Consider the following 72,089-nt stretch of genomic DNA (forward strand, 5'->3'; position numbering starts at 1 on the left):
CCCACACACCTATGGTTACTTGATCTTTGACAAGAGAGCTAAAATCATCCAGTGGAAAACAGACATCATTTTCAACAAACGGTGCTGGTTCAACTGGTGGTTAGCATGCAGAAGAATGCAAATTTACCCTTTGTTCCTTCCTTCCTTCCTTCCTTCCTTTCTTTTTTCTTTCTTTCCTTCTTTATTTTATTAGATATTTTCTTTTATATATTATCACAGGGACAAATTTCAATCTGAGTAAGTAAAAAAAGAAGAACTTATTTGTTTATGGTTTGTAGGAATATAGTGCATCATAACAAGGAAAACAGGTTGGTAGAAATGTGAGGCAGAAAGTTTCACTCTGTTTTCAATCAGGAATCAAGGAGATATTAAGACATTCATACCCCTACCTCAACCTTATTCAGTCTATTATTCCGTGTAAAATGAGGCCAGTTGCACATCCAGGGTGAATATTCCTTCCTTACTTAAGGTCCCATGGAAACACCCCAATAAATATTCCCAGAATTCTAAACCCTAGATTTACATTTTATTTACTTATTTATTTTTGATATTTTTATTAGATATTTTCTTTATTTACATGTCATATGAGATTCCTTTCCCAGTTTCCGCTAATATCCACTTATCAGAGAGTGCATAATGTGTATGTTCTTTTGTGATTGGGTTATCTCACTCAGGATGATAATCTCCAGATCCATCTATTTCCCTAAGAATTTCATATATTCATTGTTTTTAATAGCTGAGTGGTACTCCATTGTGTAAATGTACCACATTTTCTGCATCCATTCCTCTGTTGAGGGACATGTGGATTGTTTCCAGTTTCTGGCTATTATAAATAAGGCTGCTATGAACATAGTGGAGCATGTGTCACTATTATATCTTGGAGCAACTTCTGGGTATAGGCCAAGGAGTGGTATAGCTGGGTCCTCAGGTACTACTATGTCCAATTTTCTGAGGAACTGCCAAACTTATTTCCAGAGTGGTTACACCAGCTTGCAATCCCACCAGCAATGGAAGAGTGTTCCTCTTTCTCCACAACCTCTCCAGCATCTGTTGTCACCTGAGTTTATGATCTTTGGCATTCTGACTGGTGTGATGTGGAATCTCAGAGTTGTTTTGATTTACATTTCCCTGATGACTAAGGATGTTGAACATTTCCTTAGGTTCTTCTCAGCCAATCCACATTCCTGAGTTAAGAATTCTTTGTTTAGCTCTGTACCCCATTTTTAATAGAGTTATTTGGTTCTCTGGAGTCTAACTTCTTGAGTTCTTTGTATATATTGGATATTAGCCCTCTATCAGATATAGGATTGGTAAAGATCCTTTCCCAATTTGTTGGTTGCTATTTTGTTCTATTGACAGTGTCTTTTGCCTTACAGAAGCTTTGTAGTTTTATGAGGTCCCATTTGTCAATTCTTGATCTTAGAGCATAAGCTATTGGTGTTCTGTTCAGGAAATTTTCCCCTGTGCACAAGTGCTCGAAAGTGGTTCAGCCCCACTTTCTTTTCTATTACTTTCAGTGTACCATGTTTTATATGGAGGTTTTTAATCCTCTTGGACTTGAGATTTGTACAAGGAGATAAGAATGGATTGATTTGTTTTCTTCTACATGCTAACTGCCAGTTGAGCTCCAGCATCATTTGTTGAAAATGCTGTCTTTTTTCCACTGGATAGTTTTAGCTCCTTTGTCAAAGATCAAGTGACCATAGGTGTGTGCATTCATTTCTGGGTCTTCAATTCTGTTCCATTGATCTACCTGCCAGTCACTGTACCAATACCATGCAGTTTTTATCACAATTGCTCTGTAGTGCAGCTTAAGGTCCTGGATGGTGATTCCACCAGAAGTTCTTTCATTGTTGAGAATTGTTTTCGCTATTGTAGATTTTTTGGTATTCCAGATGAATTTGCAAATTGCTCTTTCTAAGTCTGTGAAAAATTGAGTTGGAATTTTGATGAGGATTGTATTGAATCTATAGACTGCTCTGTAGTACAGCTTAAGGTCCAGGATTGTGATTCCACCAGAGGTTTCTTTATTGTTGAGAATAGTTTTGGCTATCCTGGGTCTTATGTTGTTCCAGATGCATCTGCAAATTGCTCTTTCTAAGTCTGTGAAGAATTGAGTTGGAATTTTGATGGGGATTGTATTGAATCTATAGATTGCATTTGGCAAGATGACCATTTTAACTATATTAATCCTGATAATCCCTGAGCATTGTAGATCTTTCTGTCTTCTGATATCTTCAATTTCCTGCTTCAGAGACTTGAAGTTCTTGTAAAACATACATTTTACTTGCATAGCTAGTGTCACACCAATGTATTTTATATTATCTGTGACTATTGTGAAGGGTGTTGTCTCCCTAATTTCTTTCTCAGCCTGTTTATCCTTTTGTTTTAGGATAAAAAGTTCTATAGATACCTGTTAAATCCATCTGTTTCACAACTTGTGTTAGTCTTACTGTGTCTTTGTTTAGCTTCTGTTTCTATGATCTGTCCATTGCAGAGAGTGGGGTGTTGAAATCTCCCACTATTATTGTATGGGGTGCAATGTGTGCTTTGAGCTTTAGTAAAGTTTCTTTTATGAATGTAGATGCCCTTGCACTTGGAGCATAGAGATTCAGAATTGAGAGTTCATCTTGGTAGATCATAGCTCTGATGAGTATGAAATGTCTGTTCTTGTCTTTTTTGATCACTTTAGGTTGGAAGTCAATTTTATTTGATATTAGAATGGCTACTCCAGCTTTTTTTCTTGGTATCATTGTCTTGGAAATTTGTTTTCCAGCTTTTATTCTGTGGTAGTGTCTATCTTTGTCACTCAGGTTGGTTTCTTGTATGTAACAAAATGTTGGGTCCTGTTTACATACCCAATCTGATAGTCTATGTCTTTTTATTGGGGAATTGAGTCCATTGGTATGAATAGATATTAAGGAAAAGTAATTGTTGCTTCCTGTTATTTTTGTTGTTTGAGTTGGAATTCTATTCATGTGGCTATCTTTTAGTTTTGTTGGAAGATTGCTTTCTTGCTTTTTCTCAAATGTAGTTTCCTCTTTGTGTTGGACTTTTCTATATATTATCCTTTGAAAGTCTGGATTTGTGGAAATATATTATGTAAATTTGGTTTTGTCATGGAGTACCTTGGTTTCTCCATCTATGGTAATTGAGAGTTTTGCTGGGTATAGTAGCATGTGCTGGTATTTGTGTTCTCTTACGGTCTGTATGAGATCAACCCAGGATCTTCTGCCTTTCATAGTCAGAAGAGTCTGGCAAGAAGTCTGGTGTAATTCTGATAGGCCTGCCTTTATATGTTACTTGACATTTTTCCCTTACTGCTTTTAATACTCTTTCTTTGTTTTGTGTATTTGGTGTTTTGATTATTATGTGATAGGAAGAATTTCTTTTCTGGTCCAGTCTATTTGGAGTTCTATAGGCTTCTTGTATGTTCGTGGGCATCTCTTTCTTTAGGTTAGGGAAGTTTTCTTCTATAATTTTGGACAAAATGGCAACCAACAAATTGGGAAAGGATCTTTACCAATCCTATATCTGATAGAGGTCTAATATCCAATATATTCAAAGAACCAGAAGTTAGACTCCAGAGAACCAAATAACCTATTAAAAATGGGGTACAGACCTAATCAAAGAATTCTTAACTCAGGAATGTGGATTGGCTGAGAAGCACCTAAGGAAATGTTCAACATCCTTAGTCATCAGGGAAATGTAAATCAAAACAACCCTGAGATTCCACATCACACCAGTCAGAATGCCAAAGATCAAAAACTCAGGTGACAACAGAGGCTGGAGAGGTTGTGGAGAAAGAGGAACACTCTTCCATTGCTGGTGGGATTACAAGCTGGTGTAACCATCTGGAAATAAGTTTGGTAGTTCCTCAGAAAACTGGACATAGTACTACCTGAGGACCCACCTATACCACTCCTGGACCTATACCCAGAAGTTGCTCTAAGATATAATAATGACACATGCTCCACTATGTTCATAGTAGCCTTATTTATCATAACCAGAAGCTGGAAAAAACCAAGATATCTAACAGAGGAATGGATACAGAGTATGTGGTACATTTACACAATGGAGTACTACTCAGTTTTTAAAACTGATGAATTCATGAACATGGATTTTTAATCCTATATGTCATTTTAATCTGTAATAAAAGAGAAACTAATATTTTGTATATGATTCCAAATTTTCTCCTTATGTACAAATAATTCATGTAAATTGATAAGCAAAATATAATATTTTCAAAATTTTTATGGTCAATTAATAGGTGTATAAAAGTATCTAACTCTTGTTAATCATGGAAATGCCATAGAGACATACCAGCATGGGACAACTTAGCTGATAGAACAGTATAGTACTCTTCATTGTTACTTTAGTCTCAATAGCACCACAAAGTAGCACATAAGACAGCAATCTATGAGCTTACTTATGCTTACCAAAGAACAAGCAATAGGTAATTTCCTGTACTTATAAATATTGGATTTGCTTGAATCTCCACCATTACTTCTAATGAAATACAGTCAACTTCAAGACAGAGTCCCCCTGAGTCAGAGAAAAATTGGAAGGTCATGTAAAGAACATCTATACTATGTTTAGTATAGATACACATTCATATATGTAATGATTTCTTTAAGACATCTAGGACTACTAATATTTAATAGACATATGCAATGTGTACAATTTTATAATTCCTATCAGAATGTAGACATCCTGATTATCTTCATTTATTATTTATTATGAAGGTATATTCATAAGTAAATTCTCACATATTATTTGCAGGCATAATCCAAATGTGGCCCTTGAATGTGAATTTAGTTTTCTCTTCTTACTTTCTTTGCATATTTTATGTATACCACCAAAATATAAAATAAAGATTATGTGTATATTTTTAATAAGTCATTTTATTTTCTAGGTTGCATTTTCATCAATATCATTGGTTCTTGGTTGCTCAATTGTGTCTCAAAAGAACAAGTCACTTTAAAAGGAGACTTTTTGATTATATGCACAAAATGCATGTGTCTAGAGGAAAAATAAAAAGAAAATCATTTTCAAAAACCAGGTGAGTAAGTTAGCATAGCCAAATGGCAGTAGCAACTGATATGGTGAGAGGGTGTGCATGCTTTGTGCATTAATGCAGTTTCCATAGCAGCTACCATATCACATGATTGATCAAAGTAATTCCTAATTGCCAAGAAATATTAAAAGGAAGCACACCCAACTCTGATAAAAATCTTATAATCAAGGAAGTGCTTTGGAGTAGCAGTCATTGAGTCAGGCAGAAGCACCCTCCAGATCTCTTTCATGACCCTTAAAACAAGAGTAAATTCATTTCCATGCCACTTTACTGGGTCAGCGGATGTCACCAGGCTTTGGAAAAGAGTCATGTGATATGTATCACTAATACATAGCATCACAGATGATTATAACTAGAAAATGTTCAGATTCTTGTATTTTAGCCCTTTATCAGTGAAAGAAATAGCACTAAATTTGCTCCCAGAGCCACATTAGGTTACTACTATGGTAATGATGAAAGCCTGTGTCATATGGCTCCATGCCCAGTACTCTCTGCCTTTAGTCCCCTATGTTATTTTTTTGGTGTCACTGGTACTAAGTGCATGAGGCAAACAACTTCAGAAAATAACTATTTTTGTATGTTCACAATTCCAAGAATTTAGTCTGTGCTAAGCAGGCCTAGAGCAAGACAGAAACATTGGCAAAGACATCACAGGGGAAAGATACTCCCATCATAAAAGTCAGGGAGCAAAATGCCAAAGGAGGGAGCCAGGAACAAACTGAGTTCGTCAAAGATCTGACAATTGATGTATCCTCTTCCAGGGCCTGCCTCCTAATGGTCCATTCAGGTATGAAGAACACAAATGGGTTAAAATTTTAACACATGCACCTTTGAGAGTATTTCATGTCCAAACCATAAAAATATCCTCCATGTCCCCATAGTGATCTCCATCAGTGTGAGGTCAACCACCTGTGACTTCCTTCTCTCCCACAATGGTTCTCTTCACTCCAGTCTTCGGAGGAGAGAGTATTCAGACTTGGCATCTGTCCTTGGCCATCTCCAACTTCGGGTTGTTCTTTCTCACAGCTAGGTACCTTTCTGGGAATCCCACAGAACTATAGCATACATTCAAGTCTCCCCACCTTTTGTAGTGTTTCACATTCACCTCTGTTACAAGCCAAATTTATCATAAAAATAAAAAATGCTAAAATTGTATAATGGTTATGGAACTTGAGGAGATGAGAAAGAAAATTGTCTTCTGAAGTAGTTTTTAATCTGATCATTCCTAATGTAAATGATATCAAAATAGTCATTAATTTTTAATGTATATGGCTTATCCTGACTTGGGGATACCTGGGTATACATCAAAGTTAATCCTCAGATAAACTTCTCTTGATAGAGCATTTTTTCTGTCTTGCTGGAAAAAATGCTATTCAGAGTTATTAATCTTTGTGTGACAATACTAATATTGAGGCCACTTTTTAAATTTAGCCTTTGTTTCTTTGATTTTGTTTTTTTAGTTGGTTTCTTTTTCCATTACTCCATGACACACACTATCAAGAAAAGAGTTTGTTATATCTTGTCCATAGGCCCAGTCTCGTATACCTTTTGGCAAATGACACCTGACTCAGAAACCAAAGTAGGACTTTGTTCCTATGGTAAATAAACAATGGATTTGGTTGCCAGGAGCGAGTTCCTGATTTGAATGGCTGTGAAGGAGCCCAAGGGAAGATGAGAAGCATGGACAAAATCCAAAATGATAGGGAGGAATGAGGAGGTCTGGTGACAGTCATCTATACTCAGCTATAGCATCTCAAAGAACACTGTGTTTATTGTTCACTTTTATTCATCTATCATATAAGATCCAGAAGAGACTATAAAATCGTCTAATTTATGTTAGGGTTACATCATAGTATTTTCACCGTAAGCTGACATTATCATAAGTCAAAAACTGCATCTAATATTACTAACCTATTGAAAGTCATAACTTAACCCAGACTTACTTAACCTTACTAAGAATACTTTAATTAGCCTACAGTGGTTTAAAGTAATGTAATTTGAAGCTATATTGTAACAAGGTGAATGTCACATAAAGTATACTGAACATTATATGGAAAATGAAGAATTATATGACATACTATTTTAAAGTAAAAATCTCTTTCATTGGGGATCTTCTATACTCTTACTAGTTTTCTCTGGTATATTACTATTGCTTAGCATAGTATTCAGTATGTAGAGAATGTACAGGGACTTACTTTCTGAGTAAAGAAAGAGATGAATATCGATTATAAGAAAAATACATGATAGAAAATTTAAACTGATCATCTCTGAAAATATAGTTATCAGATTATCATTTAAAATATAGTTGTTAGATTATCATTTTCCTCCATTTCTATTAATATTCCAGTCCATTTTGAATGTGTTTGGTTTATCTGTTGCACTTTAGATAAGAATGATGAAAGTTGGGGTGGTGAGGTACAAATGAATTTATAAAATAAGCCTCTTAATTTGTTAGCTTATCAGTGCACAAAATTATTATCAGAGTTCTATATTGAACCCATAATAGAAAAAACTGGGTTTATAAATATGCATATATCATGTCAATGAACTTTTCTCATCTGGGATTTTGGTGCTCCCTCAAGAGCAAAAGACCACCTTAGAAGCCCCTCAATATTAGAATGAGCAATAGCCCTCAAAAGAACTGTTGTCCAGAGATGTCAAAGAGACTCCTAAAATATTCAGCCGATTGTTGTTGCCCTTGGTTACCAGTCAGAAGTGGAAGATAAGTCCATTTTGCTGAAGAGATCATGCATTTCAGAAAGACAACTCAGAGACCACTGAGCTTGGCTGACTTTAGTATCTGCTTCCTAAAGACTACCATTCATAGTACCAGAAGGTAACATTCAGGCTTCCAAAGATGGGAAGCAGTCAATAGTCTTGCTCAACTATGCCACCAATAAACCTCAACAGTAACCAACACAGCACAATAACCCTAACGGTGCAGTAGTGACTTACATGCCCTTGTAGTAACCAACAGATCTCGATTATGTAATTGTAAACATATTATAATCTGCTCAACCAATGGAAAACCATGCTTGGTGTTGGAGACCTAGCTAATTATTCAGTGCTAGTAAAGTCATGGTTACTGGAGAAGAGCGTACATGTCCTTCCATAGGCACAAGACCCAGGGAGCTAACTGGAAATGGAATGAGCTATCAAAATCTTAAAGCCCACCCAAAGTGACATGTTCCTGCTATAAGGCCACACCTTCTTCCCACACCTGCTAAATCTTCCCAAATTGTTCCACCAACTGGGGACTAAGTGTCCAAATATATGAACCTATAGTGACCATTTTCATTCAAACCACCACATTTGGGATCATAAATATAGGGGAACATTTCTAGACTGCTAGCTCCAGATTACTGGTTTCAATATTTGATGCTTATCTATATTTAGGTAGACAAATGGATATACGTATAGATGATAGTTAGATGATAGACTAGATAGATAATAGATAGGTATATGATGATTATAGATGTACAGATAGAATAGATAGATTGATAGATAGATAGACAGACAGACAGAGATAAATAGATGATAGATACTTGATAGATGAATGATGATGAAAGACAGATTCTTTTAGCAACAAATCATTTTCCCTGTTGGATACTTTAAAAGGTAGCACCAAATGGCCATCACTCTGTGTCAGTGTTCACATGCTAGAATTATGCACCTGGCATAAATAAATAAAAAGTCCCTCAGTTATTTAAATTCCTCGCTTATATATATCACCACTCAAACGTCCACACATTCAACTTTTTCGGGAAGATCTCATACTAGGGTTGCTTTATAAGAACTTCAACTATAGAAAGGAAGTGATCTTGAAATTATTGATCTATCAGTTTTACAACTGGCAGCACTGAGATCCATATGACATTAGATTATCCAACCTGTTTGACAGTACAGTCTCTGAAGATCAGAGACTTCAGAGACTTCAACCCGTATTTTTTAGTTAACAAACTCACTCAAATAATAACATTAATTTGTTCTCCCTTCTTAGCTTTTATCTTTCTATAAAATACACATTGAGAACACACACACATGAGCATGCACAATTAAAAGATATTTTCTAAAAAACTTACAAGAATTATATTATATCTAAATTAATATTATCCCATCTTACTGGAGTATAATCACTGCAAAATAATCACAATTTTGTCCATCTCTAAAGAGAGAAGTGGCATTTCAAAAGAATATGGCTTATCTTAGGAAAATACTCAAATAATATTGAGGGGCCCAAAGATGCCTGAGTCAAGAGTACTGGAATTATATTTACAATAAGTATATTTATATTTATATAAGTATGGAATCAATTACCTGATAGTCATACTTTTTGGAATTTAATGTTTCTACTTCTTGCTTCTTTCTGGGCTCCCTTAATCAAGTAATCAGACAAACAGTAATTTTTAAGCAATAACTCATTCATTTTGGTTTAATTCTGAGTCTCATGAGCTTGCAGTAAATGCTGATGAAATAGAGTGAATATAAGTGTGGGGAGATTTTGGACATTGAGTCATGTATAGTTTTGTGACTAGGCAAACTATTTATTCTTTGACTTTTAGTTTCATTGTTTTAAAGCCAAGCTAATGTCACCACCAAGGGTTATTGTGGAATTAAATTTAATACTATAAGTAAAATGGTTCAGTCCATTCACTGACATCATCTTCTTCATAGACAGAAAACAAGTGACAAATTCTGAGCCCTGTTTTATGAACACAACACACCAGATCTTAGCTACATCCCAATGAATGGCTGGTCAAGAACATTAGCATTTCTCTTTCCAGTAACACATTTTCTAAATTAATATTTGCTAGTTTATATAATAGTATAGAGTTTAGCTGAGTCAATATATTTATATTTCTAAGATAGTATTTCTTATATTGTTAGCATACTGTATATATCTATTATTATAAATATTACATACTAAAGCTGTATATGTTCATACTGAATCTAGGATTTACTGGAATGTGAAATTTCAAAGGTATGTTAGCTATTTTCACTATTTGAATCAAAATATCTTTCCTATTTCTGTACAAAAAATATTTTCCTGTCTGAAGGAAAACTGTTTGAAATACTAACTATAAGCCACACATTGTCCCCAAAAATGTACTGTTGGGTTACCACATTTGTTTTTAGGAGATTGTGTTAAATTAGCTGAATAATACAGAAACCTCTCCACCTCCTAATTCTTACCAAAATTCTCTGGGTTTGTGGGTTAATATATAAAAGATATTTAATTAAATTGCAAAAGAGTACAAATCTCAAAATTATTATTGCACAAGTAGCTATTCCAGCAGGTGGAAATTTTTAGGCACTGATTGACAGATCCTCACAACAAAGCGTCTGAAACCCTTGTCTACTGAGAGCTACAGACAACAGTTGTGTTGGAGTTTGGAATAAGAATGAGTTGCTGGAAGTGGAACCACTCAGAAATATGGTTCAGTGAATTTCATTTTACTGTTTGTTTCCAGAATGTCCTTACTGTGGTTATTTTTAGATTCTCATACAAAAGGTCTGTTTATGTATGTGATATGTGTACAAAGACCAAATAATTACACAAAATATTTTAAATGAAACATAAAAAAACCTACAGCTCATCCAAATAGCTTCTCTTCATTTTCCCATTTGCTTATGTGTATTTTGTTATAACATTGAAATTGTATGTGCATTAAAGTATTTTTACCCTTATAATACAAGTGTTCACACAGTAGAATTTGATGAACACTAGGTAGGCTGTCCCTTGTTTACAGTATATAGCATGGTCTAGTGCAGTTAATAACGGATGTAATTATTCCTATTTACTATGAAGAAGGAGTTAATTATTTTAAGCATATTGAATTCCTGACACCTTATAGATTATTTAGCTCTCTCCCATAAGAGTGACAGGAAAATAGAGCTACTTATTCACACATTGCTACAGTCCTGTGCTGAGAACGGAACAATTGAGAAATAAATAAGATTGGTTCACAGACCAAGAGATCAACCAAGATTGCCTCTGCCCTTGTCATCCAGGTTAGGTTCAGCCCAATGTGTTTTCCTGAAAGTCGAAAGAAACAGGTATTCATTTTCACTTCCAAAGTAGAAACAAAATACTGTCATTGTTTGAGGAAACTAACAAAAAATGCCATGCAATCTATCCTTGCTTTGCTCCATCTCTGGACATCTACTCATTCCATCGTGACCTAATGTAGACATAACTCACTTCATAACATGTCTTTATCCAAGCAGTGTGCCAAAGAATCATTGTATTTTAACCACTGAGAAACCAACTATACCTATATTATTTTCACAATCTACTATTCTAAGATAAAAGAATGTTCTCCAAACCTTAGTTCATTCTGTTTGTAAACAGTTTGCTGCCTGTGGATAATAGTAAAGTAGTACTGAGGGAATGAGGTAACAGCTTTAATTTCCACAAGGATTCTCTTTGTTACACAGTTGTTGTGGCTCTATGTAACCTGGGCCTTCTTAAGCAAAACGAATGTTACAGCCTCTGCTGCATCTCCCAAATAAGAAGAGTTAATCTTCCTAGATTCCAGTGATATTAGGAAGAGAGAGAGAGAGAGAGAGAGAGAGAGAGAGAGAGAGAGGAGAGAGAGAAGAGAGAGAGGAGAGGAGAGAAAGGAGAGAGAAGAGACAGAGGAGAGAGAGAGGAGAGGAGAGAGAGGACAGAGAAGAGACAGAGGAGAGAGAGGAGAGAGAGAGGAAAGAGAAGAGAGAGAGAATAAAATGGCCAAATACCAATAAAATTATGAACTGATGTTAGATTCCTGGTGCCTAGAATCACAATCCATATTTCTGAGGATTTAATTAGATTGTTTTTGCCTCTCCTTTATATGCCTTTGAGGTTCTTGATGAGCATGGTTTACTTGGAAACCTTGAAAGCTGCCATGGAGCAGCTTATTAATCTGCTTGCCTGGAAAATTTACACCAGAAGGTGGAAACCTCAAGAGGTTGGTTTGTAAACTATGGATCAAATCTTCAAGACCAAATTTACAGCAGATAGCAGATGCCCTGAAAAGGTACAAGTAGACCATCATGGTGTAGAAAAGGGAGCAATGTAGCCCCAGGGGCAGTCATAGACTTTTGCACTGAAGATAACACTGCTGATCTATTCTAAGCCTACATTTGTACCAGGTAGAGATGAGAAAGCATGTTGTCTTACTGTGCTATAAGAGCCTTCTGGTTTGGTTAAGATCCACATCCAGAATGCAAGAATTTCTGAGTATTTTGCAGTTGAACCTCACTGTACAGGCAGACATGGAAAGTTTCTGGCTCAGAGATACCATGAAAATATTTGTTTCTTACCTGAGCTGAGCCAGTAACCTTTAGAAAATATCCTTCATCATTATGACCCCAACCACACATATCTGAGTCACAAAAAGTGGCATTTCTGAATCTGTGCCACTCATGTCCAAAATCTGGCAATCTCTGGACATTTAAATGGCACCTTCATTCCTAAAGGAAAACTACACAAAATAATTGTGACTTGCATTCGTGTGGAAACTCTCAGTTCGAAATCCACCCTGTTGGAGGAATTAGACTCAAAGCACCAGGGTGTTCAAAATCTAGTCAGATGAAGAAACTGGGTCTGAAAACATTTACATGAGAGGGTTCAGTTCCAAATTCCTCCAAAGAGACAGGCACTTACAGACTCTTCCTTTAGACCATCACAGGAGCACTGACTTCTCATGCATTATACTATCCTGCTTGTCCTGATCCTCCAGTTCTATCTTGCCATGCTCAGCTGCTTGGGAACTCCATGGCTATTCTGAAGAATCTACTCTACTCCACTATCAAGCTGAGCCAGTTAAACAGAGTAGAGCCTTGATGAAGATTTCAACTGCTGTACTGTGCAGAAGTTTTCTAAGACTTCTAAGTTGCAGCAAGTACTGAGGTATCTAGGGTCAGAATGTAAGGTCAGTTCTGTGCCTAATTCCATGACTCTACATAGTTCCAATACTTTATTCTGGGTGTCCAAGGGATACTTGGAATTTACTTTAATGGAAGAGTTATTTACCTGCAATCTGATTCAGGCAGGAAGAGCTAAGGTCAAGCCCAGCAAAGGGTATATATAGGTAAATGTCTTCACCATACATCCCTAAGAGAAGGTCAGAAATAAAGAACATCTCCAGTGCAAAACGAAATAATAATATTGATTGGTCTGAGTCTGAAGACCTGGGAACTATAATGAGGATAAGGCTAGTGATGTATAATCTAATTCAAGCACAAGCACCTATATACCAATACTGAAAGATGTGAAAAGATCTCTGTGATACTCTAGCTCAAGAAGAAAGAGCAAATTCCACTGTCTTCCATGATTTTGTTCTGTTCAGCTCTCCCCCAAGTGTTGAATTTTACATCTAAAATGGTACCAGTAATATTTTTTGGTTGATCTACTCATGAAATGCTAATCTTCTCCAACATTGTCTCAGAAATATTTAGGCATCTTTACAACTAATCTAGGTGTCTTTAACCTTGGTCCCATTGATACATAAAACTTACCATAATACATGTAAATATACCAAGCATTATATCAGCAGATTATTCCAGAAACTTAAGTAAATTATAATTAAAGGAATGTTACATGGCTTTTAAAAAGTAATTTTAAATTGAGTATGGAATGGGCATGGACTTGTGATGACCAACATTTTTATATTTGAATAAAAAAATCTATGTGTAATATGTTAAAAATATTTATTTATTTTATTAATTATTCCATTCATTTACATCTCAAATAATATTTCCCTTTCTGGTTACCTATCCACAACCCCCCTTCCACACCCACCCTCTCCCCCTCCCCTTTGCTTACCCACCTACTCACTCCCACCCCACCACTCCAGCATAGCTCCCCTATGCTGGAGCATCAAACCTTCACAGGACCAAGGGCCTCCCTGCCCACTGATGTCAGGCAAGGCCCTCCTCTGCTACATGTGTATCTGGAGACATGGATCCTTTTCTCTATACTCCTTGGTTGGTGCTCTAATCCCTGGGAGCACAGGGTGGTCCAACCAGCTGACATTGTTCTTCCTATGGGGTTGCAATTCCTCCCCACTCCTCCTGTCCTTCTACTAGCTCCCCCACCAGGGTCCACAACCTCAGTCTGATAGTTGGCTCTAAGCATCCACATCTGCATTGGTCAGTTGCAGGCAGAACCTCCTGAGGAAGAGCCATACCAGGTTCCTGTCAGCAAGTGCTTCTTGGCAAAAGCAACAGTGTCTGGGTTTGATGTCTGCAGAGAGGATGAATCCTCAGGTAGGGTAGTCCTGGATGGCCCACACTTCAGTCTCTGATCCATTTTTGCCCCTGACTTTCCTTTATACAGGAACATTTCTGGGTTAAAAAATTTGAGACAGAAAATGTTAAAATTAAAAGAACTACTCCTATCACAGTTTGTGAGCATAAGGATTGAAATTTTTAACTTAAGAGAATACTTTATCCAAGGAACCATCACAGGTGTCCACTAAGTATTAAAGTTTTCTCTCAGTGTCTAGTGAGATAATTCTGTTTTTTTTTTCAGTATGGAAGATCAGATTAATAAATTTTTATATATTGTACCACCCCTGAATCCCTGGAATGAAGCCTATGTGATTATGGTTGGTAATATCTTTGATGTAGTCTTGGATTCAGTTTGTGAGTGTTCTATTGAGTATTTTTGCATCAACACTCATAAAGGAAATTGGTCTGACATTCTCTTTCTTTGTTGAGTCTTTGTGTGGGCTAGGTATCAGGGTGACTGTGGCTTCATAGAATAAGTTTTGCAGAGTTCCTTCTGTTTCTATTATATGGAATAGTTTGAGGAGTATTGGAATTAGCTCTTCTTTGAAAGTCTGACAGAATTATTCACTAAAACCATCTGGCCCAGGGCTTTGTTTAGTCATTAGACTTCCTTCTATATCCCTGGGGGATACAGGATTATTCAAATGGTTTACCTGTCGTTTAGTTTTGGTAATTGGTATTTGTCTAGAAAAATCATCTATTTCATTTAGATTCTCCAATTTTATGGAGTATAGGCTTTTGAAGTAAGACTTAATGATTCTTTGAATTTCCTTAGTGTCTGTTGTTATATCTCCTTTTTTATTTATGTATTCGTTAATTTTGTTATTGTCTCTTTGCCTTTTAGTTAGTTTGGCTAAGGGTTTGTCTATCTTATTGATTTTCTCAAAGAACCAGCTCTTGGTTTTTTTGATTCTTCATATTATTCTTTTTGTTTCTAATTGAATGATTTCAACCCCTATTTTGAGTAATTCCTTCAGTCTTTTCCTCCTGGGTGTGTTTGCTTTTTTTCCTAGAGCCTTCAGATATTCTTTAAATTCATTACTATGAGAACTGTCTCATTTCCTTACAAAGTCACTTAGTGCCATGAACTTTCCTCTTAGCACTGCTTTCAGAGTCTCCCATAAGTTTAGGTATGTAGTGGCCTCACTTTCATTGATTTCTATAATATCTTTAATTTATTTCTTCTCCACTATGTTGATAGCAGCTTTATTTATAGTAATCAGAAACTGGAAAGCAACCCAGATGTCCCTAAACCAAAATATGGATAGAGAAAATGCAGTAAATTTGCACAATGGAACTTCAGGTACACAAGGGTACTCCAGCTATTAAAAACAAGGACATCAAGAATTTTTCAGGCAGATGGATAGAACTAGAAAATATCATCTTGAGTGAGATAATCCAGGCCCAAAAGGACATGCATGATACATACTCACTGATAAGTGGATATTAGCCAAAATGTTCAGAATACCTATGACAAACCTCACAGACCCAATGAAGTTATACAAGAAGGAAGGCCCAAGTGAGGATGCTTGAATCCGTTTCAAAAGGAGTAACAAAATAACCATGTCAGGCAGAAGGAGAAAAAGACCTGTGTGGATGAGAACAGGGAAAGAAGAATAAGGAAGCGGGATCAGGAAGGAGTTCCATGGGGCCAGTAAAATGAATGTAAATATGCAGCTGCTAGGGGTCAAGGATGGGGGAATTCTCTAAGACGTTCCATTGACCTGGAATGAGGGAGGCTCAGCTTTCTTTCTCATACATCTCAAGATTACCTGCCTAGTGGTAGCACTGCCCACAGTGAGCAGGGCTTTCTTATACCAATAATTAATTTAAAAATGCTCTACAGACTTGCCTACAGAGCAAAATGAAAGAAACATTTTCTCAGTAAAAGTTCCTCTTCTAAGTGATCCTAGCTTGTGTCACACTGACAAAATGATCCAGGACACAAATATTTGAACAGCAACTGGAAAATCTAGAAGAAATAGATAAACTTCTGGGCACATGTAATCTATTACAATTAAATCAAGAAGTATAAACAACTTAATTGATCTATAATAATCAATGAGACTGGTGTAGCAATTAAGCATCTCCCAAGAGCAAAAAGCCCAGAACCTCAATGCTGAACTCTACCAAAGCATTAACATGGACTTACACAAAAAGGAGTCATTTCAATTATACAAAGGCAAAGCTACTCCACTACAATGGGCTGCTGCTTTTGTTCTCTGTGACAAGCTGACCTGAACACCCTCTTGCACTGCTTTCTTTCTCTGCATTGAAATGATGCTCAAGAGCTTTTGGAGTTGTGGGTTTTAAGTTTGTCAACACAACAGCATCACCTGTTAACTGTCCACAAAGAATTCCTCCACAGGAGTTTCACATGGTGCTGACAATACTGCATGTCATCTTTATTCTTATGGAAAACAAGTATGGTTGAAAAGAAGGTAGATGTTTTATTAGGCTTCATTTCCTTGTACTCAATGGTTTATTTCATTTCTTAGTAAAGCATTCATTCAAATTTGAACACCTTTTACAATTTGTACAACTGCTGGGCTTGGTTGTGCATGTCATTAACCTCAGGACTCAGGAAGTAGAAGCAGGCCAATGACATTCAGATCAGCCAGGTATACATAACAAGACCATGTCTCAAATAAAATACATTAACACCTCTACAATGTCTCTTTTGAACACGATCATGTTTGTATTACCCATTGCCTCCACTATGATTATAGCAGCTGTGACAGTATCTAGAAAAATCTCTGTATTATATTGAGCAAAATTTTCCTCAGTTTTCTCATTTCTGTAAACAAAATATCTTTCCTATGTCTTTGACTCAAAGATAAACCCTTAGCAGGTCTAAAACACTTTGTTTATCAGTTTCCATTTCAGGTAACAGACTCTAGGAATTGTGACTTTTTAAATTTGCTAATAACATAGTAACCAAAGTTATTTGTCCAGAGCTCCCCCATGGTGCTTGTACACTACTGTAGTTAAAATAGTTTGTCACCATTCTACTGCCATGTTATGTAAGTTGTAGTCATGCTTATACTTATGAGATGCCCCACCCAGCTATAAACAACAGCAAAACTTGATTCAAGCTTATGTATTGAGCATTTGCATAATGTGTTAGTAATAACATGCCCCAAATTCCAAGTACTTATTGAAATTAAAGACCTTGGGCCAACACTTATTTTCTACAGCCAAATTTAGTTTGAAGATGAATATGTAGAAAATGTGACCACCCCTCTTACAAGATGCTACTAAGATCTATTAATTCCTATATGACGTGTATGGATTTCTGGTTATGATATTCACAGAACGATCAATAAACAAATCACTTGCAAGTCTCAAATGGTGATTCTTTATAAAAATAAGGTTCTACACAAGAAATTAGATGGTTACTCCACTGTGTTTAAGTACCTCAGTTCTTGTTATCTGTGGCACTCTCCTGGCAGATTAGCAATAATCTCATCAGAGTCAGCATCAACCAGTGTTAGCAGGCTGCATCTGTTGACCATTGCAGGAGTGTGCTGCCTTCATGTATCCCTAGCTGATAATGATTATGCCTGTCTTTCCAAGATAGAAAAGAGTAATATTAGGTAAAGACAATGGAAGAGAGCAGTAGAAACAGAGTAGAGAGTACACAAAACCTCGAAATTTTTAGAAGTTTCTATCAACAACTCTGTAATGTCCATAAGAGATCGTATTTTTTTTTTTTTTTTTTTTTTTTTTTTGGATTTTTCGAGACAGGGTTTCTCTGTGTAGTCCTGGCTGTCCTGGAACTCACTCTGTAGACCAGGCTGGCCTCGAACTCAGAAATCCACCTGCCTCTGCCTCCCAAGTGCTGGGATTAAAGGCGTGCGCCACCACCGCCCGGCAGAGATCGTATTATTTAATCACCAAGTTGAACAGCATCATGATTGAGAATGACCGGGATGACTCCTTCGTGCATTTGTAAAAAGGCTTGTGAAATTCTTTGTAAAAAAAGAAAGAGGCTAATGATTGAAGATTTTGCTAAAACATGAGAACTCTGGCTCAGTCCTTAGCCAAGTTTATCAGATCTATGTTAATCTATTGGTAACTTACAAAAGTGTAGACACTTCTAAGCTGTACAGAATATGTACAGAAAATAGTTATTGGCTTGATAGAATCCTATTGTGCATTAAATTAGATCACAGGGCCTGTAAATTCAGCTGTTGGTCTTGGCGATGCTGCGTAAGGAAAATATAGAAATAGGAGGAGAGAGGGGAGGAGAAGGGGAAGAGGGAGGAGGGGGCCATAAAAGAGATGAGCTTTTGAATGAAACTTCAAGTCTAGGACTTCCCTCACTTTATCCAAAGTTATAGTTTTTAGAAGATCACTTATCATTTGAAATCAAGTTTTGCTTTCTGAGTCTCACTCAATGCTCCCAAGGCTTTTTAAGCTAGAACTAATCAAAGCAGTATCTTCTTTAAAAGTTTGTCTACACTAGACAGAAATTTGTATCATTGCCTTCTGAGTCCTCTGCTCAGTAAAAGTACACATAAGGTATCCAACGGACCTTGCTACTACCAGAAAGGTCTTAGAAATGTGGCCACTAGTGTTAGCTGTCTCATCAGAGCCATTATTATTCATTCTGAGCAGAGACAACAAAATGATATCATTGATAAAGCAAGCCTGAGAACAACCCACATGTGGGCAAAAATCTATGGGTATATGTACTATATATGTACTCATATGCATACATAGACACACCCATACACATCTATGTACACATACCTCTCTTTCTGCATGTAGAGAGATATATAAAATATTTTAAGAGGAAATATGATTTCCTGATGGAATGCCTTTATATTGACTCATCAGTGTTAATGTTAGATACTTAAAATCAATGGCTAAGTGCTTGATATGTAAATGAGAACTGCCTTGGTGCATTTGTTTTGTTTATCTTTAAAAGACGGAAGGAAAGGAACATATTTGTTGCTTTTGGCTGCACCAAGGCCTGCAAATATATATGGGAATATATATTGAATATATATTTCCATAGATTTTAGAAGCAAAATCTAAAGTATGAGCTCCCTTTTTTTCTAAAATATGCTGTAATGCACAATCCTCAAAATAAAATATTTCAGAGTAGCAATTTTTACAATAACACAATTATATCTGGGTGTTTCATTTTGTTTTGGGAATATGTGAGGTTGTATGCCGAGTGAGGATACTGCATCCTTTTATCTGGCTGCTGCTGGGTCAATTGGCTGACATAGAAAAGTACAGAATGACATGAGTTTTCAAAGGACTTGAAATTGAATTCAGCTTACAGAGAATAGTCTAACTTCGGAAGAATGTCACACAAAGTGTGGGGGATATTATCTCTTTTTTATTCCTTGTCTTGCCCAAAGAAGATAAAAGACAGAGCACTCTAATGCTTATGAAGCTCAATTAACCAAATGAATTTCTCATTCTTATACTTAACCAGGAAAAGGATAGAACATACGCAAAATATATATACACACATGAGAAGATAAAAGCAACCATGAGAACAGTCTCAAAATTCTTTACTGTCATGCAAACTGCTGCATGTGATTGGTCTGCACAAACTGCTTAATATATGAAAAGGCAGAAAACTCAATCAACATGAACAATTTTCTTTCTGTGAAGTTGGCGTGTCAATAACTAATTTCATTCTCTCAGTGATATAAAATTACATTAAGTTGGTTCTTAGCTATCAACTTCCTTGTTTTTATGTCAGAATTATCATATATTAATGTCTACGTTTTTGCTTGCCTTTCAATGAACACCTATTTGTGGGCACAATATGGATAGTGATCCATAATTGTGACATATAGTGTGACCTTTCAATGTTTCAATGATCAAATTGGGGTATCCATCCCCTTGAACATTTATCATCACTTTGTAATTAGATCAAAATTATCTTTTCTACTTATTTTGAGAAATATAATATTGTTAATTCTATTCCAACTATTACATACAAGATCATCATCTGATTAAAGATTTATTCTTACTGACCAGTCTATCTCCATGCTATGCCCCTTATTCTTATGTTTTTGGTTGTGAGCCTAGCCTTTAATGGCTGAGCCATCTCTCCAGCCCAATGGCCCCTATTCTTTAGCCTCTGGGCAATATAATCCTATTGTGTATGGCTATAAGATTAGCTCCATTAAATCTGACAAGGGAGTGAGAACACATGATGTCTTTCTGAGTATCTATAGGATTCACAAGTTCTCTTGAGGTTGCTCCAATGACAGGATTTTGTCCATTATAGTTGCTGAATAATATTCCACTGGGTATATGTAGCACATTTTCTTTATTTTCATTTACTTATACATATGTAGGCTGGTTGAATATTTAGTCGTGGATCATCTGTTGGCTCTAATTTTTATTATTAGAAAAAAACCTATTTTTTTATATAACTGTTGTTCTGATTTACACTTCTATCCATCCACATGACTTCACAACCTTATCAGTGTTTCTCTTTTGTTCTTTTGATGACAGTTGCTCTAACAGTGATGATGTTTCACTTGGCTCTGGCATTCATTGCCTGGTATGTAGTGAGCATGAGCATTTTACAAATATATTTTTGGTAAGTATCTAAATATCATGTCTAAATTTGAGAAATAACTAGTCTTTTGTCTATTCCATAGTTTTATAAAAATCTACTTTTGTTTCTGTTGCTGAGATTTTTAGTTAATTCAATAAAACTGTGCCTATACTAACATTCATTTTTTGAACAATAAATATGTCAGTTTTACATTTACATTTAAGTCTTTAGCTCACTTGGAATTTATTTTTGTCACTAGTGTGAGACGGGCCCTACTTTCATACTCCTTTTCTAGACACACCAGTTTTACCAACATACACAGTTTTTCCCAATGTGTGTTCCTGACAACTTTGTCAAAAAACTCAGTTGCTTGAAAGAAAATGCCTCTGTTTTTAAAATACAAAATTACTCATGACATAGGTGAAATTCCAGTTGTTTTAACACATTGGTAAAAGAAAAGCCAAAGCATCAAATTCCTTTGAAGAAAACATGTACAACTCAGGGTCCTTCTAGCTCTTTCAGTCCTGTCTCTCCGTACTTTTTAGTTTGTTATCCATCTCCTGGTCCATCCTCCTACAGTTCCTTATCCCATTCTTCCCCCACCCCACCCCTGTCTCGAAAAGGATGTCCCCAATCCCATCCCTACCCTGTCAGGCCTCCACCCTGCCTGGGGCTTCAAGTCTCTAAAGGGTCATGTACATCTCTCACTGGGGCCAGACCAGGCATTCCTCTGCTGTATATTTGTCAGGGGCCTCATATTAGCTGGTGTATGCTGCCTGTTTGGTGGCTAAGTGTCTGAGAGATCTCTGGGGTTCAGGTTAGTTGAGACTGTTGGTCTTCTTATTGGGTTTCCCTTCTCCTCAACTTCTTCCAGTCTTTTCCTAATTCAACCGCAGGGGTACCCCAGCTCCTGTCCATTGCTTGGATGTAAATATCTGCATCTGACTCTTTCAGCTGCTTGTTGAACCTCTCACAGGGCAGCCAAGCTAGGCTCCTTTGTGTAAGCACACCATAGCATCCGTAATAGTGTCAGGTCTTGGAGCATCTCCTTGAGCTGGATTCCAATTTGGGTCAGTCAATGGACCTCTTTTCCCTTGGTGTCTTCATTTTTGTCCCTGTAGTTCTTTTATACAGGAACAATTGTGTGTCAGGGTTTTTGACTGTGAGATGGTGACATCATCCCTTCACTTGATGCCCTGTCTTTCTACTGGAGATGGACTCTACAAGTTCCCTTTCCCCACAGGTTTCCTCTCCCCACTGTTGGGCACACTTTCAATTTCATTGCAGCCTGCTTGCAAGAGCCCCACATCCTAGCCCTCCACTCTCTGGGGATTCCTCCTGTTGGTATAGACCTGGTTCCTTTACCTTTTCCCCTATGTTCCTCTCTGTCTTTATCCCTAGCCCAGAACCATTCTTTTCTGTCTCTTCCTGAACCACAGAAGCACTCTCACTCCTCCACCAAAACATTTGTCAAAGATACAGAGTAGACAACAGCAATAAATGAATGGAGCACCTACCCAAGAGAAAGGAGACCAGATATCGACACCAAGAAACACTGCACTCATCATAACTCCAGATGCCTACATCTGAGCACAAGAAACCAAACCATGAACAGCCTAGATAATATGTCTCCTCCCAAAGCCAGCAACTGTATTTTAATAAACCTTGAGAAATGCACATTGCCTGAAGTATAAGATAAAATTTCAAAAGAAAAATTATAAATATGGTCAAGGATTATAAAGTTGGTATGAATACATGCCTTAATAAACACAATGAAAGACATGAAAGTAGGAATAGATTCACTAAAGAAATCCAAACTGAAGTAAGTCTGGGAAAGAAAATCTTAGGATGTCAAACAAAAACCTCAGAGATAAGTCTTACTAATAGATAACAAGTTAGGGAAGAGAGAATTTCAGATCTTGAGGAAAAAAAGGAGAATGAATGAGTAGGTCAACCAAAGAGAAATATTAAATCTAAAATATTTCAAACACAAAACATCCAGAAAATCTGGAACACTATAAACATTTAGTGTTTTAAATATTTTGTGTTATAGGGAATTTCTTTTTTGATCATATCTCTTTGGTATTCAGTATGATTCTTTTACCCTTCTAAGCACCTTCTTCTTTAGAATAGGGATTTCTTTCCTCTTATTTTTTAAAACTATTTTCTGTTCCTTTGACCTAGGTTTCTTATACTTTCTCTATTCCTATTACTTCATGACCTTTTTATAGTATTCTAGATTTCATGAATGTTTTGTGCTTAGGATATTTTAGATTTGGTAATTTTCTTTGACTGTGCTATCCATTTCTTCTGCATTTCCTTCAAGATCTGATGCTTTAAATGTATGGAACAAAGAAGGAATATTAAAAGATGCAAGAGAAAAATACAAAGTAGAATTAAGGAAAGGCTGTTCTAGTAACACTGGACTTCGCACAAACTTATAGAAACTGATCATTTCCCTACTGAATGAAAAATGAGTCATACAGACATCAAAATCTAAATTAATTCTTTTAAAATTGAGTGAACATTAAAACAAAACATGCTCAGTGTTGTGGGCTACAATGAAGGCTGTTCAAAAAGGTAAAGTTCATACCACAACTGCCTACCAAAAAACCCAACCCTGGAGCAAACTCATAATCCCATATTAGTAACTTAGTAATAGCAAAAAAATTATTAAACCCGAGGCCAAAATAAACATAATAGAAATCAACAAAAATACCAAAAAATTGTTGAAATAAAGAGTTGGTACTTTTACAAACCAAGAAGATTTGACAAATTCTTAGCTAAATTAACTAAAAGACACAGAGAAAATATTCAAATTAATAAAATTAGGGACAAAAATGGGGTGAGGACATCCAGAGTATCATAAGGTCATACTTTAAAACTCACCCTGAGTAAGGTAACATAGTCCAGGAAAGACATATGTGGTATGTATTTGTTTGTATGTGGATATTAGCTGTTAAGTCAGTGATGACTAAGCTACCTATAATCTGTAGAATCCTGGAGGTTATGTATAGAATAAGGGACTGGGAGAACAGATAAATCTCCAAAGGAAAGGTAAATAGGATAGTTATTGGTAGCTGTGGAGGTGACTGAATGGGAGGGTCAAGTAGGAAGGAGAAGAGAAGAGGAAATGAGAGAAGGAATACTGGGAGAGACGGCTAAAGTTAGAGGCCATTTTAGGGGAAGTATGGAAACCTATTAGAGCAGAAATTTCCTAAAATATATGTATATATAACATTGATCTAAATAAAATTACCCAGCAAGGGGGGAAAATTTCTTAACTGGCCATCTCATGTCACAAAATGGAGCTTCCACTACCAGGAATGAAGGAAAAAGAGATGTTGACCAAAGCCATCCCACAGAAGCCCCAAACAATCCAGGCTATCCCCAAGACTATAGGTTGCTTGTCACAAATTAATGACAAAGCCCTATTGCTAAAAACAAACAGCTCATTGAATACAAAGAAGCAGATTTGACAACTACATAAAGCCTTCGCCTTTACATGCTAGAATCTTTAGAACAGGAAGATATTCTGTACAGTCCCAAAGGAGAAACAAATATAAACACCAACCCAGCTACAAAATCTTTGATTTACAATGCATCCTGCCTGCAAGATATGCAAGAACAATGATAGTACAAGCTTGTGGGAGTAAGCAATCAATATCTGACTTAATTTAAATTCTACTCCATGAGATAAAATCTATCCCCAACACTATTTGAATGACCAAGAAAATGAACTTAGTTCCTTGCTTAGCTGTCACCATCTCAAGGAATCTTCCTTCAGCAGTAAATTGGAACAAACACAGAAATGCACAACCAGACATTATTCAGAGAGTGACAAACCTTGAAACAGCTTTCTGTCAAGTTCCTCCCCTCAGGACTTAAGAAACCTGAGAAGAGGGGCTCAAAAGGATGTAAGGAGCAGCAGGGATAAAGGACAGTAAGAGAACAAGGCCTACTTCATCATCAGGAACAATGCACATGGAATTCACAGATATTGAATTATATGCGCAGGACCTGTACAATTCTGCATCAGACTGGGCTCTAGAGCTGCAAGCAGAAGCGAAGACAGGCTCATATTCCTATCTCGGAAACTATCTCCAATTGATAAGCACTTGCAAATGAAAATTTAGTTTCCTCCAAAGGATTCAACAGAGGAAATAAACTACTCTTAAGGGTAGGCCACATGCCCAGAATTTGAAGGCAAACAGAAAATAAAATCAAAGCAACTCTGGAGGCCCCTTGTCTCACAATGTTGTGGTAGGGTTTTGTTTTGTTTTAAATTATATCTCAATTTTATTTTCATTGTTTTATATTATTTATATGAGTTTTCCTCTTTTTACTCTATGAGTCATTCATATGTATATATATACATATATGTATATATATACATATATATATATATGTATATATATATATATATATATTCTGTTTAGGGTTTTATGAGTTTCTTGAGTGTGTTTTTGAGTGGGTCTCTTAGAATCTATATTTGTTTCTTATGCCTTTTCTTGTTTTTTTTTTTCCTCCTGGTTTTTGTTTTGTCTTATTCTGGCACATCAGTTTTTGTTTTATCTCTCTTATTATATTATTATTCCTTAGAAGCACATTTGTTTTCTAGTGAAAGTCATAAAGGATAGGAAGGATGTGGAGAGGAACTTGGAGGAGTAGAGGAAGGGAAAACTGCATTCAGGATATAGTACATTAAAAATCTGTTTTTAATAAATGAAAAAAATGAGTATCTTGGAGGCTAGAGCAGGGTTTAAGAGCAACTGCTTTCCAGGGAACCTGGATTTAGTTTTCAGGACTCACACCCAGATGTTTACAACTGTCTGTAACTCCAGATAGAGGATATCAAATGTTCTCTTCTAGTATCTTCAGCTACCTGGTCTTATATGAGATATAAATAGATACATAGATGCTAGATAGATAGATGATAGATAGATAGATAGATAGATAGATAGATAGATAGATAGATAGATAGAAATCTTTTAAGAAAAATTGATAAAAGGGGGAATAATGACCTTGATATATTTCATACTACTAGACTCACAACACTTGACTCAAGTAGAAGACTCAAAATTCTTGTGAGATGCACAAAAAGTCTTAGCAATAAGTCTCCAGTAGTTATAACTCTGCATTATAGGCCACTGTGATATCTTGTGAAAGTAAATAAAAATCATTTTGTAGTAAATGCAGCAGCTTAAAGTTGTAATCCTAGTATTAGGAAGGCAGAGGCAGGAGGATTACAAATTCCAGGTCATAATGGTGTCTGACTAAGAAAATTTTCTTTTGACATATATTGTGGTAAAGTGCTAGAGAACTGACACACTTCTGATATACAAGAGTAAAGATATATTGCTGGCTTTGTCAAAAAAGCAAACCAAGTTGTATTTAAAATAACCTATCTAACATATGTGGTTTGGGATTTGTTGTAAGGAATTTTATCATGTATTTGTAGAAGCTAAGATAAGTTAATATCTTCAGTTAGTAAACTGGAAACTCAAGACAGCCAATGTTTTAGCCTATGCCTAAGCCTGAAGGTAAGAGATGTGCCCCAGTTTGAAGTCAGTCAGAGAAATCAAGCTCTCCTTCATTCTGCCTTTTTATCTGTGGGACATAAAACCATGGCAGGAAGTTTGATAAGGCAGAGCAGGTTGAGATCTGGAGATACCCCTGAGGCTTAGGCTACTCCCAGCTCTCTGAAAAACTCTTAACTTGAGACACTTGCTATGCTCCTCACATAAAAGAAACGTGTCTATGGTCACGTAGGCCTAAAACAGAGTTATCCATGCTAATGAGGTTCCTAGAGGACTGGAGGGCTTAGCCAATAAGCTTCTCTTTTCAGACATTCATCCCTACCCTGAGAAGTGGCTATGGTTGTATGCATTCATTTTCCACCATGAACAACCAACCAACTGCTTAGAACAATGGATTGTCTCTTTCATCAAGATCCAGCGTGGGAAGGCATGGAGAAGGCTACAGAGCTGCAGCTTTACTTCTCCCATAGAAGGCCTCTCTGTGCTCACAGCCACCACCAAGCCTGCCTCTGTCAAGCTAAGGACAATCACGTCTGGGACAAACTGGGTCATCTCTTTTCTCCCCATCCCCAGGCTAAATGCTGTCCCCAGCCCACAGTCCCCCAGTTCCATTCTCTGCTCTTCTGTGCCTCCTAGTCTGACATACTGGATGTGTGTCCAAGAATTTGAGAACACCCTCACCCTGACCTCATCACTGGCCCAGGGACCCCCAACCAGATCCGGCTTTCCCATGTCTCAGACTGTACTTTCCCACCCCTGGAGCAGTGTCTATGCCCTCACATACAGCTCCGGGATGCGGCCGGGGCATGGGGTAAGTGCAGCCAAACTCCCCGTGTTTCACCTCTCCAAAAGGCTGTGCCCAACAATAGTCCCACATATGTCTAATAGGACAAACAACAATATCAACCAAGGAGATCCCTCCCCAGAGTTCCCAGGGATTAAACCAACAACCAAACAAAGAGTACACATGGAAGGACCATGGCTCCAGCTGCATATGTAGCAAAGGATGACCTTATCGTAAAGGTTATCTACCATGATCAAACTTTCTTCATTCTAGAGATGCTGGAATTGTTCAATGTACATGTATTGATAAGCATACTCCATCATATAAACCAACTCAAAGGCAAAACCCACATGATAATCTCATTAGATTCAGTAAAAACCCTCCATAAAATCCAACACCCATTAATGATAAAAGTCCTGGAGACACTAGGGATAAAAAGGATATACTTCTTTCTATTAAAGCTAATGAAATCAACTTAAGCATAGAGGAACTCAAAGCACTTCCATTGAATCCAGAAAAAAAGATAAAGATGTCCACTCACTTCATACCTCTTTAAAAAAGCACTTAAAGTCATAATTAGAGCAATAAGACAATGGAAGAAGATCAAGGATATAAGTAGAAAAGGAAAAATTTAAAGTACCTTTATTTGCAGATGATATGATCTCAGAAAAACAATACCTTTGCTAATATCTTCAAAAAATTAAAGTATTTTGGGATACCTCTAAATAAACAAGTGAAAGATTTGCATGATAAAATCTTTAAGACATTATGGAAATAAACTGAAGACACTAGAAATTGAAGACTCCCATGCTCATGGATTCATAGGATTAGTTTTATTAAAATGACCACTTTACCAAAAGTAATCTAGAAATTCAATCATATCACTATCAAAATCCCAACAAAAGTCTTCACAGAAATTGAAAAAACTATCCCTTCAACTTCACATGGAATCTTTCTCTGTCTCTGTCTCTGTGTCTCTCTCACACACATGTGCATAGCAATACACAAACACACAACACAGGATAGCTAAAATGATCTTTAATAATAATGAAAATGAACATATTATCCCCACTTTAGATTTCAAGTTGTACTAGAGAGCTATCATAATGATAACATATGATATTGACATAAAACTGATACATTGATGGACCGAATCAATCAAATAGAAGACCCAGACATAAATCCACACACCTATGGATACCTGAATTTGACAAAGAGCTAAAAGAATACTGTAGAAAACATACCTTCTTCAAAAAATGGTCCTGGTCAAATTAGACCACAGCATGTAGAAGAGTAAAATCACTCTGCACAAAACTCAACTCAAAATGGATCAAGGATATCAACAGAAAATCAAATACCTTGCATCTGATAGAAGAGAGAGTGGGGAACATGCTTGAACTCACTGGTACAGGAAAAAATTTCTTTAAAGGATCCTTATGGCACAAGCATTAAGACTAACAATTTTTAGATGGGACTTTATGAAGCTGAAAAGCTTTTGTATGGTAATAGATATTACCATACAAAAAATGAGACCCCCAACTTAGTAAACAGATATTTTCTTTTACCAATGAGTATCAATTGCAAATTTCTTCTTGATCAGGACGGGAACTTACTTCTACTTGCTTCTCTGAGTTCTGGGACTATATCTGGCTTGAACCTGTGTAGACCCTTAGATCTTAAGTGTACTAACTTTGGGCCAAATGGCAGCCTACATAATAGGAAAAGAATTTTACTAAGTATATATCAGATGGAGAATTACTCACTCACTCTACCCATGGTAGAGAAGTTTCATGTTACAGGAGACAGAAATTAAGACAGATATACACAACTGGACAATGTGTAGAGAGTGGGAGACTTTGGAGCACTCAGTCCTAACTGCATAGCTCCTCTTCTGAAGAGGAGGTAGAAAGGTTGTAAGAACCAGAGGTTGTGGATGGCTCTAAGTAAATCTTGCTTCCAGACTCAAATATGATACAAATATGAAGTCACGGTGACTGTTAGTACACTTAAGATCTAAGGGTCTACACAGGTTCAAGCCAGATATAGTCCCAGAACTCAGAGAAGCAAGAAGTGGGTTCCCGTCCTGATCAAGAAGAAATTTGCAATTGATACTCATTGGTAAAAGAAAATATCTGTTTACTAAGTTGGGGGTCTCATTTGGCACATTAATAACATTTTAAGGCAGAACCTATTTAATTATTTGACTAACTTCTATTCACCGAGCAATTAGCAAAATTGTAATAGAGAATGAACAGGACAGCTAATGAAGAAAAGCTACATTAGAACAAGGATCAAATAAAAAATTCTCATCTGATCCTCTGCATTTTCTTCTTCATTTTGTGGGAAGCATCACTGTTTAAGCTGGTGGTAGAACAGGTTGAATCATACTGGCGTTAATACTGCAGTGCAATGTCTGGCATTCCAGCAATCATATCATACCATAAGGTAAATCTGTAAGTAAGAACTATGTGTACAGATCCAAAAAAAAAGAGAAGAAATGAGATGTCCTCCACTAATTTTAGGAATATTAATTCACAATTATAACTAGATTCTGTCACAACTCATAAGCTTCTTTCCTGTAGCCTATTTTGTGTTTGGGCTTCTGTGTGTTTAATTATTCAAAAGCAGTAACCAAAGCTCCGAGTTTTAGCTATCCCTTCCCAATCTATCTCACATGTCATTTCCTCCAGTGAACTTGAACACTGACCCTGACATCCACAACATTGCTTAACATTTTCACATGCTCTCTTACATCATTATCCTTCAATGTATATATTTTAACCACTCAATTCAACTACAAATAATCTAAGAACAGGAAATTTGTCTACAGATTCACTTATTGGTAGAAATTTCAGATATTTTCTGTTTGAGACATAGTTGTTATGGCTATTGTTATGCATGTGCTTGTATAAACATGTTTTTTATTTCTCCTGAATTAAATATTTAATAATGGAATGGTTAGTTTTTACTGTGTATTTTATAACACATGGAAGAAGATGAGTAGATGCCTTAGAAAGTGATTGGGTTGTATTACAAGCCAGACAGACATGCATGTTTCTCTAACATGTGTCCTGCATGGCCTCCCTAACATACAGCTAATCATGTTTTTAATGTTCTACTAGGAATCTAGGACTGTCTCTATATAGTTTTAATAAGTGAGTCTCTAATATCCAACTTTATTAAGCATACTTTATGCACTGTTTCACTTTAGAAAGGTCTCTATTCAAATCTTTTTCCTGTTTGCATTGAGTTATGTGGTTTCTTCCTATTTTTTTAAGACAGTCTCATGTGACTCAGATTCACTTCAAATTCACTATATGTCTGTGGATAAATGAAAACTCTTGCTTTTTCTGCATCTATCAGCCAGATGCCAGTACCTGAAATGCCGGCATGTGGCACCATATCCTTTGTATTCAGTGCTGGGGATCAAACTAAGGTCTTCGAGCATCTTGGGCAAGTATTCTCCCAAATGAATTACATCCCTAATGATTTTTAAGTGATTTCTCCATATTCTGGATATAACAGGTTAATTACACATGTAATTCTTTTCAGGGTGTGTGTAAAGGCATGTCAGCTTGCTTCAATAGAAAAATGAAAATTTGCTCTATGAACAGAGAAAATAAAATAAAATCCAGAAAGAAAATAATACTAAACTTGAGTATTTGCTGGAAATAAATATAGCTATATTAATACAGTTAAGGATATAATGCTATGCTATGCTATGCAAAAACAAACCAAAAATCCAGTGATGTAGTACATTATATCTAGTATGAGATACACCAGGCAGAAGTACAAAGCAGCTTCAGGAACAGCCACTTCCCCCATTGCCTTGTTCTGGCTTCTGTCTCCCCTCCCTCCTGTGACTGATCATGGAGAGTTGTCTACAGTTCAGTTCATTAGCTATTAATGACTGGGTTAAAATTTCCTGTTGTTCAACCCACACAGCCTTCTAAAGATCCATTTTAAGCTCCTATTAAAGATTACACAGGAAACAGATTGACTATTTATGGAGCAACCTTGAACACATTTTCTGGCAGGCATCTTCTGAGGCCAGCATTGCCTCTGTGGTGCCTCCTTAACATTGGTGCTTTACCTCACTAACTGCTAAGCCTCTGAGGGTACAGGCAAGTCCAGTCATTTTAATGGGAAAGGAGAAAAAAGGAACTGACAGTTGTCAATTTCTTGCTGAAGAAGAAAACAACCCTTAAATCATATTAGTAATACAGTGACCAAAGCATAATGCATCGATTCAGACGGTTTTAGAATTATTGCTTCCCTAAAATATAAAGGGACAGGTGAAGGAAAGTTTCTATTGGAAAAAATGTAAATAGGCAGAAAATCATGTTTGTTTGTAAAAGAAATATTTCTCTTCACAGTCGAACCTAAATTCCATATAATTGCCTAGGGAAAGATGGATAGAGATTGTTCAGTTGTACCAACTGATATTCATGAGGTCTTCAGTTTGAGCTTCAGAACGCAAAGTGGGGGGAAAGGTAATGAAAAGAGAGACTGAACCATTGAGTGCTTAGCCCTAGAGAGGACATGTCTGTTGCATATGAATATACCACCCTTCCATGGCTCCTACTGCTGAAGAGGACAGTGGGAGGAAATGAAAAGAAGAGCTGTCAAATGCTGCCTCCTGAGCATGACATGGCTACAAGGCTTCTTGACTCATGAGCTCACAGCAGCTGTGATTAACAGCACAGTATCTACACCAATATTCCAGCACAGGTGGGAAGAGGGGCATGAGACCCCATTCTTCCTTGAAGAGCTAATGACAGTTAATGGTTCCTGGAGCAAGAAGAGTCATTCATCCTTCTTCAAGAAATGGGTTGCCCAATCCCTACCTATAAAACGTGAAAGAAAGCAACCCTAGTTAAACTCAGTGGGTCACAATATGTATATGTATAATTATATATACATATAATATATAATATTATATATACATAATATCTATTATGTATTCATATATATTGAACAAAGAAGGATGTGAAAGTAGAATGAGGAATTTGGGGGAAGCAAAAGAGGTTTATTGGGAGTAAGAGGAGCATGAGAGAGGGCAACTGAGCAAAATACATTATATAAATGAATGAAATTGTCATGTTTAAAACATGAAAATCAACAAAAAATAAAATAAAAGCCTATATTGAATCAGTAGCACATGATTCTCATTGTTAAAATGAAGAAGTTCCAAGGTTTCATTCTCTTACTTTATAATGAGGCTTATACTGCACTATGACTTCACATTGAAGGAAGAAATGAAAGGCAGGAAGGCAATTTTACCATGCTTGTCACTTTCCCAGTATTAACAGCTACAAAGGATGCTTGGCATGTAAAACTGTCTATCACGTCTCCAGCCAACATTCTGCTTCTTGATCCTCTGTAGGTTTAACTACATAAATCAATGAAAAGTAAAATCACCCAGATGCCAGAATTATCTGTACTTCATTTTCAGCAATATCTTGATATCAAAACATTTGCCATGTCACCTTAATCTAATATTGTCATCAGGCTGACTAAACGAGTAAATATATTAAATGGACATTTTAAAGAACATATAAACCTAGCACACATTTCAAAAAATATATCCTTAAAAAAGCTGAAATTACATCCTTCCTTTATTGTTGACAACATCAGTTTATCACGGCTAATGGTGTTGAGTCCCACAGCCCTACCTTAATCTTCAAAAGAGGTATTGTTTAGTTTCAGGCAAAAATGTTTGCTTTGAGTTTTACTGTTTGGGTTCTGGTATTGATTCATTTTGAAGAAAATGTCTCTACATTTGACATCAGAATTATTAAATATTAAGCTAGAATTAAACCTATGCAGTAGTTAATACATGTAATAACTTATGAAAGCCAGAGTACACATCGAGTTCAAATAAGACATTAACATGTACCACCCTAACATTATTATTCACCATTATGGTGTTATTGCTTTTTTATCTTCATCTCTAATTTCTCTTTTTTTCTTTTGTTCATAACATTTTTATTAGATATTTTCTTTATTTACATGTCATATGATATCTCCTTTCCCAGTTTCCCCATTGAAAAACAAGAAAATAATAAAATAAAATAAAATAAAGCAAAAACAAAAAAAACCCTATTCCCTCCCCCTCCCCCTGTTCACCAATCCACCCTCTCCCAATTCCTGGCCCTAGCATTCCCCTACACTAGGGCATAGAAACTTCACAGGGCCAAAGGACTCTCCTGCCCTTGATGACCAACTAGGCCATCCTCTGGTATACATATGTTGCTGGAGCCATTAGTCCCACCATGTGTACTCTTTGGTTGGTGGTTTAGTCCGTGGGAACTCTGAGGGTACTAGTTATTGTTGTTTCTCCTAAGGAGCTCCAAACAATGAATTTCATAAATTCATTGTTTTTAATAGCTGAGTAGTACTCCATTGTGTGGATGTACCACACTTTCTGTATCCATTCCTCTGCTGAGGGACATCTGGGTTGTTTCTAATTTCTGGCTATTATAAATAAGGCTGCTATGAACATAGTGAAGCATGTGTCCTTCTGGGTATATGGCCAGGAGTGGTATAGCTGGGTCCTCAGGTACTACTATGTCCAACTTCCGGAGGAACTGCCAAACTGATTTCCAGAGTGGTTGTATCAGTTTGCAATCACACCAGCAATGAAGGAGTGTTCCTCTTTCTCCACAACCTCTCCAGCATCTGCTGTCACCTGAGTTTTTTATCCTAGCCATTCTGACTGGTGTGAGGTGGAATCTCAGGGTTGTTTTGATTTGCATTTCCCTGATGACTAAGGATGTTGAACATTTCTTTAGGTGCTTCTCAGCCATTCAGTATTTGTCAGTTGAGAATTCATTGTTTAGCTCTGTACCCCATTTTTAATAGGGTTATTTGGTTCTCTGGAGTCTAACTTCTTGAGGTCTTTGCATATATTGGATATTAGCCCTCTATCAGATATAGTATTGGTAAAGATATTTTCCCAAATTGCTGGTTGCCACGTCCACTCGTCTACTCCAGTCATATCCAAATTATCGGGGGTAAAAGCCTGATCAAGGACAAGAGGCGTTATGGCCCCAAAAGGGAGCTTGTGCCTCCTGGGTATTCAGACAGTCGCAGACATCTCCTAACTCAGATGTGTTCCAGATTAGTCTTTCCAATCGTCAACACACCCTCATATTTAGGCATAAAGGTACCCCAAGAAATGATTTGTAAATGGCTAAACTTAAGATTAGGCATTGTCTCCTGGCCAGCACAACATTCCAATATATCATAATTTAATTCCAAGCTGTCCTTAGCTTGGAATTTCTCTCAAGGAATCTGCCTTGCCAGACAGGTTTTCCTCAGAGCTAGCAACAGAGGTCAAGCACATTCCTCAGGGCAGTCCCACAGAAGAAAGAACTGTTTTACATACTAGAGAATAATTGAAGGGCTTCCCTCACTCAAGGACATTAGCTAGAACTGTTAGGTTGGAACTTCCCAGTTCTTGCCTCCAGCAAGACCCAGAGAATTAGCAAGAAATGCTAGATCAGAACCTCCTAGTCCTTGCCTCCAGCAGAACCAGAGAATTAGCATAGGAATACCAAATTAGCCCCAGCAGGGAGGGCACTATTGCTCTTCTGCCCCCTTCACAACTGGATATGTGATCTTGGTCAGTAAGATCACTGACCTTGCTGTGACTGTCACCTGAGACTCTTGTAATATGCACTGCTTTCTGTATACCATATAAACCTGCTTTTTACTTTGTGCAAGAGGACTCGCACTTGGAGACTCGCACTTGGGGACTCGCGTGCTGAACTTGCTCACACTCTGACTAGAACTAGAACTTAGATGGACTAGGACTTAGATTCATGCAGTCCTCAGTCCCCCGGGCCCAGAGTGCTTGGGGGGTGGGGGAGGGAGGGTGGGGTGGCTGGGGTGGGGTGCAACACCAGTACAGAGGAGATGGCTGTTGCTTTAGACCCAGTCTGTCTCAGGCCTCAGAAGTACCTTAGCTGCTGAGCTGCTAGATTTAAAAGTTTGATGCGATTTTTAAGAAATACATTCAGATCCTGTACTTCATGTGTCGTCTCTGCCATCATTTCTTCACCTACGCCTTGTTGACCTGACTAGGACCCCGTTTCTCCTGCAGGTTGAAGGAGGCCCAGATCGACCGGCCTGCAGCAGTTGGTTGCCATTTTGTCCTATTGACAATGTGTTTTTGCCTTACAGAAGCTTTGTAATTTTATGAGGTACCATTTGTCAAATGGTGTTATTTCTTTACTTGGAAAAACTAAAATAAACATGAATTCACATTAAGTGGAAAAGTATTGTACTCTGTGTCCAAATTCTCAGCTCCGCCTTAAAAATGAGAACTCCTTGATAAATGTACTTGATTAATAATTAAGCCCCTTTCTACCATGACTTAAGAGCAGTGCTCCCCTCTTACCAATGGTTATTTTATATGAGGCAATGTATTCCCAAATAACAGAACAGAATGCTAATCCTCTGGAATAAAATATTCTTTTTTTAATCTAGTATTTTTTTTTTTACTTAAAATGGTTATACATACAACTTGGAGATTAAAAAAAAATGTGATTTTACCCTAAGGTAAGAGTTTTGTAAGTGAGTTTCTTAAAAGGACACACAAGTGGGCCATTTATAGTAACACTCTGGAAGTTGTTCATAAATATTTGTTGAAAGAATGACTCGCTAAGCAACAAATCCCAGTGAAATGATGACAATCTAAATTAACCTTTAAAGTATTTGTGTTAGGATCAAGTAAGAACATAGACTAGAAAAGAATTTAAGTGCCCTCTGAAGGCCAGTCATTGAGTATGGAACATGGAGGGTAGGGTAAATCCATGGAAATTTACTTTTGAAAGAAGTTTCATCACACTGGTGACAGTGGGGTGTGCTGCCAGAGTAGTTGGCAGAGCTACTTCCAGAGCAACCAAGGCTTGGCTTGCAATGCCTACCCCAAAGTCTGCCATCTTTCCGATCCTTCCCCACTTTGCATGTTTGCTCCAATTTAATATATTCACATACCAGCTGTGTGTCCAATTCTGCTATACTTGTCACAAGAATAATGATAAATATTGTATAAATATCTATTATAAAATAAGATTTAAAATATGTTCTTAATCTAAAAGTACAGTTATCAGTAAGAAGGGCTAGTATCTATTTCTTGGGTGAGAAAGAAATTTTACTGTCTGTGTCTAAGTTAATCACTTGAACACTAATTTGGGATTTCTTCTTTGACAGACACAGTTTTTCCTGGTGGTGAAGATGAAGTAGGTACTGTGTGAAAACTCACTCTAGCAACTGTCCTCTCCGACATCTTCAGAGTCCAAGTTCTAAACTTTCCTCAACAACTTGATTTTTATTAAATACTTCATCTGGTGTTTCCTTCAGAGTATCTACAAAATAACCAAATAATTTTCCTACAGATATTTGGCCCAGTCTCACTAGTCTTAACTGAACTTTCTCTCACATGCTTGTGGCTGTTGTGATTTTCTTCACTGACAGAAAAGTAAATGTTTATGTGTTCATTCTAAGTCACTGTCTGAACATTAATCCTGGTCAAGGAATTTAAGCTGTTAAACCCGATAAAAAATCAACTCAAATCCTCATCTCCCAGATCTGTTCTTTCCATGGAACTGGTCCATGTTTTTGTCTTCTCTTTAAATATTGAAAAACACACCAGGATTTAATAAATAGAAAACCTGGAAGGGAAAGAATGTCATTTATTTATATCCATCTACAGTGCATTGCATATAGTAGATGATCAGTTAACAGTTAATAAGTATGAGAATCCAATTATACCATAGAAATTGCAATACTCAGTAGATTCTAGCCTCATGTGGCATGTATTATTTACATTTATTTTTTTAAAAGAAGTAAATTAGAAATTTAGTTATCAACAGAAATTTTTTGCAATGATAGGCATTACATATTAACTTTATTAGGGGATTGTCAATTAATGAACCACAGTCTTCTCTTATGCTGTGCCATAGTAGCTTTCACACCTTTGTTTTTCACAGGTATGCGTAGTGGTTTAATACAGGGAAGCAAACTTAACTAAGGTAAAGGCAAATTTACAAATAGTACCTGAATCTATTTAATGGCACTCATATTTTATGTAATATACTAGGGTATTATGTGTTAACAGTTTATCCATTAACAAAATCCACATGAATTCTCTTTTATTAGAATATTGTCAGTAAATTATATTTCCTTAAACTGTACAACTTCTTTTATACAGAAAACTTTTCAAGTCTCCAATATTCACTCACAGAAAAACTCACATCAGCTGTAGACATTGTAGACTGTGAACAAGTTCAGTGCACATAAATAAATGCTAAAGGTTGCACATATTGTGGATTTCGGATCTATAGGCTCAAATACTGTAATTTTGAATATGTCACTACACAAAAGTAACTACAGACCATAATGCACACAGGAGAATAGCTGGTGTACTGTTAAGATGTGATATTTGATATGTTTCCTTCTCCATGAAGTTCTGGGAAATTGTTAGGTGGAGTTCAGTTTCTGACTGACAATGAACTAGTTAGGTAAACACAATTTGGAGAGGCAACATTCTAAAGGTCATATGGCATATTAGAGGAAACAACAATGAGTAAATCTTACAATTTGATGTGCATATCATAGAGTTGGGGTTAAATCTCAGGTAAAGGATTCACACTTACCATCATAAGCTCAATGACTAACCCTACCACAAGAAATAGAATTGGAAACTTCATATATGACGTCTTCACCCAAACATTTCATTATGTATTTGTTGAAAGTATAAATTACTTAGTGCATATTAACTATCACTTCCCCATGGTTCTGTTTCCATTCACTATGTTTTATGTTACTACCCACTTTTTCATGTGTTTACTGGGCACATCATCTCTGGAACAATGGCTATTTAAAACATTTGCCCATTTTTAAATGAGTATTTTTTTGTTAGTGAGTTATAAGTGTTCTTTATATCCTAAATATAAGTTCCTAATATAATTCATGAGGTTTAACCATTTTCTGCCATTCTATAGATTGCCATTATCTTTCCTGATGGTATCTGTTGAAAAACAATTTTAAAATAGTTTAATTACTCTTAAGAGAAGAAAATTGATAGTGTTTTGTTTTAAAAAAAAAATTGAAAATGCACATGTGAATTTGAACCCCAGGAAAAATAAGAGAAATTTTAATGAAATGAAACTCAGGTAAATTCTTGTATTAATGATAATAACTACCAAATCAAATTAGCCAAAAAAATCATAAATTGAAGTAAATAACATGGTAAGCTGTGCTGGTGAGGATGTGGAGCAATGAGAACACCTTTCTACTACTGATGGGAGTGCAAACTTGTACAACCATTTTGGAAATCAATATGGCAATGTCCCAGAAAATTGGCAATAAATCTACCTAAAGATGTGAGAACTTAGCAAAGGCTAGAATAGTCTACTGGAAAATATTTAGGTATTTGGAGAAAATTATAGTGATTACTTGATGAAAATCTACCCTAAAAATTCATATTTGAATTTCATATCCCAGTGGGTATGAGAGCTTACTGTGCAAGCATTAGTAGCAGGGTGCATGTCCCAACGTCCATACAGAAGCTGGCGATAGACAAGTGCACTTACAACTCCACCACTGTGCAAGGAGTAGGCACAAGGATTGCTGGGGCTTGCTTAGTGCCATCCTTGCTCCAGGTTCAGTCAGTGACAACCCCTTTTCTCAAAGGAATAAGGACAATCATAGAGCTGGACATCCAAGATACTTGTATGACCTATGCACATGCATACATACATACACATTACATTTACATACATATGTAAACTTGTAAATAAACAAAGTTAAAAAAATAAAATGTGTTGCAGTGACCTACATCCAAACATCAAGCAGAGATTAGGGAAGCCTGTGGAAGTGGAGCAGGAAGGATTGAAGGAGTCAGAGGAGTCAAGGACACTCCAAGAAAACCTATAGACTCCACTAGCCTGGGTCCACAGGGGTTCAGAGAGACTTACCTGCCAACTAGAAAGCACACATGGGTCAGATCTAGGACCTCAGCACACATGGGTCAGATCTAGGACCTCAGCACACATGGGTCAGATCTAGGACCACAGCACACATGGGTCAGATCTAGGACCTCAGCACACATGAGACAGATCTAGGACCACAGCACACATGAGACAGATCTAGGACCTCAGCACACATGAGACAGATCTAGGACCATAGCACACATGAGACAGATCTAGGACCTCAGCACACATGAGACAGATCTAGGACCATAGCACACATGAGACAGATCTAGGACCACAGCACACATGGGACAGATCTAGGACCTCAGCACACATGAGACAGATCTAGGACCACAGCACACATGAGACAGATCTAGGACCACAGCACACATGAGACAGATCTAGGACCACAGCACATATGGAACAGTTTTGCAGCTGGGTTTGTCTTCATGTGGGACTCCTAAAAAAGGATCAGGGGCTGTCTCTGACTACATCATCTTCTTTTGGATCCCTTTCCCCTAACTGGGGTGCCTTTGCTAGCGTCACTAGAAGATGTACCTAATTTTACTTCAACTTGATATTCCAAGGATGCTTGACATTCATGGGAGGCCTCCCCTTGTCTGAGGAGAAGCGGGGTAGAAGGGAGGAGGTGAGGTCAGAGGGAGAGACCGGGAGGAGATTCGGGATGAAAAGTTGTGATCAGGATGTAAATTAAATGAATAATTAATATAAAATGTAAAAGAAATTAAATGCTGTCATATATTTATACAGTTAGAAATGTTTTTGACATTATAAAGTACTAGTGAGTTGGCAAGATATCTCTGTGTGTAAAAAGCACTTGCTGCCAAGCCTGTCTCTGGGACCCACATGAAGGAAGGAAGGAGAGAACTGACTCATGCAGGTTGTCCTCTGACCTAAAAAGATAGGTTGTGGCATATAAACAGCTTGCCCCCTTCCATGTAAATATATAAATATATTCATTTCCCAGTTAGAGGAAAATATCTAATATACATGAACTTTGCAAATACATTGAACAAATTTACAAGTTGTTTTAAAGAAACTTTGAATACTTTGGCAACTATAGGAAGAGAAAAAAGATGTGCTATGTGGGAGAAAGGGATGACTTTGCTGAAAACTGAATAAAGACATCTCAGTAGAACATGACAAGGCTAAAAGAGAAAGTGGTAGAGACTTACACTTACAAAGTAACATTTCTTTTCATCTGAGAACCAAACCCCAAAGCCCTACATTATAATTTTGTCTCGTGCTGGCCTGCATAAAATCTTAAGTCTTATAACATGCTGAATACCACTGCGGAGTGAGTCAATTGTCTTTTCTCTTTCGAGTCTCTACTCACTCAGTATTTGGCACAAATTGAACAATCTAAAGGTAGTCACTGGAGGTAAGGTGTGTTTGCCTCATACTGAGCTCCTATGTCTCTTTTCTGGAACAAGTTCTTGTCCTGGATCGCATATTATTACCCAAGCACCAAGCCTAAGAGCATATCTCACATATTAAAAAAGTCTGTTGGTATCATTTCTGCAACTGTTCCATATCTAAAACCTCACCCTCTGGTAAGGGACTCAAAGGCAGGCAAGTACTAACCAGTCACCTGGAGATGATGCTCTTACCTTTCATGACAACTAAGTGTTGAAGTTAAGTCTGATTCTTCCTCCCAACTCCATGCTCCCAGAAGTAGGACTCAGGCTCAAAATATCATCACAAATACCTTGGCCATATAGCTAGGCTCTTCTCTGACTAGAATCGTAATTTAAGGGTTACTTTTAGTTTAATCTACATTCTGCCACGTGGCTGGTTACCTGTGCTCAGGTACCATGTGTCTGTCTGTCTCACATCTTCTTGGGTGGGTCTCCCACCTGGTTCTCACCCAGATTTTTTTCTGCTTCCTATATGTCCCACTTTCTATTTCCTGCCTAACCCATAGGCCATAGGCTTTTTAAATTGACAGGTGATGCATCCACACATTACACAAGATATTGTCTCTGCAACTAAGGCTCAGAAAAAAGAAGTGACATGCCTTCTTCACCCAATGACTGTAGTACCGAGTGACTTGTTGCCTAAAATGAGGGAGATATTTGGGAGGGAGTTGATCATTTTTGTTTTCATTGTTGTTTCAGTTCCTACTATAGGGACTAAACCAAGGAAGAAAACATGTGTTAAAAGTGTGCTTTTCAACTGTTTTCCCCCATCAATGTATTTTAGACCATGCTTTTCTGATAACTTCTCTTGAAATAACACCACAGATTATATTTGTTATCTACTGTGTACCTACCTATGATTTATACATTCCAATTTGATTAGTCCACTAAGAACCAATGTTTTGTCCCTTTAAAGGGATATCACTCCATGGAGGTTGCCTATTTAACTCACACCAGTAAATGCTATCATATTTTGGTGCAACTTACAAGTCCTTTACCCTAATTGCAAAACTGGAATGGGTCATTACATTTTGCTTTGATCCTTAGGAAAAAGACTCTACATCATATTTGTGAAACTGCTGTGGGGAAATCACTCAGATTAAGCAATTGAAGAGAATGAGTCAATTGGAATTTCTCTGGCAGGAAGTCAGTAGCTGGAATTTTTCATCCTTCCCACCACTGGAACTTCTGAGAAAGAAAACCCACAGTTTAAAAATATGCTATGTATAATGGGCAGATTGTGGGTATCATAATAACTCCCTTCTCTTATCATATATCATGTTTCAAATAAAAAGTTGGAATTTCACGGAAACGTAACAAACCATAAAGGCAAGTCTACACAAGACTGGATTGAATGGCATTTGTGTACTGAGCTAGATTTGCTTATCAGCTCTCACGAGCTTGTTCATGCTACTACATACTGCGAAACTAAAAACAGAAAAAAATCCTCAAAATAGCCTGCCATACGTGTACATAGACACACAGAGGAAGGTTTCCCCTTCCTTGATAAATCACTGTGTTCTTTGAAATTCTATATGCTTTGTATTATAAAATAGGTTGTGTGTGTGTGCTTTACATGAGCAAAGAATCTGTTGGTTTTTTTTTTCTGTTTTGCTTGAGGAGTGAAGAAGCAAGATGCATCTTTTTTCCCCCAGCCAGGCCCACCCTACTCATTAGTAATATGTATTCAGGGCAACAGTATATCTGAGAGGAGTTTCAGTGAGGTTTCGGTGTTGATAGATTAGCAGAAGCCAGAGGCTGTGTACCAGTCCAGTGAGTCATTGCAAGAAACAATTGCAAGCAAAGAGGTATGGACAAAGGGTATACTATGGGACATACTGTGGCACACCACAACTTCCACAATGAGACTTTTTTCTTTGTTGCAAGGGTGGAGGGAGGATATAAGGGGAATGGGAGATGAGTGGGATTGGAATGCATCATGTAAAATTCATGAAGGACCAACAAAAAGTAAAAAGGAAAAGTGTCTTGGTCTCCCCTGCCTCAAGGTAAATAGCTTTTTGCCTCCATGATGTATTCCACCAGGTTTCTTAAAGAACATGGACATACACTAGCTCTTCATGTTTTATTTATTTCTGCTTATTACTTATTTATTTATAAACATTATGTATTAAAATATGTTTATTTTTGCCTCTGCCATTGGAAGGAAATTCTCATTCTTCATGTCTTAAGCTTTAAGAGAAATATCTGAAATGGAAATAAATGATGCCATGAATTTTGCACTGCTATCTCCAGACAGAATGAGTGTGACATCAACAGTGCACAGCATGACTGGTGATTCCTACAAACATGGCTGGAAACAGGTCACATGCCACCTGCAAGTCCTTGCAAAAGATCACTATAGCTTTCTGTGTTTGATAGTAGAAGCTTCCAAGTTTACCTACAAGGATTGTAAGACCAGAAAGGAGCCTACAAATATTTCATGCTTATTGGTAACATGTAAACATACTTGTTATTGTTAACAATAAATAATTCTGTTTCTTGTTTCTCTGGAGATTGACTATTGTACATAGTATTGAAAAAAATCTTATCTTTAATGTTAACTATAAAGAATGGAACTTCCTGAGCATTCAAATACTCATCTTGAATTCAAGTATCCATGTATTTAAAGTGAAAAACTCTGGGTAAGAATATACAAGGAATATAAATTATTGCTATAACATTCTATAATTTAATTTTATAAGTTTATAAGCCAAAAAGTTGGTAAAGTGGTTATTTTTGGTCTCCCTCAAAATAGATATAAAGGATCTAAAAGTACACTTCTCAAACAGTAGGGGGAATAAGTACCCATGGTCTCTATTAAGATGCAAGTTCTCCTTAGTTGATTGTATAGGCCATGTTCTCATGATGTCCTTTGCCCCTCTGCCTTCTAAAATTCATCCTCCTCTTCTCCAAGGTTCCCAAGCTTTGCCTAGTGTTTGGCTGTGGGTCTCTGATTATACCCCCCATCAGTTGCTGTATGATGTCTGTTCTTACAACAATTGGGCTAAGCAGTAATCTATGAGTATAACAGAAATATTATTAGGAATTATTTCATTAACTTTTTCTCTTTTTTCAACTATATTTGGTTCTGTCCTGGGTTTGTTAGCTGTTCTGCCTTTTGTTCCTGGTCATCAAGGCAGTTTCAGGCATGGGATCCCTCTCATGGAATGGGCCACAAGTTGGGTGAGTCATTAGTTGGCCACTCCCACAAGTTCTGAGCCACCATTACTGGAGTGTAGGTAAAACAGATTGTAGGCCAAAGGTTTTGAGGCTGGTTTTGATGGTCCATCTCCACTGTTAGAATACATGCCTAGTTATAGAAGATGGCCAGTTTGGGCTCCATATCTATTAGTACTAGGAGATTTCACTAGGGTCATTCTTATAGATTCCAGACAGTTATCACTGCACTAAGTTTCTACATTGCTCCTGTAATGCACCTTCCAATTAGAGTCACCTCTTTCAGTATTTTCTCCCTCTGATCCTCATTTCCCCCCTTGAGACTGATCTCTCCCATTCTCTTGTCAAACTGTCTCCAGCCCGCCCACAAGATCTATTCCATTTCCCCTTCCCAGGGGGATCCATGTGTCCCCCTTGAGCTCTCCTTATTATATAGACTCTCTTGGTCTATAAATTGTAGCATGGTTGTCCTTTACTTAATAACTAATGTCCACTTATAAGTGAGTACACACCATGTTTGTCTTTCTGGGCCTGGATTACTCATGATGATCTTTTCTAGTTCCATCTATTTGCCTGAGAATTTCATGATGTCATAATTTGTAACACTCCACTGAATAAATGTACATTTCATTTATCCATTTCACAGGTGAGGGACATCTAGGTTGTTTCCAATTTCTGGCTATTATGAATAAAACTGAGTAAATATCGTAATGGTAGGATGGAACATCCTTTGAGTATTTGACCAACAGTGGTATCGCTGGATCTTGAGGTTAGAACAATTCACAGTTTTCTGAGGAACTGCCTTATAGGCTCTCACAGAAACTGAACTGACAAACATAGACCCTGTATGGGTCTGAGATAGGTTCTCTTCATATATGCTATGGTTGTGTAGCTTAGTGTTCTTCTGCAACTCCCAGCAGTAGGATGGAAAGTGTCTCTGATACTTTTGCCTGCACTTTGGACCCCTTTCCTCCTAGTAGGCTGCCTTGTCTAGACTTGATGTAAGGGTTTGTGCCTACTCTTAATGGAACTTGTTAGGCCATATTTGGTAGAGATCCCTGGGAGAACTGCTCTCTTAGTCAAAGAAAAATGAAGGAGGAACAGATCTGGGAGAGAGAGGAGATGGGGATAGGGACAAGGATGAATAGAAGGAGGGGAAACTGCAGTCAGGATATGTTTGAGAGAAGAATAAAAGAGAAAATAAAAATAAACATATATTTTAAAATGTAGATTCTGATTAAGTCACTCTGAAAGGAAGACCTATATTGGTGTAATATATATATTACACCAATGCTGTTATCTGCAAACCATGTTTTAAATGGGAGTATCTGCAATTGTAAAATGCTTCATGTTGTTAATGGTAAAAGACCTTGTCAGCATACTATGCTGGAAACATAGATTATCACATTTGTGTTTCTCCAAAATTACAGAATTTATTGAATAGCAATAACTACAAGTTCTCTGCATATTCTTGAGGCTAATGTATACATGTAATAAAGCCAAAAATGCAAAAACATTACAGTAGCCAGCAGAATCCTCCAAACCCTATAAAACAAAGCAAAAACCTGACTTTCTGAACTACAGTGAGAAAAATAAAATTAATTAATGATATAGAAAGAACATACATTTCATTTAATATTTTGTGGAGACATTGTAATACTTCAATAATCTTGGCATAAAGTCATTGTATGTGTTGTAAAACATAAGAAGCATATAAAGCAGAGTGAGCCAACATAAGTGTTTGTGTGCACAGTGAGTATAAGAATGAGGGTATGAATGTTTTTAAATAGTTATGCATTTTAAATAATAGAATGACACTAGGGAAATGTTCACATAGATTAATGAACAGGAACATACATAAATTAGTTAAAAATTCTGTCAATTTATTCTATGATACATGTATTTAATGTAATTGGGAAAAACTGATTTTCCAATAAATTATATTGAGGAAACCAAAGAGGATCTCTTCCTATATTTTTAATATCTTTTTAACATTAAGTCAAAAGAAATTATAGACATTGTAGAAGAGAATATAAAATATTTATCAACTCATGACATACAAATAGAAGAACGATCATGCACAAGCACCAGAATTGCAGAAAAGGTTGAAGATGAAATCATAAAACAAAAGTCATAACAGATAACTGTAGAAATAATTCAACAGGAAGCAATAGTCCAATAAAAATAAAGAATATTTACCATTCACTGACTGAAAGGAAAATATATATTTAATATGAAAATACACTTAACTGACAAAACTAGGAACAGTATATACATTTTAATTTATTTTAACAGAAACAAAAAATTTTCCAGTGGGGAATGCTAACAGAAATCTAGCAAAATAGGTGTTCTTGTGTATTCCTAGTAAGAGTAAAAACTGCCATAACCATTTTAGAATACAATTTGGCAATATCTACTAAAATTTAAATCTGATCCACTCTGGCACTTGACAGCACTGTTTTCAATAACAAAATTTTGGTCCATGGATCAAGGTACATTTCCTAATTTTAATAAAAATTAAAACTTCCAAATGGACTGTTACATCAGAAAAAAAGACAAAAATATGTATGACCTGTGGACTAAATATATTTGTATATTCCATATTTACAAATGCCTGCATGTTTAGAGATTATGTAGAAATGATAGTATGATCTATTATTGCATAAGCCTCTAATAGCAGGTAAAATAGGGAACCAGAGAAAAATAATCACCCCTATAAACCTTTTGGTATTTTCTGAAATTTGTGTCATATGTATTTATTAAGTAAAAAATGTTACAAAAAAATCCAGTTATTTTCATCTTCAACATTACTATAGCTGTAATAAATCTGAAATCAAAATTTTGATCTTTTTCATATGTGTGTGTGTGTGTGTGTGTGTGTGTGTGTGTGTGTATATGTTGGAAATTAAATTCTGTTGGAACTTTGCACAGACCAGAATCTTTAACCCTAAGCAATTTTTTGCAATGCCACCAAGGATTGTACCATTTAAATAAATAATAACTTATTTTAATCAATAATGATAATTGTATCATTATTGACCATATTTTTTGGTTTTTCAAGATAGGGTTTCTCTGTGTAGACCTGGCTGTCCTGGAACTCACTCTGTGACCAGGCTGGCCTCGAACTCAGAAGTCTGCCTGCCTCTGCCTCCCAAGTGCTGGGATTAAAGGTGTGCGCCACCACTGCCCGAATTGACCATATTTTTATAACTATTGACTGCATAGATTCCTTTTGTATTCAACTGCTTTACTCCACTATGCCTGTTGTATGAAAGCTGTTTACTTACTGCTATATGAGCCCTGAATACTCATATATATGATCTCATTTCTATAAGACCCTTGGCAGGCATTTTTGCTGTTTCCTTTAAATTGTGACCAATATGGGTCTTGTATAGACATTTGTTCTTGTTGTTCTCAAACACCAGTTCTGTAATTAATTATTTTTTTAATTCTTATATGTATGGTTATTTTTCTAAGTCTTTTTGCTTCAACTCTAAAATGGTAGTGTCAATATTGATCTTGTAAATGTAAAATAAAATTATTTCAATTGGATGATGTTTATAATTTCAGCAGTTGGGAGACTGAGACAGTAGGACTGTTGAATTAGTTGAATCAAATTTGTGCTAGTCATAGAGAGACACAGTTATAAGAAAGGAAAAATTAGAAAAATTATTAGCTGAGTTATTTTGAGCACAAGAGCACAGGGGCAATTTTCCTGAACAGAACACCAATAGCTTATGCTCTAAGATCAAGAATTGACAAATGAGACCACATAAAATTACAAAGCTTCTATAAGGCAAAGGACCAGTGTCAATAGGACAAAATTGCAGCCAACATATTGGGAAAAGATCTTTAACAACTCTACAGTTATAGAGGGCTAATGTCCAATATATACAAAGAACTCAAGAAGTTAGACTCCAGAGAAACAAATAACCCTATTAAAAAATAAGGTAGAGATAAACAAAAAATTCTCAACCAAGGAATATCGAATGGCTGAGAAGCACCTAAAGAAATGTTCAACATCCTTAGTCATAAGGATGGAAAGGATAGAAAGTCATGGAAATTCAAATCAAAACAACCCTGAGATTGCACCTCACACAAGTCAGAATGTCTAAGATCAAAAACTCAGGTGACAGCAGATGCTAGCAAGGATGTGGGGAAAAAGGAACACTCCTCCACTCCTGGTGAGATTACAAGCTGGTACAACTACTCTGGAAATCAGATTGGCAGTTCCTCAGAAAATTGGACATAGTACTACCAGATGACCCAGCTATACCGCTCCTGGGCATATATCCAAAAGATGCTCCAACATAAAATAAGGACACATGCTGCACTATGTTTATAGTAGCCTTATTTATAATAGCCAGAAGCTGGAAAGAACCCAGATGTCCTTCAACAAAGGAATGGACACAGAAAATGTGGTATATTTACACAATTGAATACTACTCAGCTACTAAAAACAATGAGCTCAAGAAATTCTTAGACAAATGGGTGGAGCTAGAAAATATCATCCTGAGTGAGATAACCCAATTCCAAAAGAACACACATGGTATGCACTCACTGATAAGTGGATATTAGCCCAGAAGTTTGGAAAACCCAATATACAATTCACAGACCACATGAAGCTCAAGAAGAAGGAAAACCACAGTGTAGATACTTCAGCCCTTCTTAGAAGGGGGTACAAAATACCAATGGGAGGAGATAGAGAGACAAAGTGTGGAGCAGAAACTGATGGAAAGGTCAATCACATTCGTCCCCATCTGGATCCATCCCATATACAGTCACAAAACCCAGATACTATTGTGGATTCTAACAAGTGCTTGCTGACAGGAGCCTGATATAGCTGTCTCCTGAGAGACTCTGCCAGTGCCTGACAAATACAGAATCGGATGCTCACAGCCATCCATTGGATTGAGTACAGGGTCCCCAGTGAAGGAGCTAGAGAAAGGACCCAAGGAGATGAAGGGGTTTGCAGCCCCATAGGAGAAACAACAATATGAATCAACCAGTACCCCCAGAATTCTCAGGGACTAAACCACCAACAAAAGAGCACATAAGGAGGGACTCAAGGCTTCAGCCACATATGTAGCAAGGATGGCCTTGTGAGGTCCTTGGTCTTGTGAAGGCTTGATGCCCCAGTGTAGGGGAATGCCAGGACAAGGAAGCGGGAGTTGTTGGGTTAGTAAGCAGGGGAAAGGGGTATTGGATAGGAAGGGAATTAGGAAGTGGGATACAATTTGAAGTGTAAATGAAATATCTAATTAAAAAAACCTACAAATATGTTATACATTCTATGAAACACTTACATATTATCATAGTTACCATGGGCTATTTGTTAGTGACATTGATACATTAAACATTATTTTGTCTGCCTTTGCTATGTTTATATTACATTTTACCCTTTCAGCATAACATTGTTTTTAAAAGTACCCATTGTTTAGCTAAATGTCAGCTATAAAGATCCTCAATAACACTGATAGAGCTATAACACTGGTTCTTGATTAATTGGAACATTTGGAATGAGAGATACAAACTATTCTATAAAGACCTTTTTAGCATGGAGATCAATATGCAAAGGATCAATATGTATGGCTTATTTCTATGTTTCCTTATGAGAAATACTCAACCACAGAAAGTCCTTTCATGACCTATAACCCTATAACCCAACTCCGATTCATAGACATACATATTTGATGGAGACCGATGGCCCAATTATAAAATGTAATTCAAAACACAGCTTCTCCAGAGACCAGCCAACCTCTTGCATAGAGTCATCTGTTTCACCTATATGGTTTGTTTCAATTCTTGGCCTATGTAACCATTTGCATGCCTTTTCTTCTTTGTGACTCTGAAAGCAGAAGCTCTGATTTTTCAGTCTCATTTCTCAAACTCTATCACAGGTTCTAAAACACGATGTTTACCAATCTTTATTATGTTATAATTAAATCACTTAAAGAGACTAAGCACATGCTTCATACCTACAAGATTAGAAGGCCTTGGGAAGTAATCCTTATCAGGAAAATGACATAGGGATACAAGTTTTACATAAGTTTTCATGACAGTTCATGGGGTAAAGTTAATTAGCATAGTCAAAGATAATACTTTACCACAAAATATAGAGTTGAAGATAAAGAGAACTGTACAGTATTTGGTTTGAGTGTATCCTTTCAGAATTCCGTCCTCAGCATGGCAATGTGAAATACTGAGGTGTTTGTGGCATGAAGCTAGATTCCTCATGATTTTATAAGAGATTATTCCCCTGCTCATAGGAAAAATCTAAGCTCTTTTTCACTCTTGGTAGGCATTGCCTGGCCCTTTCCCAGAGTTCAAACAGCAGAAAGCCCTGTTTCCAGGGTATGGGACTCACCCCATAACAGTGAACCAGCACAAACTTTTCTTTATAAATGACTAAGTGTTGTGTTTCAATTATAATATCATTCACAACAAATACATAACCAATAAATGACTAGGAGACATAGCAGCTACTGATTTGTGTCAGTCAATATTTTCCTAGCTCCATTAACTGGTGTTCTACCATGTGTCAGTGAATATGTTTCTGGTACCTTCTACTGGCTGGTGTTCCTCAATGAAGAAAAATTTACTAGACTGTATTTCTTATGATACTTCTGTTTTTCTCCATATGTGATATATTAACTTAGCTACTATTAGCTCTAACAATTAAGAATATGCATTATTTGTCTTAACTGTTCTACTTTCTTGTTATTTAAAAATAAATAAAGAGAGAGATTTGATGTAAGAGAAAAGCCTGGTAAGAGAAAAAAATAACAATTCTTGACTAGGCTGAGTCCATGTCTGTTGACTTTCAGATCACTGAAAATCTTTAATATATACCAAATATCTGAAGTAAGATTAAGCAGAGATTAAATGTGTTATAAAAATTAACATTTTTATAGTTACACATGTATATACATTGCAGATTCTTGATGTTGGTTATTAATTAGCAAATTTTTAAAACTAGGAGAACATTGCATGATTAAAGGGTTATGTTTTTCTGATAAATAGATCTGTCCTTGTTCTACAGTTTTGGCATTGTATTTGATAAAATCAGGGGTACAGTGTGCTGGGTGAGAGGAATTGATGAGAGATAAAAGGACTTGGTTCCTCAGTTTCCTTTCTTTGGGGATGCTTTCTAACTACATTATACACTACCTATGTGGCATATGTTATTTTGTGGACCTTTATTTACATAGATGCCTTTCCATCCAGATTCATTGTGCAACTTATAGTTGCAAGGTGGTAGACTGAGCACTCACATAGGGACCCATTGCTTATCTAAAACTGACTGTCATCATTCAGTTTAGGAGTGATCTTATTAAAAGCTTATGATACTGATATTCATTAATGCATGTCTATATTAAGAAGAGTTTTAAACACCATGAAACAAGATGCAAGGTAGTAAACAGACTTTTTGTTTTTGTTTTTATGTGAATGAGTGAAACTAGTTCATGCCTTTGAATGGGAAAGTAGACCTTTTCCTTCTGCTTAGCGGCCTAGTTTTGGAACTATGATTTCATAGTTGCCAAGCAGTTCCTTCTCTGGCAACCAGCCACATTGCCATCAGGTCAACCCAGCTGTGTTGGATACTTTTTGATCAGTGTAAGAATATGCCAGGTGGAAGGACTATATGCTGAAAACTTGATGTGGATGCATGAGGTCTTATTAAAGTTACAACCACTCTAGACAATGATGTAAGTCAGCATTCTAGGGAATATAAGCTTTATTTTAGATGACTCTGCAACTACTGTCACCCAGAAGAGAATGGTAGCATTTCTCCAATAAATATGCAAGGATATAGTAGTTGATACAACAAGAATACAAGCAGGGATTGGTGTAAAATCTTTCCTACATTTGCATACAATACATCCTCTTATATATATACCCACACTGTTTGGCTTACTTTTTGAATCACTTGGGAGCCATTCTCTCACGCATTACATTGCTGTTTCACATGACCCTCAGTAAAAGGCTTTTGACTAATGGCCTTTGTGCCTACTTGGGATTTTTACCAAAAGCAAAATGAGCTACAGCAGTAGATTAAAGAGAAAACAAAGTCTTAAAGGAGCAAGGGCAGCCTTTGCAAAAGGGCTCTGGAAGAAATAAGAAATAAAGGATAAGAGAAAGGAGGCAGTCAATATGAAAAAATGGAAGCATGGTCGATGACGGACCAATGACAAATGTTGCTGAAAGCATTCCTGGGAATTGTCAAGACTTGAAGGCTGAAAAACCCACCATCTAAGCTTGAGGGCTAAAAAGCTAACTGGTATTACTGCTACTAAATACTATTATAATTGGTTGCTACTTGGGACCAAAGATTTCATTAACTATCCAGTGCCAGGATACTAGAAAACATGGCCAAGCACAAAGACTCTAACATAAGCAACTATATTTATGAGTATCTAACTTCTAGGACCAGGGCCCCTGAAGTGTAGGAGGCACAGAAGTTCTGGTACACACTTACTGATAAACATTATGGAAATCAGAAATATTAAGCATGCCTGCTTACCTCCTCAAAGGGAAGTCTGTATAACCTGCTTCCTACCCCAAAATGCCAAGAATAGAGGTGGTTTATAACCTGGTGACCTTTGCACTATCTGTGTGACACAGACCACACCAGCCACCCCCAACTTTAAGATGTCACATGTAGTCAATCTATAGAACACATCTTGATGGGAGATGCCATATACCCTACAAAGAATTTTAATGTAGTCATGTCTTAAGCTTTATTATACACACAGGATTGTATTAGTTATCATCAGAAAATTTTGTCACCAAATTGTGCTGTGCTTAAATATGCCTAGAACAAACTACTAGTTATGAGCTCTAGTCTCCAATGAAAGACCATATCTCACAAAAGCAATGTGGGTAGCTCCAGTGGAAAGAAACCCAGTGTTTACTCCTTATTTCCAATGTGCATGCATACACATGCCCACAAACAGGAACTAAACTTGTACAAACACACACACATCCGTGTAACACCTGTGTGTAAAAATACATGTTTTATATTGCATTGATTTCAAAATTTAATCACAATTTAAACTTACGTGGGAAAAAAGACACATGCAGCTTTTGTATGGAAAAACAGACTAGCCCAAAAAAGCACAGAAGTTTAAATAACTTCATGAATTTTTCTCCTTTTGAAAGTTAAGGTTCAAAGGTCCCAAGTGGGAGGAGACAAAAGGAGATCCAGCTATTGGCAAAGGTAGAGCTGTCTGTGAATGAGTTAAACCAGACACTTAACCTGGTTATACATTTTTTCAACCTTTGCCAACATTTCATGAATCCTCACATGAAATTCATGAACTATTCTAGACTTCTCCTTGTATTTCCTATGATAGCCAATCTTTTGTCCCACTCACATTAAAAATTCTATTTTAGAATGTTGGCTTAAAAGGAAAGGAGTATGTGAATATAGAAGATGATAAGTACAAAAACGAAATATGAAGAAATCTATTCAGGTTAATTCATCCATTGTTGTATTACCTTTATTATTATGAAGACCTATTACTTTTACTTTTTCTACAAATAATGAAATTCTAATAATTTATGCAGTAAAAAGAAAAGCACATTCTTCTCACAAGGAACCTTAAACATATATTAAAATTTATGCTTATCAAAAAACAATTAAAATTTGGAGGTATGGAAATATTATCATTTGTGTGTCTTGAATGTCTTTCTCTGTTTTATCCTCTCACTTGGGATTCAACCAATAATAAATGAAAGATTAATCTTTATTAATACTGCTATCATGGAGCTATTTCAATGTTCAAATTTGAACATTGAATTTAAATTTGTACTATACTATTTTGAGCATTAGTTCTATATTCTTTCCTCCATATTTAAAATGTTTTCTTGTTCTACATACACCTTAGCAGTAATCAAACTTTATTTCAATTCTAAAGAATTGTATTTCTTATTTAATTAAAGCCTGAATTGACTTCTCGTCTTGTTCTCTTTGTATCACTATGTTCAGAATATTTTTTATCTTTTAGAACTTTTTTCCTGCCTACCAGTTCAATCTTAGCCATTCTAAGAGTTCTCCCTTCTTCATTGTTCAGTGAGGTCATGGCACAAATAAAGGGAAGCTGAAAACAGGCATTGCTTCTACACTTCCAGTCATTTAATTGGTCTTATGAAGACTATCAATGGAGGAAGCATGACAGTATTACAACTTCAGTTCAAATACATTCGTACAGCTGTCCACTTGTCATACAAGCTGATCCATTGGACAGTTTGGGAATTTGGTTTACTTGAATACTGATGAAGGGGCTGAGTATGTATAGGCTGAGCCTGCATCACCTGCCTGTGCTCTACAATTGCAAGCATGTGCCCACACATGGAAAAGTTGAGCTAAGAGGAATTGTCTCTCTAATGTCTTAGCTATGGCAAAATAAATCATCTCCAATCTTTCAAAATATTTATCCACAGATCTTCTATACATCAAATGACCTTTATATCACTGGGATTCATTGGTGATCAAGATGTGCTTCATTTTTTCCTTCCATTTTAATTGGAAGAGATAAAAGAGTAGCATACAAAGAAGATAATTTCAATGTGATATTTAGCAAATGAATAGGGTAATACAAAAATCAAATGTAACAGAGAACAGACAATTATAGGTTGAATACCCAGGGCCAGTTTTCTGAGATTGCCTTGGAAAGGGCAGATCATTTCAAGCTCTGAACCAAAAGTAACTCAAATAATGAGACTAAGAAGAATAATGAGAGTAGTGAAAGACCTGGTCCTAAGGAAAGGCTCAATGCCCTGCCAACCTGGTGAGGAAAAGGGAAAAAATATCAAGTGGTGGTAGGAAAAAAGTTGAAGATAAATGTTTAGGGCCTTTTGGACCATAGTGTGTATAGTAGTTAACTTTGTGTTGCTCTGATAAAACACCATGACAAAAGTAACTTACTGGAGAAAGAGAAAGTGTCTATGCTGACTCACAGTTCCAGGAGAATCAACCCTGGTGTGCAAGGAATCACACCAGGCAGCAAAGGCATGGTGGCATGTGCAGGAGGCCAGCTATTCACACTGCATTCAACTCAGGAAACATAATGTGAACAGGAGGTGGGGCCAGGCTAGTGAATGCCAAGGCCTGTCTACAATAGCCATGGTGGCTTGAAGGATAAATGTTCCCCATAGGTGCAAATATCTTTTCTTATAGTTATATTACTTGGTGAGGTTATAGAAATTTTAAAAAGTATTGCCTTACTGGAGGAAGTATAACAGTTGGAGCAGGTTTTAAGAGTTTATACCAGTGCCTGCTCCTGGCTTTATATCCGCACTTGAAGGTGGGATTGCTAAGCTCCCTGCTATTCAACCTCTTGTGCCATTATGAATTCTTCCCTATTGCTATTTCCTTAATAAAACATCGATCAAAAGCAAGTTGGGGAAGAAAGGGCTTTATTTCAGCTTTAAAGTTATAGTTCATCATCAAAGTAAGCAAAGGCAGGAACTCAAGGCATGAACCCAGAGACACAAGCTGAATCAGAGACCACACAGAGACAAACTGTGGCTTGCTTTCCCTAGCAAATTTGGCTACCTTTCTAATACAACCTAAGTCCGTCTACTCAGGTATGGCATTGCTCACAGTGAGCTGGTTCCGCCCACATTAATCAATGAGTGGCCTGCACTACCACTTGAGGCCATGGTGAGGTTTGGGGGCCAAAGTTGCTACCTTGGGCTGTTTGAGAAAGAAACAAAGAAGACTTCTGTGACAACCCTTTCACCCTCCCCCATCCCCATTCAATTCCCCCGAAAATAACAGTCTAGACAGAAAGTTATCAAAGAGAACTCTTAAAAAATTGTGATAAGGCCGGGCAGTAGTGGCACATGCCTTTAATCCCAGCACTTGGGAGGCAAAGGCAGGTGGATTTCTGAGTTCGAGGCCAGCCTGGTCTACAGAGTGAGTTCCAAGACAGCCAGGGCTATACAGAGAAACCCTGTCTAGAAAAAAAAAATTGTGATAAAGATGCTAAAGTGTTGCTCTTCATAATTGATGGCTTCTGGTAGCAGATGTGGGTTGGGAAGAACTTGGTTATCTTTAAGAGTTTGCCCATGGGTTGGTTGACCATGCTCTAGTGAGCATATGGAAAACATAAATTGAACCTGTTTTTTTGTTTGTTTGTTTGGTTGGTTGATTGGTTTGATTTGCTTTGGAATAATTTCATTTAGTTTGGTTTGTTATTGTTGTTCTTGTTGCTAATTTGTTTTAATTTTCTTTCTCTTTATTTATTTATTTATTTATTTATTTATTTTTGGTAGGAAGGTCCTAAGGGTGAGAGGGTAGATCTAAGAGTACAGGGAAGTGAGAGTTCTGCAGGTTCATGTGTGAAATTCCCAAATGAGCAATGAAAATGTTAACAAAAATGAATAAGAAAGAAAAAGATAATGTCCACAGACATGCTCATAGGCCAATCTGATGAAGCCAATTCCTCAGTTGAGATTTCCTCTTACAGGTATTTCTGTATCTGTTTAAAGTTGACCAAAAATAATTATGATGCTTAACATTACTGGAACTTTAATGTTTGAAAGCTAAAAAAAATGGAATAGTACTGATTTAGGCAAAACTCTAGCCAACCCAAACCTTCCCAACTTCATCCCTGCTTCTGTGGGGTTATGTCCTGTTTCAGTTCCTCTATCAAGCAGCATCATTCCTGATTCTGTAGGTTATGCCCTATTTCAGTGGCTTTATCAATTAGCATCTGTATTAAAGACTCTAACTATTTTTAATTAATTGTGACTGATAGAACACCCTGATTATGGAGAGATAAACTGTTATAGGTCAAAATCCAAAATTATCTTGCATTATCTTCAGTCCCCTTTAATCAACATTTTCCTTGGCTTTGTACCTAGCTCTAAATCTTAAACTTTAGACAAAATGACAAAACTTACATGCAAAATGAATGTGTGATACCCAAGTTTCATCATCCCTAAACTAAGAACATGATAGATTACATCTTCATACTATATATTTCAAGACTTACTGTAGCTCACTAACCTAAAACCTTGTCTATATATTTTAGAAACACATTCATTCTTGATTATCCTTTCCATGACTACAAAGTTCATGCAACCTTTTAAAATAGTTTATTTTATTTTTTTGAGAATACCATGTAATTGTTGCATTTACTCCTTTCATTTCTGTTCTCCAAATCCTCTGATATACCCCCTTCATTCTTTCTCTTTTCTGAAAGTTCATGGCATTTTTAAAATTAGTTCTTGCTACAGAATTAGGGGTGTGTGTGTGTATGTGTGTGTGTGTGTGTGTGTGTTCCTAAATACATAGACACAATCTGCTCAGGCTGTATGTTGTTTGTATGTATATGCTTTCAGAACTGACATTTTGGATTAGATAACCAACTAGTTTGCTCTCTCTTAGGAGTATTTTACCCAACCTCAACTAATCAAAATGGAGAGTTGTAGATCCCATTTCCAGCTGATAGATCTACAGCACAATTCTTGCTTCTAAGGCTGAGATCATTGTGGAAGAAGTAAAGACTATAGGATTAAAGAGAAACAGAGTTGAATTTTCTGTGAGATTGTCTCCTAGGATTATCAGAAGCTATACCCTTAAAGTCTCACCAACATGACTACCATAACAAGAGCTGAACAAGGATGACATCAACAGGTCCATTACTGTGGAGAGAGGAAAGGACAAAAGGCCTCAATCTACATAGACAGATAACTTTGTGAAGCTCCTTAATGATGAATTTACCCTCTGAAGTAATTGGAATCCACATTCCCAGGCCATATTTACTTATTTTGGTCAAAATATAGAAGAGTTAATATGTTTACATTCATGGTTCCGATGTACACAGCTTCTTCATTTCTCAGACCTAAGCACTAAGATACTTGTTGCCTGTGATTTTATAAACACACTTGCTCCTTCTAGGCTCTGGGACTAGCAGCTACTCACCTCCCCTAGTCAGCCCTCACCACTAGCTAACTGCTAGCTGATGCTTCCCTGATAACCTTGCTGTGCTGGAATATTCCCGAGAGCACCGCTGTTCCTCCTTGCCCATGCAGGCAATGGCTGTGTCAACCAGCTTCCTTTTCCTTTGAGGAAGGAAGACACTAGAGACTTTTATGTTTTAAAACTGACTAGATAACTCAAAGGCTTGGCAAAATATATCCTGCCCATTCTCCTTGGCCTCTACCTGGAAGAGGCCACAAAATATCCATCCCCAAGACTTACATGTATGTGTTTCCTCTCTGCTCTATAGCTTGGTACAACTCCCCTTCTTCCAGAAGATGGCCCAGAAATCCTGCCTTATCCTTTGCCCAGCAATTGGCTTCTGCCTTCTTTATTGACCAAAATCAAGAGACAATCAGGGAATCACCGCATAAAGATGTCTAATGCATCTTCTAATCTAGAAATATCTCTTCAGGAATGAAAAGCTCAAATTAGTAGCTGTGAGTGGTGTGTGTGTGTGTGTGTGTGTGTGTGTGTGTGTGTGTGTGCATTATTGAAGCAGAGTCCACTAACTTTAGCCCTGACTAAAATTGCATTAATTGTGTATCCTAGGCTGGCATTTACTACTACACCTAAAAGAACAGCTACTCTGACACTTATTGTGTGTATTCCCATAATCACAATGTGATCTCTGGCACTTATGTAAAATGTTATAGAATATGTCTAAAACTGGCATTTTGCAAGCTAAACAGTGTCCTATTTCATTTCTAATTATTTTCTGGCTGTATTCTGGAACAATATGTGAGCTTTTGGGCCTTCAGTGTCTAACTTGCTATGCTTTATCTGAATTTTGTTTATTTCTTCTTACCTTTGAAAGTCTATTTATTTCATTGAAATTTCTGTTTTCTTGCACTCAATTTTGGGGCATTTTGCAAAGGTCAGCCTAGACACTGCTTTTCTGAGACAAAATAAATACTGCTGCTCAAAGGAGTCCTCACTCTGAGTTGGAGAAAAGCAAACACTTGTCATTGAAAACCACTTGTCAAAAAGTCCAACTATAATCAGAAAAATAAATGTTCTGAGTCAGAATCTCAGACCACAGAAATAGATATTTACTTTTATTCCCTCAAAAATGTTAGCAATGGAGAATGAATTCCTTTCAAACCAAATCAAATCAAATCAAATTAGTTTATTCTATTTTTGGAAATAATTTTGTATTTGTTATTTGGAATAGGACTTTTATACAAAAGATGAAATATTGAAAATATTTTTCCTGGGATTTGTATAGCTACCCAATCATACAATAAAAATAACTCTAGTTGGAAATTGAAAATACATGATCTAGTCACAATGGTAACAGTTTTAAATCTACTAGATGGACATATTTTTCCCTGGGTCACTACTATTAGAACATTTCACAAACAGAAAATGCATGTAGTTTGTAAGTACTAATTAAGAAAAATACTTCAATTTAAATAGTGTTAAAATATAATAGTCTCATATTATTTTATGTGTTTGGAACTATTCTAAGCAGTATGTACTATGTGTGTATATGTGTGTGCCTGTCTTACTGTTTGTCTGTGTGGTAAAACAAACATAAAAGAAGGTTGTTAATTTAACCTTTAAAAATCCTATAAATTTTTATTATTGTCTTAACATTTGTAGATGAGAAGAATGAAACACAGAAATATAATCTATAAAAGGCCTTACATCTTTTCAATTTTTTTGTAAGTGTAAGTACAACAAGAACATATAAACTTTTACAACAAACATCAATTCCCACAAACAGTTGATATATATATAATATATATATACATATATATGTATATTCCTTTTATGAAAGTCAATGAGATGATTTATGGTGATGTATTTGCTTCTGTATATATGCATGCATATGTATATATGTATGTGTACCAGTATATCAGTGAAACTAAGAGGACTCAGTACTATTAGAACTTCCTTCCCACATCCTGGGTTTGGAATCCACTGATTCCAAGATGATTGCCTGCCCTTACCCTGATAATAAAAGTAGCCAACTGGGATGCCTTGTAATTGTCGAAATTTTAATTGGTTTAGAAAGTGAAGCATAAAATAGTAGTACAGCTAGAGCCAAGATTAGATTTAAAGTCAGTGACTATTTACGTCTGTGATTTATGAGCTGTCTCTGCAGTGTGTGCTCCTTCTTTGGCACCGTCTGCTGAGAGCTGCCACCTACACATTTCCTTAATTGGCCTAAAGTCTCCACTACTGGCATCAGTCTACACTACATCATACTTGATCAGATTTTTTTTCTGGTATAAAACAGGAAAGTCATGCTCATCAGGAAGCACTACAGATTTTTTGTTGCCATCCTATCAACCATGGAATTATGACACCAATAGTTTGGGGGCAGGTTGTATATCAGTTTTGATTAAATTACAAGGAACATAGAAACAAGCTTTAGAAAAAACAATTAAAGGTGTCAAACTTGATTTGTGTTTCATTTGTCCCTTACAATTAAAGTTTGTCCCAACTGGCTGAATTTTTGGGATTCTCAAACTCAATGGAGGAGAATTTGAATTTTATGCAGGCACTTGGCAAGGAAGGAAAGAGAATCTTGCTATGTTTCTATTTCCTAAGAATCTACCTACCATGAGTGCTCTGTGTGCTTTTCAAGTGTTCCTCTGCAGAGGCATAGAAAATATGGCACCAGGTTTCCAAGACAACAGCATAATCCCAAAGGACAACAGAACAGGATATGAAGGCAGCTGGCAGCTGAATGAGCATCCAGAGCTAGTGAGAGGTACCACCTCAATGGGGAATTGAATGAAAACCTCGGGGTAACTAAAAGTCAGTGTAGAGAGGAGAGCTATATTCAGGAAGCTATATTGCATGTGTCCCAGAATTCTATGGTGATGAAAAATATCAAATTGTCACTCCTGATAAATTCCTGTAAAAGGAATTTAGTCTCTGTCACATCCTTTGCTATGAAAGGTAAGCACTTTCCACATTTTTAATTGAAATAGTAATGGTAGTCTCTCCAGTCTTTGGCAAGAATGGCTTATCTAACCCACCTTTTCCTCATCTATAGAAAAGCCTGTGACTTATTTATGACAAGACACATGAGTTTATCTATGGATTAAAATATTAGATATAGCTGCACCTCAAGTAACCTCATATAATTCTATTCTATCATGAATAACATTATAAAATTTTACATTTGTCTTGTGTGTAATCTTAGTCAAGGCTATATTTGGGAAATGAAGTAGATGTGATCTGTTTATTCTTGGAACCCATAATAAATTCTTGCTATACTATTTGTGTGTAATTTTTCTATTACTGATATGACAAAAAGCTAAAACCCCACCACATTTAACCACACCTGATTTATTGTCCTTTTCCTTCAGTGCATCAAAAGCCCAGCACAGGAGGATTAGAACCTTTGCTTAGAATCACAGTGGGCTGACATCAAAGTGTTGATTAAAACTGTAGGTATCAAAGTTCAGAATCCTGGCCACAACAACTGATATGATTTTTTGCCAAGGTTTATTTGTACTTCTTGTTTCCAGGAGGTACTTCTCTCATCTTCAAGTCAACAGCAGCAGAGAGAAGTCTCTAACACCATGAGTCCCTTCACACATGCCTCTCGCACACTCTCCCACTACTGAGATCTAGCCACAGTCGGCCTTGAAGTCCTATCATCCCATGTTTTTCTCCAACTCCCTTTTCCTTTCTCTTCTTCAGAAAACCCTTTTACAATGTAGATTAATCTGGCTTAAAACCCTAGTTTGTGACTGTGCTGCCTCACCCTCAGGGAAGATTAAGTATCAATCAGCTCTGGCTAGATTGAACATTTTTAATGTCTATTATTTATGGTTTTATTTATTTATTTTATTAGATATTTTTTATTTACATTTCAAATGTTATCACCCATCCTCATTTCCCCTCCCACCCCTCCCATCCCATCCCCTCTCCCCCTGCTTACTAATTCACCCACTCCTGCTTCCCTGTCCTCGGATTCCCCTACACTGGGGCATCAAGCCTTCGCAAGATCAAGGGCCTCTCTTCTCATTGATGCCCCACAAGGCCATGCTCTGATACATATACAGCTGGAGCCTAAAGTTCCTCCATGTGTACTCTTTGGTTGGTGGTTTAGTTCCTGGGAGCTCTGGGGGTACTGGCTTGTTCATATTGTTGTTCTTCCTTTGGGACTGCAACCCCCCTCAACTCCTTGGATTCTTTCAATAGTTCCCCCATTGTGGACCCTGTGCTCACTCCAATGGATGGCTTTGTGCATTCAGTTCTGTATTTGTCAGGCACTGGCAGAGTCTCTCAGAAGACAGCTATATCAGTCTCCTGTCAGCAAGTGCTTGTTGATATCCACAATAGTGTCTGAGTTTGGTAATTGTATATAGGATGGATCCCCAGGTGGAGCAGTATCTGGATGGCCTTTCCTTCAGTTTCTGCTCCAAACTTTGTCTCTATATCTCCTTTGATGGGTATTTTGTTCCCCTTCTAAAAAGGATCAAAGTATCCACACTTTGGTATTCCTTTTTCTTGAGCTCCATGTGGTCTGTGAATTGAATCTTGGATATTCCAAACTTCTGGTCTAATATCCACTTGTCAGTGAGTTCATACCATGTGTGTTCTTTTGTTATTGGGTTACCTCACTCAGGAAGATATTTTCTAGTTCCACCCATTTGCCTAAGAATTTCATGAATTCATTACTTTTAATAGTTGAGTAGTACTACATTGTGTAAATGTACCACATTTTCTATATCCATTCTTCTGTTGAGGGACATCTGGGTTGTTTCTAGCTTCTGGTTATTATAAATAAGGCTGCTATGAACATAGTGGGGCATGTGCTCTTATTATTTGTTCAGCCTCTCTGCTCTCCCAGCTTAGCTATACATTTTTTTTCACCAACTTCCTTCCCTCCCCTTCATTTTCTATTTGCCTTGTTTGTTGTTGTTGCTCTTGTTACACTTGTTAATGTGTGTGCATACCTATAAAGTCAGATCACAACTTGTGGTCAGTTTTCTGCCTCCACTATGTGTTTGTGTTTGACACTGAGATATGTTTCCTGTATGCAGCAAAATGCTGGGTTCTGTTTATGTATCCAGTCTGTTAGTCTATGTCTTTTTATCGGGGAATTGAGTCCATTGATGATAAGAGATACTAAGGAATAGTGATTGTTGCTTCCTGTTATATTTGATGTTATTTTTATGTTTGTGTGGTTATCTTCTATTTGGATTTGTTGAAAGATTACTTTCCTGCTTTTTCTAGGGTGTAGTTTCCTTCCTTGTGTTGGTGTTTTCCATCAATTATCCTTTCTAGGGCTGGATTTGTGGAAAGATACTGTGTAAATTTGGTTTTAACATGGAATATCTTGGTTTCTCCATCTATGGTTATTGAGAATTTTGCTGGGGATAGTATTCTGGACTGGTATGTGTGTTCTCTTAGGGTATGTATGAGATCAGTCCAGGATCTTCCAGCTTTCATAGTCTCTATTGAGAAGTCTGGTGTAATTCTGATAGGTCTGCCTTTATATGTTACTTGACATTTTTCCCTTACTGCTTTAATATTCTTTGTTTAGTGCATTTAGTGTTTTGATTATTATGTGACAGGAGGGATTTCTTTTCTGATCCACTCTATTTGGAGTTCTGTAGACTTCTTGTATGTTCATAGGCATCTCTTTCTTTAGGTTAGGGAAGTTTTCTTCTATAATTTTATTGAAGATACTTACTGGCCCTTTAAGTTGGGAGTCTTTACTCTCTTCTATACCTATTATCCTTAGGTTTGGTCTTCCCATTGTGCCCTGGATTTTCTGGATGTATTGAGTTAGGACCATTTTGCATTTTGCATTTTCTTTGACTGCTGTGTGAATGTTTTCTATGGTATCTTCTGCACCTGAGATTCTCTCTTCTATCTCTTGTATTCTGTTGGTGATGCTTGCATCTGACTCCTGATCTCTTTCCTAAGTTTTCTATCTCCAGAGTTGTCTCTCTTTCTGATTCCTTTATTGTTTCTATTTCCATTTTTAGATCCTGGATGGTTTTGTTCATTTCCTTCACTTGTTTGGTTGTTTTTTCCTGTAATTCTTTAAGGGTTTGTTTGTTTGTTTGTTTTCTCTTTAAGGTCTTCTACCTGTTTACCTGTGTTCTCTTGTATTTCTTTAAAGGAGTTATTTATATCCTTAAATTCCTCTATCATTAATCATAAGATGTGATTTTAAATGAGAGTCTTACTTTTCTGGTGTGTTGGGGTAATCAGTGTTCACTGTAGTGGGAGAACTGGGTTCTAATGATGCCAAGAAGCCTTGGTTTCTGTTGCTTATGTTCTTCAACTTGCCTTTCACCATCTGGTTATCTCTGGTGGTAGTTGGTCTTGCTTTATCTGACTGAGACGTGTCTGTCCTGCAAGCCTGTGTATCAGTAGTCCTGAGAGACCACTTCTCTCTGGGAGGAATTTAGGTATAGAGAACTATGGTACAAGGTCAGCTCTGGAGTTCAGACAGAGACCAGAAGGCTCCTGTCCCCAGCTGATCCTCAGCTTCTGTGTCCTGATGGCTCTGGGAGGGTCCCTCTTGGGCCAGGAATTTGAAGAGAAGTGATGGTCTTACCTGTGCTTACAGGTATGTAGGTACTCCTGTGAGACTACTTGCCTTCGGGCTGTATTTGTGTAAGTTGCAAAGGATCATCTCTGGGTGCAGAGAGAAACTGAAATGTGGTGGTGCCAGGTAGTGGGGAAATAAAGGGATTGGAGAGACCCTTGTCCTGACAGAGTTTGGAGACCCTGGACACGTGGATGCTAACCAGCATCAATAGTCCCAGTAATGCAAAGTTTTCACTTTAGTAGTTCTGGTATCTTGTTAATCACAGCTGATACTTCAGCCCCAGCTAACCAAAACCACAGAATCTTCACAATTAAAACAACATGGCCCTGATAAGGGTCTTTAGTCTTCCCTCTGAAATTTCACAAGCCAGGTCTCCATCTTCTGTACTGTTCTCAACATGATCATCCAAGTTCCTACAGAACATCCCACAGAGTTCTTAACAACCAGTGGTTCTTGTAGCTCAAAGTTCCAAAGTCTTTCCACGGTCCTCCCCAAAACATGGTCAGGTTGTCACAGGAATACCCCATTCCTGGTACCAATTTGTCTTAGTCAGGGTTTCTATTCCTGCACAAACATCATGACCAAGAAGCAAGTTGGGGAGGAAAGGATTTATTCAGCTTACTTCCACATTGATGTTGATCACCAGAGGAAGTCAGGACTAGAACTCAAGCAGGTCAGGAAGCAGGAGCTGATGCAGAGGCCATGGAGAGATGTTCCTTTCCGGCTTGCTTCTCCTGGCTTGCTTAGCCTGTTCTCTTATAGAGCCTAAGACCTCCAGCCCAGGGATGGCACCACCCACAAGAGGCCCTACCCACTTGATCACTAACTGAGAAAATGCTCCACAGCTGGATCTCATGGAGGCACTTCCCCAACTGAAACTCCCTTCTCTGTGATAACTCCAGCCTGTGTCAAGTTGACACACAAAACCAGCCAGTACAGACCCTATCTCAATTTTTTGTTGTTTTAATTAATTAGTTGGTTAGTTTGAAACCAGTGGGCATCTCCTGTCTCAATTTTTTGTTGTTTTAATTAATTAGTTGGTTAGTTTGAAACCAGTGGGCATCTGGCTGTGGGAAACCACTTAACCCCAGTCCTTGGGGTGAGAGGGAGCAGTTCAGGGTCCCTGGGCCTCATAGAGACCAAGGATGACTGGTTCTAGCTCTTGGGCATTGCAGGATATCGTTGGAACTGAGACAGAAGAGCAGAAGAGCTGAGAGTGGGTAGGGGCTCCATGGTGGCAGTGGTCCCAGGAGAAAATGAAAACAGTGGGGAGGGAAGGAGACACTGGGTGGTTATATTCTGGGGTGAGAGTCTTTGGTTCGAGTGTGGTGCTGGAAATGCTGGGAGGCTTTCCTGTAGGAGATTAGACAAGGCTCTTTAGAGTAAGGCCTAAGCCATTGTTCCAGCACCGTGAGTCTAGATGAAAGGAGGTAGGCCATAGTTTTTGGCTTTATTGTAGAAGACACACAGAGAGAGAGAAGGTAGAAATGTAGAGACCAGCCATGGCCACGTGGAAAGAGGGGAAAGGGAAGGGGAGAAAGGACGCAAGAGGTGAGAATAAAGACAAGAAAGATAACAAGAGCTTAAGAGAGAAAGGAGGGGACAAGCAGCCCCTTTTATAGTGGCCTGGGCTACCTTGCTTTTCCCAGGTAACTGTGGGGTGGGGCATACCTGACTGTAGTAAAGTGACTATGGAGGTGGTGTCCAGCCAGAATACTAAGAGCTTGAAACATTTTCAAGCCACAGGATAATGGAGGCCTCGTGGTGTCAGGCACCTAATGTCTGGGGGCATAGCTCACTGTTTCATCCTTTGTAGAATTTTCTACTGGATCTCCGGAGTAAGCCTTGGTCAACCAGAACACAAACTGCCTTTCACTGTTCAACACTGGAAGACTCCTGTCCCAGTCAGCTCCTCGGTTCTTGTGTCCTGAGGGTTCAGTGCAAGTTCCTCTGAGCAGCAATGGTGGTCCTACCTGGGCTCACAGGCCTGTCCGCACCCCAGGGAGGCTCACTCTTTTCCAACACTATTTGGATATTGAGCTCTGTGGCAGAGAATCTGCTCCAGGCAGACAGAAAGCAAAAGCTAATGTCTATTTTTAATTTTTAATTATGTGTTTGCATGTGAGCATAGGGCTCCAGTATGTGCACATGAATGTAGGTAACTATAGAGACCAGAAGAGCATGTGCAAAAGACATCCATGCCTTTAACTGCTTGAACTATCTCTCCAACCTTTAGCTTGAACTTTTAAATTCATAATGTTGGGTGATCTTATATAATTCAGGACAATTTTGTCATCTTACATTTAACATAATAATTGATTTTGTCCTGAAATAGCCCTTTAATGTGTATGAAAACATAGTTCAGACTTGTAATATCAGCAAGTAACATTGGTCAGAAATGAAATTTGTTAATTATTTCACTTAGATAATAAGGCTTTTGTATTAGAACTAAGAAAGTTGAAATTCAGAAAGGAAACATTAAAAATGCATTCCAGAAGTCACATAGACAATGCACATGGGAGATCAAGAAATCAGATTCAAAACAAGTGCAATGAATGGCAAATAGATGCTTGCTGTGCTACCTGTGAAGACAATATTCATGGTGGGCAATAGCTACGATATATTTTTAATTGAACACAAAGTTGGGGTGCTTTTCTGTAGAACATGTGTGATGCAGAATCTTCATTGCCACCTCAACTCAATATAAAATCACCATAGAAACATAGCTCTTGGCACATCTTTGAGGGGTGCCAAGCAAGGTCTCACAAAAGGAAAGAGTGGCAGTGCCATCTCATGGGCTGGTTTTCTACCCTAAATAAAATAATTCAGCCAAGAAGTAGTTGTGTTCCCTAATGCTACCACCCAGGAAGATACAATTTCAATATATTAGTAGCAAGCACAGATATCTAGACAATAGCTACAAATGATCTTCATAAATAGTTAATTCCACCACTACTGACAGACATCTTTTGCCTGAGTACTAAAACATCTTCTTCATAAGTTTAACCATATCTGCCTTTCCTCTTCTACTTTGATTGGAAGAAGCATCTCTGGTCTCCACTGCAAAAAAGAATTCTTCCTCTAAATCTTTAGGTTTTATTGATTTCTGCTTATCAGAAATAAGTTCATCATCAATATGTGTTTACCTTTTGTACAATGTTCAAATACTGTCAAAATTTGGCCATCTTCTTATTACAGATAGAGCTAATTATGAGGTCCTAACTGGCCTTACTCTCAGAACCATCTTCCCCTAGCCTTCAGGCTGTGGTCCTTATCTGTACCACAAAGCTTGACTACTTTTGAAAGCAAGGAAAAGGGTCACTTGTAGTTGATCAGGCTTGGGTGTTTCCAAGTTCTTGGCTTTGTGTCACCCTCTACTGTCACCCTATCTCCCAAATCCTAAAGTCAAGGGAGCTGCCGTGAAATAAGCAACTATCATCCAAGTAGAGATAACCAACCCAATCCTCAGGAGGAGGTAAGACAGTCACTATACAACAAGGAGAGATGGCAATATATGTGTCCCTCAGACAATCCTCTGGGAAGCCTCTTGGTGCAGCTGTACTGGTTTGATACTAAGATACACCATGCACATCCCAAGAACAACATAGAAACAGTGGGTTCAAACTACCTAGACAAGTGAAAGAAGGGGAAACTAGAACAGGTGGTGGAGTCCAGAAATGCTATCATAGTATGAGAACAACTGCAGCCTCTGGACTGAACAGTCCATCCCATTAACTCTTCTCTGAGAATTTTCTGGGAAACAAGACCAACCAGATTCTTCAAAATGTTTTCCCTGGTGGAAAGTAAAGCAAGTAGTTGTGAAACTCCCGAAGGATAGATGCATCAGAGTGTGTTACTCCTCCCAAATTCCCTCTGTATAGCCAATGTCTTCCTCTTATCATACAATGGATAGGACTGGAATTGCTGCTTTATGTTTGGTCTAATAAGGACACATTTGGAGTTCACAAAGTTAAAATGAATCTGCACATACACATTATAAACAGGTCATCATGCACACATTTCTAAACTGTGCTGAGTTAGTTTGTAGCTCATGTGGTACCTTGGGCAAACCTGGATTTACAGAGACAATGATGGACATTTAAGTACAGGAGACAGAAGGAAAAAGCATCAACTTCATGAGGTCCAGGGACAAGGCTGTCCACCTGTCTAAGGGACAAGATTAAACTTTGAAAAAAGTACTGCCTTTGTTTCCATTCCTTACAAAGTGTGTTGTCTGGAAATAAGATGAAAGGTAGATTCTGGAATCTTCCACTCTTCTTAGATCATCAATTCTCTGAATAAAGTCACATTGAAGATTGAAGCCCTGCTTGTTCATTGCATTTGTAGTGATAGAACATGAACTTGCTGGTATCCTGAGGCCATTCATATTCTTCTCTTTGTATTGCTATCACAAAAGGCAGACTTTGTCCACGGCAAAACAAAACAAAACAAAACACAACACAACACAACTCAGTGTCTAAGAGATCTCTGGGGTCCAGGTTAGTTAAGACTGTTGGTCTTCCAATGGGATTGTCCTCCTCTACAACTTCTTCTAGCCTTTCCCTAATTCAACCACAGGGGTCCTTGGCTTCTTTCTATTGGTTGGGTGTAAGTAATTGCTTCCGTCTTGGTCAGCTGCCAGTTGAACCTCTCTGAGTGCAGCCATGCTAGGTTCCTGTTTGTAAGTACATCATAGCATCGGTAATACTGTCAGGGGTTTGTCACTGGAACTCCTTTCCCTCAGTCTCTTCTCCATTTTTGTCCCTGTAGTTCTGTTAGACATGAACAATTCTGGGTCAGAGTTTTTGACTGTGGGATGGCAGCCCCATCCCTCCATTTGATGCCCTTGGCTTTTTACCAGAGATGGACTCTACAAGTTCCCTCTCCCCACTGTAGGGCATTTCACTTAAGATCTGTCCCTTGAGTCCTCAGAGTTTCTCACCTCCCAGGTCTCTAGTACATTCTAGAGGGTGCCCCCTCCTCCTACCTCCCAAGGTTTCCATTCTTTCTACTGGCTCTCAGGGCTTCACTCCTGTTCTCCCAGACTCCCAATACTTTATCATGATCCCTTTTTCCTCTCCCCATCTCCCCTCCCATCCATACCCCCCATGATTGCTTTCTACTCCCTCCCAAGTGGGATGAGGCATCCTTATTTGGGCCGTTTGGCAAGTAGATGAATTTTTAACTCCATATATTTATTGTTAGTGAGAAATGAATTTGTGGGGGGTTGTATTTTTTATAAATATGCTAAAGCTATAGTTGAAAGGTCATTTCAACTTAGTGCACATGGTTTAAAAGTATATTGTGATCACAATACACATCTCATAAACAATTGCCAAAATAATGCTTCCTTTGAAATATATCCTGTCATTTCATGGAACAATTATTATCTGCAGAATGAAGTAAATATCTTGGGGGTGTGTCTAGCCTACTACACACTCATTTTCAACACTTAGATGGTAAAATTAACTCTATGTGTCTGTGCATATATTCTCCAAAATTTATAGATTATATTGAATATCTATATAACATTTATATAACACATTGATTCACTAGGTGATGGATCACTGTATAAGCAAATACAATGAGGCTAAATATCCAAGAGAATTTGTTTCTAAGTGCATTTTTCTTATTAAATTTCTGTAAAGTCTTATAAAAAAATTTCAAGAGAAAATTGGGGAAAAAACAATATGTGTTTGGAAGTCTGAAGTCTGGTACTATACTAATGTGTGTGCGTATGTGGGTACGTGTGTGGGTGTGCAGGTAGGTGTGTATGTGTGAGAGAGAAAGACAAAGAGAGAGAAACAGAGACAGAGAGAGACAGAGAGAGGGAGGGAGAGCTTGAGTTATCAAAATCAATGAAAACATCATTGTCCCTGTTCAATCACTGACACAAAATAAATATTTAATAGCACCAATATTCTGTTTTATTTATTTGTCCTTTGTTTTTGTTCTTGGTAGTGCTAAGCCCTGACCTGAATCATTCCTGCTGTAATAACTGCTGCCTGCACTTTCTTATACTCCCCCACATGTTTACTTCTCTTCTCTGGTGCATGAGCATTGGTCAGCAAGCTCCTATTCTCTTTTCTGTCCTCTGTTGAAGCTTGCCCTCCTCACCTCAAGCTTCTAGCTCTCCAGCATAGATTTGCTGTGATCTCTATCTGCTTGCTATGTCCACTCTCTATGTGTGAAAGGAGTCTTCAAACATACATGTTCAAATGTCCATGTATTTTATGCTATATATTATTTGAGTGCATTAAAAATGTCTAGCCCTATTCTTTAAATCACCAATATCCTATGACTTCAGTCAGGGATCCCATTCTTTTTAGCCTGTGTTGAGCATACATTTTCTATCTGTATGACTAGCCACAATGTTCAGTCTAGACTCATACTGAATACTCCTACTCTGAAATTTTTCCCCCTCTTTGAAGTGTCTATCATTTTTGCTTCTATCAAAACCTTCTTGTACATCTTTCCACCTTCTGCTTTGGCAATTGAACACCAGCTCCTATATACTAGCTGGCTCCAGCTAGAGTCAGAATCATCAACTGCAGTAGATAGAACTTGGAAAGTCTATGTATATAAATCACCACTAGTAGGGCACAGGTTAGGTTCTACTGAACACAAGCAACCTTGATATGTGGGAAAAAAAGAAATTTGAGGACGTACTATTTAGATCAGTGTGTAAATGTTGACTGAGATGCTACAAAACCTCCTCTACTAAGATTATTAGCACAGAATAATCTACCCTCCAAGTTTTCAAAGTGATATTCCTAAAATATCATTAGCATCAACTAGAAATGTTTTAGAGTTGCATAACGTAGCTGTGCTCCACATGGATGGACTCAGAGGCCCTGATTGTATGGTCAGAGCCCCCAAGAGATTTCATATAGCAGAACTGACAGCCCCTGAGAAATTTGCTCATAGAGCAGGTCTTGACCACACTTTCAAACTGAGTTAGCAAAATCACCAGAAATGTTTCTGAAAACTAAATTAATTCCTGGGTCCTTGTACGCAACACCCACAAACAAGACAGTAGGAAAATGCAATTTTGCTAGTATTTCCCAAATGAGTCTCCTTTCTAGTTAAGTGTTCATAACTGTATAAGCATTGTTATGTGTTCCTCCCAGTTTCTTCTTTAAAGAACTATTATCTTCTTTTTGGGACTTCAAAAGAAAGAAGGCACTTACATTTAAAAACTGGGTTATGAAAGAGCATGCTTATGTCACCAAGCCATTATGTTATACCCTGGCAATCCCAGTACATAGAAGGTGGGGGTAGCAGTACCAGGGAGTCAAGGTCAGCCTTAGCAACATAGCAAATTTGAGATAAACCTGGACTATATTAAATTCTATGAAAAAAGAGAAAGGTCAATTTGCCAATTAAGTATAATATTCATTTTTGAAAAAAAATGAATTCTACAATTGTCTACTTCCTGAAATTAAAGCAAGTGACTTGTAGGACAGACACTAGCTGTTTATTGAAATTACAGATATTTAGAACCATTACACAAGATCTGTGGTCATTAATGGACACACAAAAATTCTTAGCCATCACTAGGACAACTAGTTCTTATTTCCACATCAAAATGTGTCATCATCTGTATTTTCTATATGTGTAGAATAAATATGATACAGGATATATCTATGTACCATTCCTATATAAGTTCTTGGAATCAAGTTCTTAGTGAACAAAACAGAAGTTTGATCTCTGATGTTTCTTCTGTTTGAAACTATGTTAATTAAGTTA

General features: G+C 37.3%; 1 long non-coding RNA gene across 1 annotated transcript; it reads left to right on the plus strand.

Annotated features, from left to right (window-relative positions):
• The first annotated feature begins 20,874 nt into the window (after positions 1-20,874).
• On the plus strand, positions 20,875-36,786 carry LOC116097410. Its single transcript, XR_004121409.1, has 2 exons — positions 20,875-20,933; positions 36,435-36,786. It is a non-coding gene; the product is annotated as an uncharacterized LOC116097410 (long non-coding RNA).
• The last annotated feature ends 35,303 nt before the right edge of the window (positions 36,787-72,089 follow it).

The sequence above is a fragment of the Mastomys coucha genome, unplaced genomic scaffold (genome assembly GCF_008632895.1).
Source record: "Mastomys coucha isolate ucsf_1 unplaced genomic scaffold, UCSF_Mcou_1 pScaffold19, whole genome shotgun sequence".
Taxonomy (NCBI): Eukaryota; Metazoa; Chordata; class Mammalia; order Rodentia; family Muridae; genus Mastomys; species Mastomys coucha.